The sequence below is a fragment of the Lagopus muta genome, chromosome 13 (genome assembly GCF_023343835.1).
Source record: "Lagopus muta isolate bLagMut1 chromosome 13, bLagMut1 primary, whole genome shotgun sequence".
Taxonomy (NCBI): domain Eukaryota; kingdom Metazoa; phylum Chordata; class Aves; order Galliformes; family Phasianidae; genus Lagopus; species Lagopus muta.
Genome location: NC_064445.1, coordinates 18,866,133 through 18,938,221, shown reverse-complemented (window position 1 = coordinate 18,938,221; position 72,089 = coordinate 18,866,133). Strand labels below are relative to the sequence as shown.

The following is a 72,089-nucleotide window of genomic DNA, read 5'->3' as shown; positions in this document are numbered from 1 at the left end:
CTAAAGTCAGATTAGAATGTGCAGGACCTCCATTATTTTCACATTAAAACCAAAACATACTGTGTCTCACTCTCTACTAATCAAGTGATAACCGAGTTCAGTGTATGGGATGTGACCTGCTGAATTTACCAGTATTTTGGTGGGGGGGGGCGGATTGGTGTTTTGTTTTTTTAATATTTATTTATTTATTTATTTATCTATTTACAATGAAATACTGCTAAGTAAAATGGACAATAAAAGTAATAGTCAAAGACATTGAATGTCCTCAAGGAAAAATCCTACCAGTTGAAGAAAATGCTCAATCTGAAAAACATGTACACACATCAAAGTCAAAAAGGGTTAGCCTTCTCAGTCACAGATGAAAGGTTCTACAGCAACCCACTAACACCTATCCTGCCCAAAGCAGGAGTGAGGAGTCACTCCAGACCATTAGCAATGGGGACAGAGGATATTGCTGCTGAGGAAGCAGTCTGTTTGTGTACCTGTATATGTATGGGACAGAAGAAACTCACACCTCTGCTGTTTTGAATTATAGACTTGAGAAAAAGCAGAGAGAGAGAGAGAAAGAAACATGAGAGAAGATTTCAGCCTAGCAGAGCAACTTAAAGCTTAGAAGCTGTGAGCAGAGATGCTGCTGCTGCTTGCTTGACTTCTCCAGGATTCAAGAAAAGAAGTCTGTGTCCTCTTAAAAAAAATTGAAGGTCTTCTTCAAAGAGCTACCAGACTTCATCACATATTTCTTCCCCTAAGCAGAAGAGTCTGCGAAATCTGGAACATGAGGCTGAGTGTTCAGATGTTCTAGTTTCAGCTGGGTTGGAACTATTTTCTTCAGAGTATCTGGTATGATGCTACATTTTGGTTCCAGGAGGAAAACAATGTTGACAGCACATCAATGTTTTTATTATTACAAAACAGTGTTGTATAGAGTCAAGGACTTTACAGTTTCCCAGCTCATACTAACAAAGGTTTGGGAGGGGACAGCTGACTTAAACTGGCCAAAGGGATATTCCATACAATATAACATCATGTGCAAGGAGAATTTTTGAAGGGGGTGGGAGTTTATTTTTCTCTCTTCCACTGCCTGGGGGGCTGGTCATCTGTCCGTGGTGAGCAATTTCTTGTGCATCACTTGTTATATACATTTATATATATTTATGTATGTATTTGCATGTATACATACATACATATATATATTATATATGTATTTGTATTTGTCATCATTATTATCCTTTTCTTTGTATTAGATAATAGTTTTATCTCAACTCATGAGTTCTACATCACCGTGTTGTTTTTTTTTATTCCCTTTTGATTCTCTCTCCCATCCCACTAGGAAGGAAAGCCACCTGTTGGGCTAAAACATATCAGGTCAAAGGAACAACTTTTGCTTCCAAGTTCTCTTGTCATCTAAGTGCCATCACTGAGACAGAGGCCTCCGAAGAATTTTGGCAGCAGGGGACCACCCAAAACTATCCCTTTATTTAAGAGACAGAAATGAAGAGTACAATATCATTTTCTTGTCTGAAATGAAGACTTCCAGCATGACCTCCTGGCTGCTTAAAAAAAATGTCAGCATTATTGCAGCTCATTCATTTATCTTCAAGTGATAAAAGGTACCTTAACTGGAGTGTTTCCACCCAGGGAAATGAAATGCAAGTAGACTGAGGTTGTGTGTTAAAGTCATGCATCAGAAACCATGCATCTACAACCATTCCTCTCCTCTGGGCATTAAATATCCCTTTTCCCACACTTTATTCAAAGCACTAAATCCTGTACAGCAGCATCAGTATGTCACAGCAATGAACTATAGCCAAGTGTGTGGCTGAGGAATTGCTCTGCCACAACTCAACTGTAAGGAAATGATATAATAGATAATAAAACTAGGACTGAAGAAAAGTTACCCTTCAGGAAGTAAGTATGGGACAATTTTTTGAAACCGAACCACACCTTCTTTCCTCACCAAATGGAATATATGTTCAAGCTCAAAGAGAAGTAATAATTTCCAAAATTGCATTATTTTCCCCTGGTTCATAAGATAATTTCTGGTCACTTGTACATTTGTACGCAACTATAGTTTTGTGTAGGTGGTTGTCTGTCTTAAAGAATCCGAATGACAACCATGTGTCAATGGGATATAAAATTTATATCCTAACATAGATCCCTTTCCTTGGTATCAAATGAATGAGAGCCTTTGTGGTGTTTCCTGCTCAGTCTTCACTAGAAATAATTCTGGTTACTCTTCTATTATCTCATTTTAAGGGAAAGCAAGGCTGGAATTATTCTGATGCTCACACTCTGTGACTTGCCTATAGTACTCGCAGGAGGAACCAAAACGAGCATTTTTGTGGGTGATGACAGCTAATTTAGTTGCTGGGGATTTTGTGAAAATAGAATTAAAAAGTCATTCAATCAATGCCAGACCAGAATGCTGCTGAATGCTTGCTTTCCTGATCTCAGAGCAATTAAGTGGATTTATTCAGGACCATTCAGGAGCTGCTTAACAGCTTGTAAGCATGTATAGTAAAGCTCCAGACATTCTGCTTTGACCTTTTGGTTAAGAAGCTCCAAAAGATCAACAACAAAAGTCTATTAATCCACAGTTCAAAGAGGTCTCAGGTTTTGAAACCACACTCTTTTGTTCTGTTTTTTTTTTTGCTAATAATATTGATATTTTGAAGTGGAAAGTCAGATTCTCCTTCTGCTAGGACTGCTCTTGATTTTGGTAAATACTGATGCAAAATGAAAGCTGTTTCCTGTGTCAAGCACCTTACTATCCCGTTAGAAGTATTATAGGAGCTCAGCAATAAATGAGCTTACAATTAAATAAATGCAGTTCACTATATAGATAGATCACTACAGAAACTGAGATTGCTGTTGTGCTTTTCTTTTTCTTTTCTTTTCTCTTTTCTTTTCTTTTCTTTTCTTTTCTTTTCTTTTCTTTTCTTTTCTTTTCTTTTCTTTTCTTTTCTTTTCTTTTCTTTTCTTTTCTTTTCTTTTCTCTTCTCTTCTCTTCTCTTCTCTTCTCTTCTCTTCTCTTCTCTTCTCTTCTCTTCTCTTCTCATGTAACCATATCAGTTGTTACAAATCAGGAATTAGGTATTCACAGGAGTTTAATACAAAGCATAATGGTTGTAGAATATTTCACTCAGAGCAAAGTTCATTTTTAGTGAACTAATGGAAAAAACTAAATAGAATTATGATTAGTTCCTATGTTAGAATGTATCTTATTTGGGTACAATTTCCTTACAGTGTCTTTTTTTCTTTCTGTTTTATTTAGGCAATCTAAAAAGGGGTAATACAAAATTGGAACATGTCATTTTTAATAGAATTTTTAATAGCTTTTCTCCATAATTTCATTCAAATTACATTTTAGGTCATTAATTCTTGATCAAGACAACATCTTTTGTGTATCAGAAGGGAAAACAATAAATTTTTAAATTATTGTTATTATTATTTCGGAAGGGTAGGATTTAAGGACCAGTCTCACAACGTAGAAGGATTTTAGCCAGCTTACTACAGGTGTTTTGGTGTTGGAAGCTGTACACTGAAAGAAATCCATGTGAATATTTACCTGTTTTACTTAGCTAAACATTCCTTGCATTTGCAAGGCAAAAATTGGTCTGCTGTATAGTCAACCTTGTAACAACTGTATTCACTAAACTACAGTGCTAAGAAGATGAATTAAAGGGTAAGGTAAAGCACATGAACTACATCATGGAGATACCTTTTTGGTATGCTCTACTGTAAACACATTGTGATGAAAGCATGAAAGGACAGAAAACTCTTTGGGTTTGCACTGGGACACTGGTTGCAGAGTAGTAAGTGTGTTGCATGTTTCTATCTCAGCTATCCTATGTGTGACAAAAGATATCTTATTTGAATACTTACATATTAATGCTGGTTGGTGCAAAGAGAGGCCTAGGGCAGACATCCTCAAAACTTCTGTGCCTTCGGTCTCTTGGTTTCTAGGAAACTACTGGCTAATATACATATACACAGCTGCAGAATCTTGATGGCATATCCTGGGTTCTGGATGAATAGCATCTTTAAAAAAGCCTATTGGAATGGTGAAAACAGAGAGTGAATGTTCCTTCCTGAAAATGTTTGGTACAGAACAATCAAAGACAAAAGGAAGGGTAGATGTAGATGTGTATGTTTGTCTTATGCCTGAACTACAAGATGGTTGCCTCTGGCATTGCTGATTGGTACAATGAACTCTGCTTCAGGCCATGCTGAACTTTTACAATAACTTTCAGTCTGATTTTGCATTCAGAAGGCAATTTCAAGTACTCATTGAAAGAGTCTATACTGGAAATGTGGAATAAAATGTGTGTGAAAGAAAATTTCCAAGGACACACATAAAAAGCAGAGAAAAAAAAGCCATTCCTACCACCCACCACAAAGTAAGAATGGGTCTCCTCCACAGACTGAAACTAAAGAAATTGCTGTCATTTACTGATTTCTGAAGTCCCTCTAGCAGAGTCAGGTAGCAAATTTGACTTTTAAAATTGCACAGTTTGCAACCACATCAGAAAAGTAACAACCAGAAAAATAAAAATTCATTCCTTTTGTCTTGGTGTTGCAGGCTTTCCTGAACCAGCAAAGTACTGACAGAATTGCAGGCTATGATTTCAGAGCTACAAAAAGGGAGGAGGCTGGACAGAACAGATGATAGTATGGCAGAAGTAAACACTCTCACTGACTGCTTTGCTCTTTCCTGTGACTTGCAGAGCCTGAGGGCTGCAAGAGGCAGGCAGCATTTACAGAATGAGTGAGAGAGAACATATCCAGCATTCTGGATAGGGCAGCTAAAACCTGGGATCTCATGAAGCAGCATCTGTGTTTTATTCTCACAGTTACTTGATGGTGCGTGGGAAGTGATTGTTAAAACATTTTCATGCTGGACATGTGCTCTGCGTGCTCCAACATGGAAAACTACAACAGGCGAGCTTACAAATGTCAGTCTGCCTAACTTTATCTCCACTCATAGGAACTCCACTTTGAGCTCAAATCTCAGCAGCTGGTAAATATTTCTTCCTTCCAAAAAGTTATTTTCTCCATTTAAGATATTTCACACATACCTTGCCTTGAAGCTTACCCCTGGGAAGAAGTTACTCTTACTGAAATCTCCCATTAGGGCACAAACACACCTCATCAAATGTTCTTTGTGTTTTTCTCCTCATATAAATTACTGAAGAATATAATTCAGAACAAAAATCAATAACAGCAGACCTGGAACATATAGTTGTCAAACTGATCCAGGTTTTTTAATGGCCCATGTGTTTGATTTACCATTGTGTCTGATTGTCCTTCAGTCATTTATGTAGCCTGTGCTAATCGCATGGCTGAGAAATCTTGTATTTGCTCCGAGTAGCAGAGTTGGAAGAAAAAATCTCTTGGTCAAATTCACAGAGGAAAAGGCTTGATAGGAAAACTAAGAACTGAATTTAAAATTTAATTCATAATATTAAGTATATATTCTTTCTGCAGTTTTGTAAACTGACAGCTGTTGATTGCCTGAGCCTTTGTTATGTTGGAGTAACAGGGAAAAATGACTAGACTGCTTTCTGACAAGAAGACTGACTCATTTGTGGGCATGTTCATGTTCTTGTTACAGTTGCTTTTCATGCCCGTGCCAGGTAAAAATAGGAAGACATGAGTATTACTGCAGAACAGAGCTCAGGGAGGCACAGACAGAGAATAGATATCTGTATATATCTGTAGAAGCTGGGGAATGAGGGGCATCTCATAAAAGGCTGAAGTTTGTGAGCTAAATTCTGAGGCATTTTTTATGTTGTTGTTGTCATTACAAAGGAGCAACCAAAACAGCTGGTGCTTTTAGCAAGTATGGCTCAGTTGTGTTGCAGTCACGTCAGCCAGGCTATAATGAAGAACAATGTTTAGGTCAGAGAAGAAGAGCTGTTAATGTATTAATTGTTCATCCATGTGGATTTTCATTGAATAAATTCCATTTTAGTGTCTAGATATATTTGACACATCTATTTCGATTTTACATGTCTGTCCAGAAGTGCTGATGATATTTAAGATGGCATTTTAATGACAGAAACACCCACGTTAAGGAGAGAGAAGTGATGTGTTAAGAGAACGACAGCAGAGTGACACTGATTAGCTAAAGGTTATGAAGCAAGAGCTACTTAGTAATGGGCATGTAGTTTAACAGGTTTACTTGTTACCTTTTGAGTAACTGATGGATTATACAGCCACATTATAAAGTTTTTACAGGGAGTAAATCAGGATTTCTGTTTGAATCACCACGTCTTCTAAAAAAACAGATCCCGACTTTATTATTATATTGTTCTAAAGCCCTCAAGAAATCCAAAAAAGGCTGCCAATAATACGAAATATGAAATACATTCTCTTTTCTTTTGTCTGTCTTTAGATATGTGGAAGAAATGTCACATTGTAGACAGTCTGCTGTTCTCTCACAGCTACTCCAGGTGAGAATTTGTGTACTTGAGGTAAGCAATATTCAGCCGGGAGGAAAATGTCTTCTATAATACCATCAAATGATAAAAGATAAGGCTCTGGATTTTATTGTCTTTTGAATCTCTTGCTTTCCAATCTTTTGAAGGAAAGGCTTCATATATTTATGTCCCACTGGCATGCCCTTTTGAACTGTAAAGACTGTAGACAAATACTGTGCTGTGCAATCTTTGTGAGACTTAAAATCACTATAACACCACCATGAACACTCCTGGGAAGAGCAGGACTGGGACCAGAGATAAAACTGATAAAAAGACTAAGTAACTGTTGTGTAGAGCTCCAAGACTCCAGAGTGGACAGTAGCTGGTATCTCACATTGGATCATAAGTTATTTCAATCACTTTCACTCAGTCCCCTGTGCAGCCTTACAATTAGAATGAAAGAGGTTATTACCTCTTTCAAAAAACTCATCAAATGTAACATGAAGAGTCACTTTTACCTATTAGACTGAATGTACTTGGGAAAATCAGACACATCTCAAAGCTGCTATTCATGTCTTGAATGTATTTAGAGATTTCAATGAATTGGCAGAATTGAGTTCTGAAGGTCAGTTGGGTGATCTTTTTGTTTGAATTAGTTTGAAAATTCAGTAGATCTAATGAAGTACAGGGACATTAATTAATTGAAATATTTTAGAAAGGAACTGTATACAATTTAAAGCAACATCAATTGTTTCTTCCCCAGGCATTCCCAATTTTTTTAAGCCCTAGCACTGCCATCTTTGTTTCCAAAGCATCTCAGTGACACTGTGAAGGTCACTGGGATGTTCATCATAGAACTTCACAACAATCAAAGATTTGTTTCATTCATAGAAACTATGCCCAGGAATGACTAGAAATAAATATAGCATTGCATGTAAATTTGTGGTATGACATTCTCTATATGTATTTGAAAAACTAGTTTGTTTATTATACATTTTGAAGTATAGATTACCAAGGAAAAATATGTTAACGTTAATGCAGTATTTTCTTAAGACTTTGAACTGCAAATTGAAGGAGTGAAATTATGTGCAAATAAAAGCGTAGACATTTTTCTTATCAAAACAGAGAAGCCACCAAAACTCAGACACCAAATCAGTTACTGCCCTGTAGCTGCCCAGTGTCAAACTTTGAATGTAAAATACAGAGTAAATGGGTTTGAATTCAACTGGGTACTTACAGAACACAATTGGCAAAGATGAAGTGCACATGACCTAAACAAAGATGTAGGTTTGTGACAGTTTGGCACATAGTAAGTCACTCTGTAGGTCTTCGCATGTATCATAGTTCTGTATCTCATTGTATAGAATAAAAGGACAAAAGATGAGGTTTGCAATCATGAGTTTTAAAACATCTGAGACCACTTTCATTTGAAGGAACACCCTGCTGCAATACTTTCCTATTTGAGATACTTCACCCAGTGTTATTTGGATGCCATCAAATCACTTTATAGTCTGAAAATATTTTTCAGAAATACAGCTTGAAATTGGAAGATGATGTTCAGGTATTTTTTTCCTCTAGCATGTGGCAATTAAGATGAATCAGAGTTTAGTCTGTGTTCTGTTGATCACCATAGTAACCTGTACTCCCCATATTTAATGGGAAACAAATAGTTATTTATTTGACAGAGACGGAGTTCTGGGTAGCACTGGTATATGAATGTTGGCAAAATATTTTAATGGGACTATTTGCCTCTAAAATGTACCAGTTACATCATCATCTTTCACATAGACTCTGCAAGAAAAAAATTGATTTTAGTGAAAACATATTAATGAGGAATATAGCTGTTTTCTACTCTTATCTGTCCTTAACCAAAGGCAGGTAATGCCACTCCAATCTGGGGGCCTTCTATGAGGGAGTGATGGCATTGGTGGTCAAAACAAGGACAACTGATGGCATCTACTTGGACTTCTGCAAGACCTTTGACATGGTCCCACCACACATCCTTATCTCCAAATTAGAGAGATATGTGCGCCACGGATGGGCTATTTGTTAGATAAAGAAGTGGTTGGAAGGCCATGGCCAGAGTGTTGTGGTCAATGCTCAATGTCCAGGTGGAGGCTGGTGGTGAGTATGCCCCTCAGTGATCCATCTTTGGATCTTTGGACTCTTTAACGTTTTTATCAGTGACACAGACTATGGAATTGAGTGCATTCTCAGAAAGTTTGCAGACAACACCAAGATGAGTGGTGCAGTTGATACATCAGAAGGAAAGGATGCCATTCAGAGGGACCTGGACAGGCTTGAAATTTGGATCCTTGTGAACCAAGTGGTTTTCAGCAAAGTCAAGTGCAAAATGTTGCACTTGGTTTAGGGGAATCCCAGATCTGTGTACAAAATGGGAGAAGAATTCCTTGACAGCAGCCCTGCAGAAAAGGGCATAGGGATCCTGCTAGATGAAAAACTTAGCATTAGCCATCAGTGTGCTCTTGCATCCTGGAAGCCCAACAGTATCCTGGGATGCATCAAAAAAGGAGTGACAGCAAGGTGAAGGAGGTGACTGTCCCCATCTACTCTGCCCTTGTAATGCTCCATCTGGAGTGCCACCTTCAGGGCTGAGGCCCCCAGCACAGGAAAGATGCGAAGTTGTTGGAGCAAGTCCAGAGGAGGGCCATGAAGGTGAGAGGGCTGAAGCACCTCTACTATGAGGAATGCCATCTCTGCCATTTTATTATTCTGTGATTTTTTAGTTTATAGAGACAGTGCCCTGTTCAGTCCATAGTGTATACATAAATGTATATTGGTAGCGTATTTCTTGTTTTGTATTTTCAGAGATTCCTAAACTGCAAAAAAGAGATAGCAGTTGCTTCCTGTTATTCAATGAAAAAATTGTGATCTAATACCAGACTTGTTAAGGTCTATTTTCGTCAGTCAAGTCAAAACTGTGAGATTATCTATCAAAATTTAATAGTTCTCTCAGTGGCACAATTTGATTTGATTTATTTTATTTCATGAAGTGACTTCCAGTATTTTAATCGATCCTTCTGAATGGTTACCCTTAACATAAGCCATTGATCTAGTTTATAAAAATGGCCCAACAAAATGCATAGACAGCACAGGGTTAGTAACTGGCCTCTGCTGTGAGGCAGAGGAAATAGTGGGAAGCTGAAGAGCTTTCTGCTCAGCTCCTTGCTTTGTAGTATTCAGGCACCAAATCTAGCAAATCTAATTGAACAGCTTATTCAGCAAACTTTAGTTTTAGAGGGAAAAAACATATAGAAACCAGAGGGGTTCACTGTGCAGCTTGTGAAGAGTGTATTTTCAGTCCCATTAGAAACTTCCCATAATAAAACATAATCTCAGAGAAGTTTATAAAACACTTCATCAGAAGACGTGGTCATTACAGTTCTGACCAGTTCTAACTGCAATGGATGCTTCATTTTTTAACTGCATTATTATATATCCATAAACCACTTAATTTATTTCTACCTTTACATCTTACTTAAAACATAGTGTAAGATATTATTCTGCTAACATCGATGTCTCAAAGCTTGCTGGACTTGTTCATGTCCAGGCAAGTCCTGAGCAGGGGTTAAGAAATCCTTTCCCTGGAGAACTTTGATGGACAAGTCCTTGTCAAGGGTTGTGAAATCCTTTGTCTGGGGGACACAGATGGACAAGGCCAGGGGCAATGAGAGAGAGATGAGCTGCAGCTAAATAGCTGTGAATTGCTCTTCTGTGTGGACTTATCTCAGGATGATGGCCATCTCAGGGGGTACTCAGTGACTCTTGCTCAAGACCCTTCCTCGTCAGGTAGGCAGAAGAACAAGTAGGATAAAGGGAATCGAAAACCATGAGGATAGGATTTCTGACAACAGATTCCTCACGAAGTGAAGTCTGCATGCTGACGAGCTCTCCTGGGCCTGCTACCTGAGTCCTGCTGCTTCCTCCGCGATTGCCTCCTGCTACCTACTTGCTGCCCAAGGACGGCCATGCTGCTGCTCCCCCCCCCCCCCCCCCCCCTTCCCCTCCTTTTTCCCCCCCACACCCCCCCTCCGCTTCTTCTGCAATTCTTGCTCCTTTCCTGACTTTTCTATCGCCCTCCTTCCCTTCCCCGTCTCCCTGATTAGGATTTGTAATAAACTGGTTGGACTAACATATGAGCCGTTGTTTCTTAATCTTACGCCGGGTATACAGATATTAAAAGAACCTCATCTCCCTCCTATAAATTGGAGGGAGGCACATAGCTAAAAGAACACATTATTAAGGAAGTCTCCCATCTCTCAAGCATGTGAATATTCTACATATTATACATAGAATTCTATGTATTCTACATTTTATCATGACACAGTAGGCAATATTTTGCAATGCATAAAGACTTTAAGCTTAAATTTCAGTAGTTCTGCATGGGAACTATTTTACACAGAAGGGTGCATTTCTTTCTTCTGACTACAGAAGAAGTTTGATGTTAAGTCTGACATTAAAATATACTGAAATAATAATGACAGACTTCTTTTTTAATCAAGAACTTTTTTTTTATCAGGATCACAAGGCTAATATTCAATATAGTTATTTTATATACTTCAGTGCACATTATTTCCTGTAGAAGCAGAAGTAATCAATACTAGGCATGAAATAGTATGTGTGTATTAACTGTACAAAAACACTTCCATATTCACATTATTAAATAGGTTTTTATAACCTCTATTACTGGGAATGCAATTTGAAGGATATGCATATGTGTGAAGTGAGCTATTATTAACACTTCAGTCTATGTTGTTAATGCAGGCTACCAGCTTTGCTAAAGTAATCATTCAGTCACATCGGGGGATGGAAAATAGGAACTTCAAAGCACTATTCAGAAGGAATTACAATTGTGTTGTGGTTTTTTGTGGTTTCTTTTTTTTTTCCCCTCTGTGAGATCAAACATCATACTTGGATATCATTTCATAAATACCACACACAGAGCACTTATGAGACAAATAATGGAGGATTGCTAGCATTGACTTGCAGAATCAAACTTCACAACCAGATAAGGGTTATAAAGCAGATATGATTATATCAGTGCTGTACACACATGCTGGGTACAAGGGGGTGGCCCCTTCTAGCTTGCACATCACAAAGTGGAAACTAAGGGTATTTATATAGACAAGTTATACATATGGACAGAATTTTCAAGAATAGGAGAGGATAGTACAATTGATTTCAAGAAATTATGCATATTACAATTAGGAGGGGATATTACAATTAATTCCAAGAAATTACACATCGATTAATTCTGATATTACAATTAGAACAGGAGGGGATATTACAATTGATTCCAAGAAATCATTATCATATTCTCCACCCCTAGCTATTAAGCCCAATTGCTGACTTATCATGACTTGCAAATTTTGTATCCTCCTCCAACCCCTGCCCACTACTGTGACCAACCTAGTTCATAATTGAGTGAACGCTGTTCTGAAACAATTCTAAAGAAATATGTTCCACATCAGCATATACAAAAATCAGATATAAGTAAGGAAATATTACCTGTGATGATAGATGGATTTTCCAGCATAATGAGCTTATTGGGAATGAAGTAGATTTGCTTCACAAAATAGTTCTTCAAAATATGCTTGCCATTCTGAAATCCTACAGAAGAAAAGGATTGGGATATCTATCCTATGAGTGGAAGCTGAGAAGATCTGGGACTGTTCAGTCTGCAGATCAAGTTGCTCATGGAGGATGTGTTGGAAATAATCCAAGTAATTTTTTCAGGACGGTATCTCTGATAAAAGCAGAATTTATTCGCGATTGCAATGGCGGGCGTCCCACAAGTAGGAGCGCTCCTATGGACACAACATGACAGCCTTTATACCCTGTTTTCTCCCCCTTGCCTTCCCCCTCCCCTGTTTCCCCAATGGCTGGGTACTCCAGGTTCACAATCTTATCAGAAGGTTTACATTTGTTATTTACTTGTTATCTGGTGCCAGTCAGTAGTCATCCTGTTGTCTCCAAGATGTCTCGGTGCTCTCCTTGTCCTATTGATATGGTGATTTTCTTTAAAGTCATCATCGTTAAACAAAGAGCACTGGGGATGATGTCAGGCCTTCCCAATGTCAGGCGCTTCCTCGGGCTGCCATGGCTTGTTCTCTGGTTTGCTCTCGTGCAGGATATTCTTGCAGTGTGTATGACAAAATGTACATATATACACCTATATACAGTGTGTTCCTGGTGTTGGAAATAATCCAAGTAATTTTGTCAGGACGGTATCTCTGATAAAAGCAGAATTTATTCGCGATTGCAATGGCGGGCGTCCCACAAGTAGGAGCGCGCCTATGGACACAACATGACAGCCTTTATACCCTGTTTTCTCCCCCTTGCCTTCCCCCTCCCCTGTTTCCCCAGTGGCTGGGTACTCCAGGTACACAATCTTATCAGAAGGTTTACATTTGTTATTTACTTGTTATCTGTTGCCAGTCAGTAGTCATCCTGTTGTCTCCAAGATGTCTCGGTGCTCTCCTGGTCCTATTGATATGGTGATTTTCTTTAAAGTCATCATCGTTAAACAAAGAGCACTGGGGGATGATGTCAGGCCTTCCCAATGTCAGGCGCTTCCTCGGGCTGCCATGGCTTGTTCTCTGGTTTGCTCTCGTGCAGGATATTCTTGCAGTGTGTATGACAAAATGTACATATATACACATATATACAGTGTGTTCCTGGGAACTATGATAGCGGAGATCATAAAATAAAAATAATATTATACAATTCTAATGCAGAAACAACACTTGATTCCCACAATTCCCCCCTTTTTCTTTTTTATACATTGTTGATTTCTGCAATTCTTTAAGGTTCACTTTTATAGACATCGCCCTCTTCTTCACTTTCTTTATCTCCCATCTCCTCCAATACCATAATTTTATCCAAATGTAATAGCTCCATTAGTGCTTGCTTCAGTAGTGCTCTATCAATCACTCTACTAGTCCCCTCACAAAGGGGATAACAGCAACCAGTGGCCATCAAGGCTGCTGCTGCTACTATCAATGAAGTAAATGTGGATACAGTCACCCCTTTCCATTTACCAAACCAGAACTCCAACCATCCACTGACAGAAGTATCTATTCCTGATTTTTTTTCTACCACTTCATTGCCAAGGGTGGCACCAAGCCCTTGCAATGCCTTCATTATTATGTCATCCAGAGCTGTGTTATTGGCATGAAGGTGCAACAACGGGTACCCAGTGTTACATATACATTCCTTTATCATATCTTAGGAGATCCTATTTTCTCAGGCCACCCTACTTGTGGCATATAACTGTCCTGCAATTCTCTTTATTGCACTCCTTGTATAATTTGTAAATCTCCATTGATTATAACAGATGTAGTTAACCCAATCTACATTTTTGTTGATCATCACCCACCAGGACAGTGACTCAAACCCTGCAACAGTTTGATTTCTTGCCTTAAAATCATCAGGAACAACAAGAAGAAAAAAAGTTTAAATCCTTAGCTTACCCACATACCAAACAATATTGATATGTAATAGTGTTTGTCACAAGAGATACATAAGTATTTACATCAAATGCTGCACTCATCAAATCAACATTTCTAACAGTTACAAGAGCCCACATTTCTATCCTTAGATTCACAATTTTAAGGGTCCAGCTGATTTCAGTTCTCATTGTGTTCGAGGGACCTTCTTAACTCTAGTATGATGTATCCACAATGCTTTCACTGTTGTGTGGGATGTTAGCAGCACCTGGAACAGACCTACCCACCTTGGTTCCAGGGGCGAATCTTAAAAGAGATTTGTTACATACATATTATCGAGCCACATCAAGGCCTTGGGCTCTAGTTCCTAGAACCAGTTTCTCCTTTTCTCAAAGCTATTCCTGCAGACTTATCACATGCTCAGTTAGTATTTCGCTCCCTACTTGGGTAGAAATTCCCTTTTGTACAACATAAGGCCTTCTGTACAGTATTTTGAAAGGACTTAACCCCTCTTTGGCTCTAGGTTTTGTTCTGGTACTAAGGAGAGCCAGAGGCAACAACTGTGATCAGGATAGTCCAGCTTCCTGTCCCAGTTTTACAACCTGTGATTTAATTAGACAGTTCATCTTTTCCCCCTGACCACTCACACAGAATCACAGAATCACAGAATCACCCGGGTTGGAAGGGACCCCAAGGATCATGTAGTTCCAACCCCCCTGCCTAGCAGGGCCACCAAACATACATATTCAGATCAGGTTGCCCAGGACCCCGTCCAACCTGGCCTTAAACACGTCCAAGGACGGGGCATCCACAACCTCCCTGGGCAGCCCGTTCCAGGGCCTAACCACTCTCCTAGTAAAGAACTTCCCCCTAACATCTAACCTAAATCTTCCCTCCTTCATTCCTAGTTTAAAGACCTGTCAATGAGTCCCGCTAATTCTTCAGCTAAGATCCTCTTACCCCTCAGGGACAGGCTGCATGCATCAGCAGCCATCATGCCAGGTGCAGTGTAAATTGCCCCATGGTCAAAAAAAGCCGAAATTCTTGCGCCTGCACCAGCTCTTAAGCCATCTATTGAAGAGCTGGGTATTTTGGATCCTCCCTGTACCTTTCCCTGACAACTCGCCTGTGGTCTGTGTGCTGTGTGCAATTGCCAATTTATTCCCAATGCTTGCTGACCTCTTGGACAATCTCTGCAATAAAACGAGTTCCCTGGTTGAAGGGTATTGTTGCAGGACACCCAAACCTTGGAATAATCTCCTGCAAAAGTACCTTGGTTACTTTCTTGGCTCTATTGGTCCTGCAAGGGAATGCTTCTGGTCACCCTGAAAGGGTATTGGTTAGAACTAGCATATATCAAAACCCTCATTTTTCCTGGCAGTTAAAAAAAATCAATTTCCAATTGTTGTCCTGGAAGGTTCCCTTTCCAACATGCCCCACTTGTACCCTGTTCCTGGTACTAGGATTGTACAGTTACTTTCTGGTGTCTGTACCCCCCATGTTTTATTATGTTCCCTTAGAACCAAATTCTATACAATACTAACGGGCACAACAGTGTGTCCATCTGGGTATGCACCCATCTGTCAGCTTGCTCTCTTCCGTTCATTAATTAGATTCCTATCCTTTCTAGAGTACCTTATAGGTTTTGACTAAGGTTCAGATATTTCAAGTTTACCGTCTGGAATTAAAGCCGTTCACCAATTTCTTTTCCTTCAGCTGCCTGTTTTGCCACCTGATCCATCATCATATTTCCAGTTTCCTGTACAGCGTCACTCTTCTGATGTCCTTTACAATGTATAACAGCCATGATGTTCTTTGGTAGATTTACATCATGCTGAATTTGTTTTCCTTGTGTGTAAACAATCCTTGCTCTTTCCAGATGGTACCACGAGTGGGTACCACCCCAAAAGCATATTTAGCATCCATCCATATATTTAAGGTTCTTGTCAAGGCAATTATTTCAGCCTTCTGAGTGGAAGTCCCCACAGGTAATGGTTTTGCTTCAATTACCTTGTCAGTAGCAGTTACTGCATGTCCTGCCTTACGGTTTCCTTGTCTTCACAAAACTGCTTCCGTCGATGAATCCAGGACTCCTCAGCATCGTCCAACGGTTCCTCCTGTAGCTCTGACCAACTTGTACAGACAGCCTCCATGCAGTTGCACACTGCTGGCTTGGAGGCAGCTCTGTGTTGGTGTTCTGGGTGTTCAGCAAGTTGCTTCCTTCTCTTTGATCAGTTGTTCTTTCTGTTGAGAAACTTGATAGCCATTTAAATCAAGAAATTCAGCAAGCTCACAGTCCATTGCACAGTCCTTTGTTACTGTAGCATCCACGTACTGCAGTAAAGTTCCACTGTGAGATGGTGAACCCAAATCTCAGGCTCACGAGTTGACCAGTTCTCAAAAATCATTGGGCTGTTCTCACAACCCTGGGTAACACTGTGCAGGTTAACTGAATTATTATTATTATTATTACTTTTAATTATTATTATTTTTTTCTTCTCTCCATATTTGAGTTTTTCTATTCAAAGGCAAGTAATTTTAGACTTTCTTTTGCAAAACCAGGCAGAAAAAGGTGTACTTCAAGTCCAGAACGGTAAAACCCACCTACTTATCCCTTAACTTGGTTAATAAAGATATACACCATGTGTTGTATATATTCAACTTTTCTATTAATTGCCCTCAAACCTTGTACCAAACTATAGCTCTTGCCATCCAATTTTTCATTTGCAAGATTGGGTGTTGTATTTGGATTTCTATCCAATTAGTAATCCAAAATCCAAAAAGTTATTTTTATTTCTTTTACCCTCCTACAATATCGTATCCTCAAAAGGCATTGCTTTACCCTGGTTGGGCTGGCTCCCATCTTTAACTTAACTTTCATTGGGCTGCATTTTTGGCTCTGCCAGGCATCCCTGATGCCTGCAATCCCGTGTATACCCAATGTAGGATTTACGTAACTTCTGGGAGTACAACATTGCTTTTCCCAGTTTATGTTAAAGCCAGACTTAAAATTTTCAGTCCATTGCTCTTGCTTGACAAGTAGGTCCAATCGTCTCTACTGAATTTAATCTCTACATTCAACTATTCTAACATGTCATTCCCAAATAATCGTTTTGGAGAACCTGGCATGTACAAGAATTTATATATTCCTTCTTGTTCTCCTAGCCTGTATTTAATTGGTCCAAAAAAAAAGTAAACTTCTCTTGCCAGTAGCTGCTACAACTGTTACAAAAATCATCTACGGGTAACAGTAAGACGCACCCAGAGGTACCAGAAAATAAACCTCTTCAGCCTGCTTCCCCTGCTGCTTTCAGTCCTGGCAGGGTGGAACTCTCCCTGAGTCCTTCCAGGCTCCCCTTACCTCTTCTTCTAGGTAAGGACATCCCTGTTAACCTTGCTCAACTTTGCATTCCCCAAGCCCTTCTCACTTCCCAAACTCTCATCATCACAGCCATTACTAACATTGTATTTCAGTTTCACTCCCTTCTCTCCCCAGGCTTCCAGCGCTCACACTGATACCGGGTTTCCCCAGCTCTGCAGATGCCGGCTATTCTCACTTCCAATGTCCCGTCCCATCCCCATTCACAAGCACTGCACCCCTTCACATCACAGCGGGAGGCTCCAGCCCCCAGCTCTTTCTCCCACTCCAAGTTGTTCTTACAAGCCGCAGTGGGGGGGTGTGCGGGGCTGTGTTCTCGTGCCGGCCCAACTCCAATATCCCAAACTCACTGTTTTCCTTAACCTTTTTGCCATTTTTTTTTTGTTTGTTTGTTTGTTTTTCCACAATTCCACTATTTGTACCCTCAACTGCAATTCCACATACCATTAACAATTGCAATTCCGCATACCATTAAAAACTGCATTGCCACATAATTTCCATATACCGTTAACAACTGCATTTCTACATACTATTAAAATTGCACTTCCACACAATTTCCACATACCATTAAAAATTGCATTTCCACATAATTTCCACATACCATTAAAAGTTGCATTTCCACACAATTTCCACATACCATTAAAATTGCATTTCTTCATTTTCATATACCATTAAAAACTGCATTTCCACATATCATTAAAAGCGGTATTTCCACATAATTTCCACATACCATTAAAAGTTGCATTTCTGCATTTCCATATACCATTAAAACTGCGTTTCCACATACTATTAAAACTGCATTTCCACATAATTTCCACATACCATAAAAAGTTGCATTTCCACACAATTTCCACATCCCATTAAAAACTGCATTTCTGCATTTTCATATACCATTAAAACTGCATTTCCACATATCATTAAAAGCGGTATTTCCACATAATTTCCACATACCATTAAGACAGTTTCTCCCAGTGCCTTCAAAATCCACAAATCAAACAACACAATTCCTCAACTTCCACAAACACCCAGCACTTGGTCTCATGATTAGGATACTCAATTATACAACTGGTCCCATTACTCCATTTACGTTCCTGGTTTCTTATTCAATATTCCCCCTGGCTCACCAACAATGTTTCTCCAGTGAGCCAAAATACAACCCAAGGGGTCTTCTCATATCACTTTAGACACCCCTTGTTCCATAACAGCCTCGTACACAACATAACATAACACCTTCAGGACATAAACATTTAACAATCATAAAGACAGTGACAATAATCAGGACAATTTATCCTCAGGATCCTTCCTCTCTCTCTGCCTTCCTCCAGAGCTCAACCTTCCCTCTGTATTCATTTCCCACACTTGCGTAGCTGCCAACCTCCTTCTCCAATAAACAACATATCAACGATAAATATCATTTCCATCCACGAGTACAAATTAGGCCCTAGAAATTGATCTAATTGTTCTGCTACACTTATAGGATCCTCAGTTAAGGAATTTTTCTTGCAACTCCTAACTTCTCTTCTAGTAAAAACAGCAGGCATTACCGCACCTTTTTTCCCTTTGACCTAAGACTGCCTTAAGAGGACAAAGTGAAGTATTAGTAAGGTTAGTATTAGAGAAAGGAAAACTCTCCAGGTCCCATTCGCATTACTCCAACTCCCTCAGTAATCGAGAGCGCATCCTCTCTCCAGGACCCTGCACAGATCAGCAGCACCCACTCTTTTCCTCTGGAGAGGTCACCGCTGCTTTAAAAATTGCACTGCTTTAGAAATTAAAGGGGGGGGGGAAGTTACCTAAGGGATCCCATTTATGATCTTTCTGCTTCTCTTTCCCGTTTCCTTTGAACTTGGACTCCTCGCGAGGAACATTTCTTTACTCCTTGCACTCATTAAACGACTTAAGCCAATTCTGTTTCAGAAAAAGGAGTCTTACTGTTGACATATAAATACAAAGTCTGATAGGCCCAATTTTCGTCAGACTCCTATTTTGGTAAAAAAAAAATGATTTTCCCTGTAGTGGCTCCCTACTGTATACAGCATTTAAACATCTTTTCCCTGTTCTTTTCCTAGTTTTGGGATTATTTTCCAATTTTGAAACACTTCTCCCAAGGGGCTGGCTCTCTCTAGGCACCATTCCGGGGACCTTTTTCCCCTGCTCTCGGGAACTCCTATTACCCATCCCTCCAGAATGCTACTGTGAACTCCCCAGCTCACAGGTTACCACACTCTGATTCTCGGATTTTGGGCCCAATCCCTCAGGAGTACTATACTCCTATCTCGGATTAATAGGGGTGTACTGCTGGCACTTCGTCAAGTGCACAGGGTACCGCACACCAACAGTTCCCTCCCGAGACTCTTCCTTTCACCAACACAGCCGCTTCGTCCGTCCCTGGCCGTGCCCCTCGCGGGACAGCGGAACCGCAGGTCAGGACTCCGCACTCGCTTCGCACTGACAGCGCGTCTCAGTCACACACACTCAAGAGTCTCAACCGACCCCCAAGGAAAGAGTTAAATCCCCTTACCTTGGTCCGTGCACGAAGTTACCGGGTCGCAATGGCCAACACCCGTGCCTACCTGCCCCTTGGCTTTTACAGAGTCCGTCCTCTATGAAACAGTCTCGGTTTTTTTTATCGGCCGTACCAAGGAGTCACCTCACCACCCAGACAGGACCGCTGAAATCAGCGGGGTGCACCTATCCTGTGCAGGGCAGTAGGGAAACTCTCAAAGAGGCGATAATAATCCCGGACGAGCCCCCAAATTGTTGGAAATAATCCAAGTAATTTTGTCAGGACGGTATCTCTGATAAAAGCAGAATTTATTCGCGATTGCAATGGCGGGCGTCCCACAAGTAGGAGCGCGCCTATGGACACAACATGACAGCCTTTATACCCTGTTTTCTCCCCCTTGCCTTCCCCCTCCCCTGTTTCCCCAGTGGCTGGGTACTCCAGGTTCACAATCTTATCAGAAGGTTTACATTTGTTATTTACTTGTTATCTGTTGCCAGTCAGTAGTCATCCTGTTGTCTCCAAGATGTCTCGGTGCTCTCCTGGTCCTATTGATATGGTGATTTTCTTTAAAGTCATCATCGTTAAACAAAGAGCACTGGGGGATGATGTCAGGCCTTCCCAATGTCAGGCGCTTCCTCGGGCTGCCATGGCTTGTTCTCTGGTTTGCTCTCGTGCAGGATATTCTTGCAGTGTGTATGACAAAATGTACATATATACACATATATACAGTGTGTTCCTGGGAACTATGATAGCGGAGATCATAAAATAAAAATAATATTATACAATTCTAATGCAGAAACAACACTTGATTCCCACACTGGGAACTATGATAGCGGAGATCATAAAATAAAAATAATATTATACAATTCTAATGCAGAAACAACACTTGATTCCCACAATTCCCCCCTTTTTCTTTTTTATACATTGTTGATTTCTGCAATTCTTTAAGGTTCACTTTTATAGACATCGCCCTCTTCTTCACTTTCTTTATCTCCCATCTCCTCTAATACCATAATTTTATCCAAATGTAATAGCTCCATTAGTGCTTGCTTCAGTAGTGCTCTCTCTATCAATCACTCTACTAGTCCCCTCACAAAGGGGATAACACAGCAACCAGTGGCCATCAAGGCTGCTGCTGCTACTATCAACGAAGTAAATGTGGATACAGTCACCCCTTTCCATTTACCAAACCAGAACTCCAACCATCCAGTGACAGAAGTATCTATTCCTGATTTCTTTTCTACCACTTCATTGCCAAGGGTGGCACCAAGCCCTTGCAATGCCTTCATTATTATGTCATCCAGAGCTGTGTTATTGGGATGAAGGTGCAACAACGGGTACCCAGTGTTACATATACATTCCTTTATCATATCTTAGGAGATCCTATTTTCTCAGGCCACCCTACTTGTGGCATATAACTGTCCTGCAATTCTCTTTATTGCACTCTTTGTATAATTTGTAAATCTCCATTGATTATAACAGATGTAGTTAACCCAATCTACATTCTTGTTGATCATCACCCACCAGGACAGTGACTCAAACCCTGCAACAGTTTGATTTCTTGCCTTAAAATCATCAGGAACAACAAAAAGAAAAAAAGTTTAAATCCTTAGCTTGCCCACATACCAAACAATATTGATATGTAATAATGTTTGCCACAAGAGATACATAAGTATTTACATCAAATGCTGCACTCATCAAATCAACATTTCTAACAGTTACAAGAGCCCACATTTCTGTCCTTAGATTCACAATTTTAAGGGTCCAGCTGATTTCAGTTCTCATTCTGTTTGAGGGACCTTCTTACCTCTAGTATGATATATCCACAATGCTTTCACTGTTGTGTGGGATGTTAGCAGCACCTGGAACAGACCTACCCACCTTGGTTCCAGGGGCGAATCTTAAAAGAGATTTGTTACATACATATTATCGAGCCATATCAAGGCCTTGGGCTCTAGTTCCTAGAACCAGTTTCTCCTTTTCTCAAAGCTATTCCTGTAGACTTATCACATGCTCAGTTAGTATTTCGCTCCCTACTTGGGTAGAAATCCCCTTTTGTACAACATAAGGCCTTCTGTACAGTATTTATATATATATATATATATATATATAATATATATATATATTTATATAAGAAAGGACTTAACCCCTCTTTGGCTCTAGGCTTTGTTCTGGTACTAATGAGAGCCAGAGGCAACAACTGTGATCAGGATAGTCCAGCTTCCTGGCCCAGTTTTACACCCTGTGATTTAATTAGACAGTTCATCTTTTCCCCCTGACCACTCGCCTGTGGTCTGTGTGCTGTGTGCAATTGCCAATTTATTCCCAATGCTTGCTGACCTCTGGGACAATCTCTGCAATAAAATGAGTTCCCTGGTTGAAGGGTATTGTTGCAGGACACCCAAACCTTGGAATAATCTCTTGCAAAAGTACCTTGGTTACTTTCTTGGCTCTATTGGTCCTGCAAGGGAATGCTTCTGGTCACCCTGAAAGGGTATTGGTTAGAACTAGCATATATCAAAACCCTCATTTTTCCTGGCAGTTAAAAAAATCAATTTGCAATTGTTGTCCTGGAAGGTTCCCTTTCCAACATGCCCCACTTGTACCCTGTTCCTGGTACTAGGATTGTACAGTTACTTTCTGGTGTCTGTACCCCCCATGTTTTATTATGTTCCCTTAGAACCAAATTCTATACAATACTAATGGGCACAACAGTGTGTCCATCTGGGTATGCACCCATCTGTCAGCTTGCTCTCTTCCCTTCATTCATTAGATTCCTATCCTTTCTAGAGTACCTTATAGGTTCTGACTAAGGTTCAGGTATTTCAAGTTTACCGTCTGGAATTAAAGCCGTTCTCCAATTTCTTTTCCTTCAGCTGCCTGTTTTGCCACCTGATCCATCATCATATTTCCAGTTTCCTGTACAGTGTCACTCTTCTGATGTCCTTTACAATGTATAACAACCATGATGTTCTTTGGTAGATTTACATCATGCTGAATTTGTTTTCCTTGTGTGTAAACAATCCTTGCTCTTTCCAGATGGTACCACGAGTGGGTACCACCCCAAAAGCATATTTAGCATCCATCCATATATTTAAGGTTCTTGTCAAGGCAATTATTTCAGCCTTCTGAGTGGAAGTCCCCACAGGTAATGGTTGTGCTTCAATTACCCTGTCAGTAGCAGTTACTGCATGTCCTGCCTTACGGTTTCCTTGTCTTCACAAAACTGCTTCCGTCGATGAATCCAGGACTCCTCAGCATCGTCCAACGGTTCCTCCTGTAGCTCTGACCAACTTGTACAGACAGCCTCCATGCAGTCGCACACTGCTGGCTTGGAGGCAGCTCTGCGTTGGTGTTCTGGGTGTTCAGCAAGTTGCTTCCTTCTCTTTGATCAGTTGTTCTTTCTGTTGAGAAACTTGATAGCCATTTAAATCAAGAAATTCAGCAAGCTCACAGTCCATTGTACACAGTCCTTTGTTACTGTAGCATCCACGTACTGCAGTAAAGTTCCACTGTGAGATGGTGAACCCAAATCTCAGGCTCACGAGTTGACCAGTTCTCAAAAATCATTGGGCTGTTCTCACAACCCTGGGTAACACTGTGCAGGTTAACTGAATTATTATTATTATTATTACTTTTAATTATTATTATTTTTTTTCTTCTCTCCATATTTGAGTTTTTCTATTCAAAGGCAAATAATTTTAGACTTTCTTTTGCAAAACCAGGCAGAAAAAGGTGTATTTCAAGTCCAGAACGGTAAAACCCACCTACTTATTCCTTAACTTGGTTAATAAAGATATACACCATGTGTTGTATATATTCAACTTTTCTATTAATTGCCCTCAAACCTTGTACCAAACTATAGCTCTTGCCATCCAATTTTTCATTTGCAAGATTGGGTGTTGTATTTGGATTTCTATCCAATTAGTAATCCAAAATCCAAAAAGTTATTATTTCTTTTACCCTCCTACAATCTCGTATCCTCAAAAGGCATTGCTTTACCCTGGTTGGGCTGGCTCCCATCTTTAACTTAACTTTCATTGGGCTGCATTTTTGGCTCTGCCAGGCATCCCTGATGCCTGCAATCCTGTGTATACCCAATGTAGGATTTACGTAACTTCTGGGAGTACAACATTGCTTTTCCCAGTTTGTGTTAAAGCCAGACTTAAAATTTTCAGTCCATTGCTCTTGCTTGACAAGTAGGTCCAATCGTCTCTACTGAATTTAATCTCTACATTCAACTATTCTAACATGTCATGCCCAAATAATGGTTTTGGAGAACCTGGCATGTACAAGAATTTATATATTCCTACTTGTTCTCCTAGCCTGTATTTAATTGGTCCAAAAAAAAAAAAAAAATAAACTTCTCTTGCCAGTAGCTGCTACAACTATTACAAAAATCATCTACGGGTAACAGTAAGACGCACCCAGAGGTACCAGAAAATAAACCTCTTCAGCCTGCTTCCCCTGCTGCTTTCAGTCCTGGCAGGGTGGAACTCTCCCTGAGTCCTTCCAGGCTCCCCTTACCTCTTCTTCTAGGTAAGGACATCCCTGTTAACCTTGCTCAACTTTGCATTCCCCAAGCCCTTTTCACTTCCCAAACTCTCATCATCACAGCCATTACTAACATTGTATTTCAGTTTCACTCCCTTCTCTCCCCAGGCTTCCAGTGCTCACACTGATACCGGGTTTCCCCAGCTCTGCAGATGCCGGCTATTCTCACTTCCAATGTCCGTCCCATCCCCATTCACAAGCACTGCACCCTTCACATCACAGCGGGAGGCTCCGGCCCCCAGCTCTTTCTCCCACTCCAAGTTGTTCTTACAAGCCGCAGCGGGGGGGGGTGTGCGGGGATGTGTTCTCGTGCCGGCCCAACTCTAATATCCCAAACTCACTGTTTTCCTTAACCTTTTTGCCATTCTTTTTTTGTTTGTTTGTTTGTTTGTTTTTCCACAATTCCACTATTTGTACCCTCAACTGCAATTCCACATACCATTAACAATTGCAATTCCGCATACCATTGAAAACTGCATTTCCACATAATTTCCATATACCGTTAACAACTGCATTTCTACATACCATTAAAATTGCACTTCCACACAATTTCCACATACCATTAACAATTGCAATTCCGCATACCATTGAAAACTGCATTTCCACATAATTTCCATATACCGTTAACAACTGCATTTCTACATACCATTAAAATTGCACTTCCACACAATTTCCACATACCATTAAAAATTGCATTTCCACATAATTTCCACATACCATTAAAAGTTGCATTTCTGCATTTCCATATACCATTAAAACTGCGTTTCCACATACCATTAAAACTGCATTTCCACATAATTTCCACATACCATTAAAAGTTGCATTTCCACACAATTTCCACATCCCATTAAAAACTGCATTTCTGCATTTTCATATACCATTAAAACTGCATTTCCACATATCATTAAAAGCGGTATTTCCACATAATTTCCACATACCATTAAGACAGTTTCTCCCAGTGCCTTCAAAATCCACAAATCAAACAACACAATTCCTCAACTTCCACAAACACCCAGCACTTGGTCTCATGATTAGGATACTCAATTATACAACTGGTCCCATTAGTCCATTTACGTTCCTGGTTTCTTATTCAATATTCCCCCTGGCTCACCAACAATGTTTCTCCAGTGAGCCAAAATACAACCCAGGGGGTCTTCTCATATCACTTTAGACACCCCTTGTTCCATAACAGCCTCGTACACAACATAACATAACACAACACCTTCAGGACATAAACATTTAACAATCATAAAGACAGTGACAATAATCAGTACAATTTATCCTCAGGACCCTTCCTCTCTCTCTGCCTTCCTCCAGACCTCAACCTTCCCTCTGTATTCATTTCCCACACTTGCATAGCTGCCAACCTCCTTCTCCAATAAACAACATATCAATGATAAACATCATTTCCATCCATAAGTACAAATTAGGCCCTAGAAATTGATCTAATTGTTCTGCTACACTTATAGGATCCTCAGTTAAGGAATTTTTCTTGCAACTCCTAGCTTCTCTTCTAGTAAAAACAGCAGGCATTACCGCACTTTTTTTTCCCTTTGACCTAAGACTGCCTTAAAAGGACAAAGTGAAGTATTAGTAAGGTTAGTATTAGAGAAAGGAAAACTATCCAGGTCCCATTCGCATTACTCCAACTCCCTCAGTAATTGAGAGGGCATCCTCTCTCCAGGACCCTGCACAGATCAGCAGCACCCACTTTCCTCCTCTGGAGAGGTCACCGCTGCTTTAAAAATTGCACTGCTTTAGAAATTAAAAGGGGGGGGAAGTTACCTAAGGGATCCCATTTATGATCTTTCTGCTTCTCTTTCCCATTTCCTTTGAAATTGGACTCCTCGCGAGGCACATTTCTTTACTCCTTGCACCCATTAAGCGACCTAAGCCAATTCTGTTTCAGAAAAAGGAGTCTTACTGTTGACATATAAATACAAAGTCTGATAGGCCCAATTTTCGTCAGACTCCTATTTTGGTCAAAAAAAAAAGATTTTCCCTGTAGTGGCTCCCTACTGTATACAGTATTTAAACATCTTTTCCCTGTTCTTTTCCTAGTTTTGGGATTATTTTCCAATTTTGAAACACTTCTCCCAAGGGGCTGGCTCTCTCTAGGCACCATTCCGGGGACCTTTTTCCCCTGCTCTCGGGAACTCCTATTACCCATCCCTCCAGAATGCTACTGTGAACTCCCCAGCTCACAGGTTACCACACTCTGATTCCCGGATTTTGGGCCCAATCCCTCAGGAGTACTATACTCCTATCTCGGATTAATAGGGGTGTACTGCTGGCACTTCGTCAAGTGCACAGGGTACCGCACACCAACAGTTTCCTCCCGAGACTCTTCCTTTCACCAACACAGCCGCTTCGTCCGTCCCTGGCCGTGCCCCTCGCGGGACAGCGGAACCGCAGGTCGGGACTCAGCACTCGCTTCGCACTGACAGCGCGTCTCAGTCACACACACTCAAAGAGTCTCAACCGACCCCCAAGGAAAGAGTTAAATCCCCTTACCTTGGTCCGTGCACGAAGTTACCGGGTCGCAATGGCCAACACCCGTGCCTGCCTGCCCCTTGGCTTTTACAGAGTCCGTCCTTTATGAAACAGTCTCGGTTTTTTATCGGCCGTCCCAAGGAGTCACCTCAGCACCCAGACAGGACCGCTGAAATCAGCGGGGTGCACCTATCTTGTGCAGGGCAGTAGGGAAACTCTCAAAGAGGCGATAATAATCCCGGACGAGCCCCCAAATTATTGGAAATAATCCAAGTAATTTTTTCAGGACGGTATCTCTGATAAAAGCAGAATTTATTCGCGATTGCAATGGCGGGCGTCCCACAAGTAGGAGCGCTCCTATGGACACAACATGACAGCCTTTATACCCTGTTTTCTCCCCCTTGCCTTCCCCCTCCCCTGTTTCCCCAATGGCTGGGTACTCCAGGTTCACAATCTTATCAGAAGGTTTACATTTGTTATTTACTTGTTATCTGGTGCCAGTCAGTAGTCATCCTGTTGTCTCCAAGATGTCTCGGTGCTCTCCTTGTCCTATTGATATGGTGATTTTCTTTAAAGTCATCATCGTTAAACAAAGAGCACTGGGGATGATGTCAGGCCTTCCCAATGTCAGGCGCTTCCTCGGGCTGCCATGGCTTGTTCTCTGGTTTGCTCTCGTGCAGGATATTCTTGCAGTGTGTATGACAAAATGTACATATATACACCTATATACAGTGTGTTCCTGGGAACTATGATAGCGGAGATCATAAAATAAAAATAATATTATACAATTCTAATGCAGAAACAACACTTGATTCCCACAGGATGTTATCAAGGTGTACAAATACCTGAATGGCAGATGCAAAGAAGATAGAGATATTCTATTTTTCAGTGCTGTCTAGTGATGGGACAAGAGGTAATGGACACGAACTAAGACACAAGATGTTCTGTCTAAATATCAGGAAGCACTTTATTGTGCGGGTGACAGAGCACCAGCACAAGTGTTCAGAGACTGTATAGTCTCCTCCTTGGAGATATTCAAACTCCACCTGGAAGTGGTCCTGGGCAACTTGTTCTGGGTGTCACTGCTTGAGTCAAGATTGAATCAGAGGTCTCTGCCAGCTTCAACCACTCTGTGATTCTATGATCACAAGACTTAACCTTGAATAAGATCAGAGATTGGTAAAATTTGCATTTTCCTGAGCATCTTTATCTGAAACAATACTTACAAGAAGTATGGCATGTTTAAGTAATGTAATACTGGATGAAATGAAAAGACCTGGGATGAGAGATTGCATATGTTGAATCACCAATGTGTAGATTATGCTTCCAGTTTCTGACAATTAATGAGTTGGAAAATATGATCATCCCTTTATTTTCTATCAGATAAGATAATAACTTTGTAAAGCTGTGCTGTTTTTAAGGAACAAAAGACCTTGTAACTATCACCAAGACTTCAGCTCTTTGCTATTTTACTACAGTAGTGTTGTTTTTTGTGTTGTTGTTGCTTTTTTTCCCTTCTTCTCCCTGACATTTATAAGCCTATAATTTTCAACATTAGGACCACATACCTGCAAGACATCTCACCAGTTGAGAGATGAAAGATATTATTTTTATCATTTCTAGACAGCAAATTCACCCAGCCATCACCTTCTTCATCCTTTCATGGGAAGGAAGGCAAGGTAAAGAAGCAAAGAGAGACAGCACAGCTTCTTAACGATTTTGCTTTGATTAAATTTGTATAGGAAAATTGAAATCCTTTGGGTAGGAGTTGAATCGTAGAGGAAAACAAGAAATGAAATAAAACCATGGTTAGAAGAGATTAAACAAGCATATAGTTTTCAATAAAAGTAGCAGTTAGGAACTAGGAAAAGACATAAATACTTGGACAGGGTGCAAATGCATGCATGCAGAAAGGAAAGGGCAAATTTCCTGGGGAGTAAATCCATTTAGGTCATTACAGTTCAGTATGGCCACAATCCAGGAAAACACTTGAGCATATGTTTGATTTTAATACCCAACATACTATCTTGAAATCTGAACTCTGTCTTTTGTCAGCTCAGACTGAAGTGATTTCAATGTAGCTTGGCTAGCATCCTCTTTTCAATGACACCAGCCCACTGCAAAACCCAAAAGCCAGATAACTTAAAGGTCAAAATAGCTTTGTATTGAGTATCTACACGAAGAATCTTTTTTTTTTTTTTTTCTGGGCACATTTGAAAGCATACTTACATGGGGCTGGAGGGCAAGGAATGGCCATGGCAGCCAGAGAACATTTGGCGTCATCACTTTGCAAACTTTTTATTTCTAGAAAACTCAGATGACATTTTGTGTGAGGTGGTACAAGAAAAATGGATTTAAGTTGGACAAAATTCTAGTGCACTTGGAACATGTGTTTGTGTCTTTAGTTAGCCATTACTGCTTGCATGCTTCAGGGATGCAGCAAGAGCAGGCTAGCTCTATGCGGCCATGGAGCAGGAGGCAGAGCAGCTCCTCCTGTCACCCAGGGCACAAGCAGGCTCTCCCAGGTATCTCCGTGAAGACAATTGATATTGCACTCTGTCTGCTGCTAACTAGTTTCTTCAGTTGATCTTTCTATTTCCTTTTTGGAGCAGAACGAAATACTGTTTTGGCTTCTCAAAAATGAACAAAGAGAAGACAGATATACAATATCTGTCAGTGTGACCAGGTATCATAATATTTATTTCCTGGTGAAATGCGAATTCCAAAGATCCACAGCTCTCACTGAACAATAGAAGTTAATTCCTAATTCTCAAGGTTTCACCGAAAATATGATTCTTGCAATGCCACCACAAATGTCACTTGGACTTTTTGGATTTTTGCTTATCTTGCTCTGAGAGAATGCAACAATACACTCACACAAGCAATTTGTTTTTTCTCCTAGGAAAACAGACTGATACAAGAAGAGAATCTACATTTTCACAAGACCAAAATGTTCAAAAGATATTTTTAAATTGTTGCATTTATGAAAAGCTACTAGTTAAATTGTTTCCTTGAAACAATTCATAAATCAAAATAAAAAACCATGTCTTTGTCAACACCACTACGTTTCATGTACTCTCCACTTCTGTCAGCAGGATGAGGTGACCGACAGTTATTCAGGCTTGCTAGTTAACCTACTAGCAGGTCACATAGGTAACCGGCATAGATTGTGTCAAACCTCATTACTGGAATAATAATTTAATCATTCATCACACTCACTTAAATCCAGAGAATCTGGAGAATAAGTCAAACAGGAAAATAAAATCAATACTTAGATATTATATTTAAAAATGTGAAAACACTATCTGTTGTGAAAATATAAAGCATACTACTAACTAGTGGAAGGCAAGTAAATTCAGAGAAGGCTGGGTGTGTTGGTTTTTTTCAATCATAATATGCAGCACGAGTGTCAAAAAAAGTATGATGCCATGTTTTAGGAACGAAAAATAGTTTTATATATAAAGAAGCCATGAGCATGTGTATTATTGTGGGAATCAAATATTTCTCCATGAGAACTGGATAATAATTTTTTATTTCATGGTCTCCGCTGTCATATTTCTTTTTGGGAGTCTTCAACTTTACTTTGGGGGGGGTGGGTCTCTGATAATTTGCATCACTCATCCTCTAGACGAACCTTCCCCAGGAATGCATGCTCAGAATATAGGTGTACATATGTTTATTTTGTCATACACATTGCAAGAATGTCCTGCACAAGACTGATCAAACGAGAGAACAAGTCATGGCAAGGAAGTACCTGAAGAGACATTGGGAACACCTGGCATCCTGGTGCTCCTGCTTGCGGGACGCCCGCCATTGCAATAGCAAATAAAATCTGCTTTTATCAGAGATACTGTCCTGACAAAATTTTTGGGTATTTCCAATATTATTCATCCACACTGTGAAAGAAATGTAATGTAACAAAATGCGGTTGTCATTAATTGAATGTTTCAGAGCAGAACTGCTCATGTTTGCCTGCTTTCTGATCTGTGTGGAACAATCTTCTCTCCTCTCTTACATAGCCCAGCCTTGTCCATTTCTTCATGCCTGGCTTTAGAGCAAATAAAAATAAAAATAAGATTAAAAAAAAAAAAAAAAAAAGATAAAAAGATCAGATAAAAAAAAGTCATTGAATGGCAAAATAATATTGCTGGATTGAAGGACTGGTGGGAAGAAAGAAGAATTATAGTGATCGTCAGTCACAGAGACAGTGTAAAAGCTGCACTTTCTCTGCACTGTAATTCTCAACATTTACAAAGTGCCTACGTAAATAGGAGGCAGAAGGAATAGAATATTTCTGGAAAAAGAAAAACATTTTCTGGGCAGATTCTTTACCTTTCATGGCAAAAATAACAGCCGAGTTTGAGTGGGAAATACGAATTTAGTTTGCATTCAAGATAAGGAACCATCATTACCAGAACTTTATTAGAGTTCCATTAGAACTATTCGAAATTCAGATGGAGAAAAAATACCATGACTCATTTGACAGCACCCAGCTGCACCTGCTTGTGTGATTTGTGAGGAGCCCCACAGCACAAACAAAAGTACATGGAAGACACAAGAAAATACCTCAGTATGGCCAGCATGCCCATCTTCATAGTAGATAGCAGTGGTTTATTGTTTGCAAGAAGGAGAGAGTGATAAAAGAAGCTGTCACTCTTCTGAGAAATAGATCATTCAGTTTTCACTTATCTGTAGGTCTTATGGGCAAGAATTACAGTTTAACATGAGCAGCTGTAGGACTTGAATTTATCCACTCAATAGGAAAAAAAAAAAAGAGAATGCGGGACAAAGAAAGGCCTTGCAAACGAGTAAACGAGCTTGGCAGCTACTTGTGCAGCTACTTGTGCCAGACGTAAACGTGCACGAGGCACCTGGCTAGTACATGTGACCAAGAGGTTGTTATGGTGGTATAAAAGGTTATAAGCATGTTCTACAACTCTGTGCCTCGTCTGCCACAAGAAAAAAAACTGAAGGAAAAAAACCTCAATTACCACAGCAGCTCATGATAGACTTCCAAAACAAAAACAATTAGCATGCAAGGATAGCCAGCATGTCAGGAATGAATGCTGATCTCAGCTAGCTTTGTTGTTTTATTTTCTGGGTAACAATAAGCTCAAGCTGCTAATGTGACCTAGACCACTCATGTAGTCGAATGTATTGTTTTGAATCATAAGCTGTCTTCCTGATGAAACAGCATACATTTTATTAGAAAGGCTGTGCATGTGTATCACAGTTCTGGAGCTATAGAAACAGCATGCAGCTCTTAAATGTCTATTCTAGTATCTGACTATGGAATATAAATTCTATAGTAGCCAATAATTGATTTGAATTACCAAAAAAAAAAAAAAAAAATTAAAGTGAGGCAGCACTATTCATGGATACTATGTCCTAGTCCCAGAGTGAAAGAAAAAAGGAACAGCCTGCAGAAGAAAAAAAGAAATTGCATAATTAGTACAAAACATAACATCTATAAGTTAAACTTTCTCATGAAAACTTTTCCAGATAAAAAAGCAACAATCATAAAGGTAATTATGGATGGTTTTTTTTGATTGTTTGCTTTTTGCATAAAACAAAAGCACAAAGAGAGCAGACAAAATCCACTTAAGGAGGTGTCAGCTCATCAATGAAGTTATTCTTTGCTAGAAGTTCAGAGGCTAGGCTCCAGCTGCCAGTGATTAATTTTTTTTCTGTGGCCAGAACCCTCACAGCTCCCATTCTACTTTTCTAACTCTCATGAAGATCTCCATTTTTTTCAGATCACTGGTAATTTTCATATATTATGTACTAAACTTACAAATGGCTCATCAAATTATACAACTACAGTCACATTAAAGAGTGACAGTAGATTAAGGAATTCCATTAGAACAGGAATATTTAACTATCTGGCTATCTAGATTGATCCAATTTTATAAATATTTTAATATCGGCATATCTAGATCACTGTCATAGATGTGAGGGCACACTTCTATGTGCTTTGGAAGTTAGCTGGAGGCAGTAACACAGCCTAGGCAGCATGGTTCACATATTGTGAAGTCAGGATATATTCTAAGGGAGGTTCAAGTTTAGATGGAGATGAGACCAAGAGAAAGCAGCAATAGCTGCATAAATTTCTATTTATCTCAAGTACTGTTGCAGAATGTATACTATGAATGTATGCTAACTGCATCTTCAGCAAAGATAGGTTGCTCTGAGTGACAGCTGTTCTGATTGATTTCCGGAAATAAAACCGGTTAGAAACTTTTGTCTCCCCTGTCATTTATTAGGCTTTCCATTTTTAAAAATATCATCTTTTTTACTGATTTCTCCTTTATAACTCAGTCTGTAACTGCTACAAAGAGTAACCCCATTATATTGTTGTCAAAGCACCTTCTTACAACTCTTCATTTAAAAAAAAAAGTTTACGGTGATACTACTATGTCTTTCATTGATAACAGTCACCTGTGTATTTGTTGAAAAAATTTAATGAAAAGAAGTACTGGGTGATATTCAAGTGTGGAAATTCAGCATTAATGGTGTTTTAGATATATCTGGTCCTGTTAAAATTTTATCCATCCCTCTAATAGCATCCAGACTTGACTACTCCTGTGCTAATCTGTTTCATTCCTCTCCTTACTCAGACTGACACTGACTAAGCATCAGTTCCCATATATAGGTGATGCTTAATTGCTAGCATGCTTGCAGCAAATTGAATCATCTAATTCCCACAGAGACAGTCGCAGGGTGAATATTTTTTTTCACTGTGGTGCAAATTATGACTGCTCATGGCTGGGAAAAGGCACACAACATTTAATGAGAACGTGGGGAAAAGGGAATGCAGGAAGAAAACAGGCTCTGAGCCTCCCTGGGGCTAGAGCAGCTCCTTCACAAAGCACTGGGGTACTCTGCAGGGCCTGTCCCCCACCCCTGAACTAAATGTGTTGAGGCCTGGGGGGCATGGGAGCTGATGCCACATGGCCTCCTTGTCAAAGTCCCCCAGTTTTCACCCAGGCCTCCTACTCACAAAGAATTTTCCACTGGGGGAACCTAGTTACAACCCATTGGAATCCACAGTGAGAATGCAGAGATATGCCAGGCTGGGAAAGCAAATGGTAGCCTGTGCCTTCTTCCTCATCTTGACTTCATCTTGATTGCTTTCTGGACAGCAGTGATTTAAATCACTGCAAGCTTCAAAGAGCCCCAGCTGCTCTATTGCACACCGTGAGCAAGAATTTTTTCTTTAGAGTGCACTATCTTTCAGATAGATACTATAAATTATACTTGGAGCACACAAACTCACTTCAAGCCCAGATGAAAAGATCATTTTGAAAAGTGTGTTTAGGACAGAAATTAGTCCCATATAACATTTATAGCTGAAGGGTTTGCTGCCTGCCCCTGTGTTGGGCTTTTCTGGCTGAGGAAGCAATGAGTATTTTTGGTTTAGGACTGCAGAATAAAAATGGTTTTTGTTAGCTTCTGCACCTTTCCCAGTGCTCGGAGAAGAAAGCCTTTGTCTTTCAGTAAATGAACTAAAAGATTTTCAGGGATTCATTGCAAAAAGGACAGTTTACTGTTCAAGATAACATCGAAGATTCACCAGTGTAAGAGTCTGCAGGAAAATGTGAAACATTTAAAATAAAATGCAGTGATTAACAATGGGCTTTCCATAATAATCATTTAGTGAATATAAAAATATAATAAATGCAATATTGAAGCAAATAGATGACATCTGACACAAAAAGTAGCTTGTGTTTCATATTATTTTTCTTCACTGCCTCCTCTTTCTCCCACCAAACAGAAGCTTTATTGACAAAATGTACTCTTTTAATTTAGTCTGCATCATTAAAGAATGTGCAGCTCTGGAAAAACTGAATTATGGCTTCTATTTGTAAGATGAGGAATGCCATCTAATAACCTAATGAGTAGGAAGTTTATTAATTGTAAAAGAGAGAACTAATGGAATGCATTGTTTATCAATCTTTTTTCTTAATTCAGACATGCTGTTCATGTGGTTAAGTGTCACGTCCCTTATGTATTTATTAATACCTTATCAATACTCTAAGCCATTAATGCTCTAAACCATGCACTAAAATCTCAAAAAGCTACAAAAATGTATCTCAACTTTTAATTTAATGGGTATGTGATCAGCAAATTTTTGAGGTTTTCTATCTACCATTTCTAATCCGATACTTGGACAGCAAAGAAATTCACTTGAACTTCTGTCACCTGACGTTATAGACTCTATCCCTGTGAAGCCTGTATTCACCAAACTGGTGGAGGGGAAAAAATGCACGCACCATCATGATGATGGCCTTTTTCAATTGCTGTTAATTGTTCTGTAGATACATCTTAAGTACGAAAGGGTAATAACAAGAACCCTGTAGATGTAGAAAAGCCACCCTAACATAAAAAGTAAGCATCAAATCCCTGTCTAAAAAGTTTCCTTCTGTGCCAAAAATAGGGATTTACCTCAGCAATAGCATCATGTGAACATATTTTGCACATTTGAATGATTTGCCTCCAAGTATTTGGATCATGATGTGTGTGACAATGCAGCCTACTGTCAATTAAAAAAATCGCCTAAAATATGTTACGAAGCTGCTCTGTCTTAGTTGATATTATTTCTTTATGAACACAGTGCAACAAATAGAACTAGAGCCCCAGGTAAATATGTAAGACATATGTGCATGCAAAAGCAGACAGAGAGCAGGAAATTCAAGTCAATGGGTATGAAAGTAAAAGTAGAAATAAAAATTGGGCTGTATTATCAGCCCCAGTGTTTCACATTCTGTATATAATATCCTCAGGTAATTTTAATTTTAACCTGCAACAAATTTATCTGTTTGCTTTAATTCTCTGTTTCAGAAACAAAAATAATTGAGGAGAGCCTGCAGTAATTTGTTCTCTTGTAGATTGATGTGAATGGGCCTTTTTTGCTGTATTGTTTTATCATACAGGCAGCCTAGTAGCAGATGTCTTACATTTATTTAGCTGTTTGTATTTAGCCCAGTCACAGCCATTCCACTTAGTCAAGTAACAGGTATACTACTATGCCTGTATAGAATATGAGACCTAATCAATACATTTGATCTCTTTATTATTTTAATTTTTGTCCCAGAAGTCCACTACAATGGGATTTCGAAACATTTGAGCACAGTGGGAGGGCCAGTAACCCAGTTATTTGGTTTTCTTGCTTAAAAGAATGGAGATTGGGAAAGCCATCTTTCCCTTGCTCCAGTGAGCAAGCTGCAGGCCTTCATTAGGCTTTGAGCTTCCTGTGTAAAACATACTCCAAGGACTGCAGCAGGCCACTTACATAGAGCTTGGAGGGCATAACTGGGACATGGTTGTGGCGCATTGGCGTTCTGCCCCAGAAAAAATGTTCACCATTAGAATCAAACACTCATCCTGAAGCTCTCATTCCGAAATTAAATGCCATCTATCAAATGAATAAATAATAATAAATTAAAGCAGCATGAGTAAATTAAAAAAAAAAAAAAACCACAATAATTTATTCTGTGACTCATCTATTCTGAATTGCTTTTCCAGACTGCATATCTCAGACTATCTTTCAGTTTTTCTTTTTTCATGATTGTGTTTTTGCATGTGTAAAATGTCCCTTAATGCACAAATTGGATTTATTCACTGCCTAGTCCATGTTAATAAAAATAGTTTTAGATAGTACTTGCTTTTGCAATGCAAATAATTTTGTTTACTTCTGCTACTCAGCAGAACCTGACCTAGTTTGTATGCAGGTTGAGTCTGTGTGAATCATACCCAAAAAAGAATTCAGACAACCAAAATGAAGCATGTGAAATATAGCTTTAGATGCTACATCTGGAGCTGCACTTTCTGGTTTTGAATGTCAAGGGTAATTTCAACAGGCTTCAAAGTTTGGGTGGCTAAGAAGTTATAGCAAACCAATCTCTTCACAACATAAAAATATATATGTTATAGCAAAGCTGGAGCAACTCCCCTATGGGGACAGGCTGAGAGAGCTTGGGCTCCTCACCCTGAAGAAGAGAAAGCTCCATGGAGACCTTAAAGTGGCCTTCCAGTACCTGAAGGGCCCTACAGGAAAGCTGGGGAGGGACTTTTTATAGGGGCATACAGTGCTAGGTGAGGGGAATGGGCTTTAAACTGAAAGAGGGAAGGTGTAGACCAGATATTAGGAAGAAATTCTTTACTGTGAGGGTGGTAAGACACTGCCCAGTGAGGTTGTGGATGCCCCCTCGTCTTGCTCCAATTTATAGGAGGGAGAGGAGGTTCTTTGATGTCTGTATACCCGGTGTGAGATTAAGAAACAACTGTTCAAATGTTGGTCCGACCAGTTTATTATAAATCCTAATCAGGGAGATGGGGAAGGGAAGGAGGGCGATAGAAAAGATAAGAAAGAAACAAGAATTACATAAAGCGGGGATAGTAACCACCAGGATCCAGCAGCAGTCCTGTTGCATGCTGTCCCCTTGCATGCTGTCCTGATGCTCTGAGGGCAAAGCACAGCAGCATGGCCAGCCTTGGGCAGCAAGCAGGAGCAGGAAGAAGCCACAGGGTAAGTCTGGGAGGAAGCAGCAGGACTCAGGTAGCAGGCCCAGGAGAGTCCATCAGCATGTGGGTATTCCGTAGTGAGGAATCTGATGGCAGACATCTTTGTTCTTGTTCCGTGTGCAGGTCTCAGGTCATGAGGAGTCTGTTGTCAGAAACCTTTTGGGAGAGAGCAACAGCAGCATGGCCGGCCTTAGGCAGCAAGAAGGTGCAGAAAAAGAGTATGTCCAGGAGGGAGAGAGGCAGGACATGAGTCTTCTCATGTCTGAAAAGACCTCGTTTCATAAGAAATCTGTTGCCAGAAAATCTAATATCATGGTTGTAGGTCCCCTTTTTATCCCCTTTTATCTTCTGCCATTGTGGCATTCCTGGGCCCTTGGGTAAGAGCCATGCACAGCACCTCCTGAGATGGCCATCTCCCTCGAGATAAGTCCACAGAAAAGACTGCTTCCCAGCCATTAATCTGCGGTTTATCTCTTGTTGCCCCTGGCCTTGTCCATCTGTGTCCCTCAAGCATAGTATTTTGCAGCCCTTGCCCAGGACTTGTCCATCAGTGTTCAGACAAAGGATTGCTCAACCCTTGGCCAGGACTTGCTTGGACTTGTTCATCAGCAGGCTTTGAGACAATGAAGGCAAAAGAGGCAATTTTTGAGGCAAATTTTGAGGCAAAAGAATAATCTGTTACACCCCCCCCCCCTCCACCCCCCAGAAGCATTCAAGGCCACCCTGGATGGGGCAGTGAGCAGGAGTCTAGAGGGAAGTGTCCCTGCGTATAGCAGGGGGGTTGGAACTAGATGTTCTTAAAGGTCCCTTCCAACCCAAACCATTCCATGATTTTTAAAGTACTCACAGGAATAGCAGATTGTATTAAAGAGAATATTCAGTAAACAGAATTTAATTACCTATCTTGAATTTTGCCTTGATACTCTGGCTAACACTCAGTTCTGGTGAAAAATAAAAAATAAAAAAATATATTAAAAAAGAAAGATAAGAAAAATCAGGGACAACTATTATGCTTCTGTGCTTCATCTGAAAATGTTTTTTTTTTACAGCAATAAATTAAGCTTTGTAATGGGATAGGACACTATAATATATGGGATATATATATGGGACTATATATGGGATAGTTTCATTTCCTGCAATAAGTTAATTCTTTCCAGGAGCTTCTTTCCCAAAACTTCCTTAGGGTATGAAATAATTGGCTATTAAACATTGTGTTCTTGGCCCAAACAATGGTGTGGAAGGCATGCAAGACTTGTCTGCTTTATGAGAAGAGAGAGAAGAGCTGATACGTATCATTTGAGCCCATCCTGAGCAAAATCTTCTCCCTGCCATTTACACAGGTTACCTTCAGCTTTCTTGATTTAGCTAGTTGAGACCTGGAGGGTTTTACTCACATTTGTAATAGAAAAAAAAAAAAACAAAAAAAAAACTGAAGAAAGGAAACAGAAGAGCACAGCTTTCTCCCTTTTCACATTTTTTCCTACCTGTTTGCCCAGCATTTAGTGGGGATGTGAGAAAGAAAGGATGTCAGCTCCATAGCATATTGCAGGACAGCCTGTCTCACCTGAAGATAAAAGGGAAATTATGAAAAATTTTTCTGCACAGTAAGAAAAAAAATAGAAAATAAATACAGCTGGTAGGAGTTGGTAGGGCTGCAACAACAGACACTGGGCAGGATGCAGCACCTTACTGCGTGATTGTACTGGTTTGTAAAGGGTTACAATAAGTGCCTGTACAATTATGTGCATCATGGGAACAGACAAGAAGAATTAGAGGTACTGAGCAGGGCCACAATTGCCATCACAGCAATGTGGTACACTAATTCTGAGAGGCAGAAAATTCAGCTTTGGGAGGGCTGCCAGGATGAATCTAGCTTTCCGGAAGGACAGGCTGGGACGAGGAGCTGCCCTTGATATATAAGTAAGCATTTGGGGTGCATGGAGCCATCATACAGTGAGCCAGCTGATATCTTACAGGTCAGCATTAGAGGGCAGCCCAAGATGAGTTGCACTGTGGTGGTTGTCTGCCATGGAATGCCTGGTCAGGGAGAAATAGATGAGGCAGACAGCTGAAAGAAGTCTGATGCTTGCAGGCTACCAAGGACCAGGGTACTAAGCTGCACCTAGCATGTTAATGAAGTAGCAGAACACAAGAGCAGTATGAAATGCTCCTGGTAGATCTCATTTAGTCTTATCCAGCTTTCAGCTCTCATCTTCTGTGTAAGCAAGCTGCTGCCTTTCAAAGGATGGTGTGCACTTCCTGTGTAACATAGACCTCAGAAATTCCCAGAGGGCTTCTATGTCATCTTAGATCATGCCGGAGTATCTTGCAGCTGAAAGCAGCAGTTTCTGGCCTCTCTGGCCTTATCTTGCTGATCAATTCGGTGTTGTAAAAGTGTAACACATGGAAACAGATCATACAGGCTGCAAATTTCAGGAAATCATTTCTTTTCCTATGAGCAGAAGGGAAGTCGTGTCTGTAGGAGGTATGTGTGCATGCAACTGCCTTAAATAGTACTGAGTAGAAAGAAAGGGACTAGAAAAAAAATGACTGCAGGAAGACAATTATTGAGACGTAAGTATTTTAGCCGTTCACAAGATTCATAAGTTCCTAGCCTTATTGACTAAGAGAGGCCTTCAAGATGGCCTGTAGACATTAGCTGTAAGACATTTTCATGGTGATATGCTAATTCCCTCCAGATCTCTGAAAAGATTTCAAAGCAGCAACTAGGAAATCCTATAGTATGTTTAGGAGTGTGGGAACATTTCTGGAGAAACTGAGGGAGGAATTTTAACATATCATAGAGTCACTAAGATTAGAAAAATCATTAAGATCATCTAGCCAATCATCAGCACATCACCGCCATAACCACTAAATTATGTCCCTCAGGACCACATCTCCACATTTCTTGAACTCTTCCAGAGACTGTGACTCTACCACTTCCAATACCTCATCACTCTTTCTGAGAAGAAATTTTTCCTAGTATCTAACCTGAACCTGCCCTGGCATAACTTAAGGCCATTAGCTCCTGTCCTATTGTTGTTACCTGAGAAAAGAGACCAAATTCAACCTTGCTACAGCCTCCTTTCAGGTAGCTGTAGAGAGCAGTGAGGTCTCCCCTGAGCCTCTTCTGCTCCAGACTGATTCATCCCAGTGAGGGTCTAAATGTGAATACAGAACTTGAGGTGCTGCCTGAAGGAATAGCTAGCTAGGCTGTAGGTTAGTTGCAGGAGTCTTGCTTCCTCTGCTCCTTACTGAGCAGAAACAGAAATTATATTCTTTAATATTCTTTTAACTGGATGGCAAACTGTTCAGATTCAGTGTGTTTTTCAGGATCTTTTCTCTCTACACATTTACACACAGCTCCATACCATTAATGCTCTGCTTATTCTGTTTTTCAGTGACTCTTAATTTCATGATGAATTCTCTCACACTACAAATTTATCTTCATGGAGCTAATTTTTATCTTGTTCATTAACTCCAGTTAGCACTAAAGCAGACAGTCTATCCAATTAGCATGTGGCAGCCCCAGAAGTTCAGGTCATGGTACCTCTGTTTCTTTGCCTTTCATGAGTCCTGACCTCAACAAAAACATCTGATGAACCATGGTATTTTGGCTGCCTACCTCAGCTCATCTACTCGGACGGCATTTTGCCTGTTAGCAGCACTAACATACTACATTTGGGAGATACCAGAAAAGGAAAGGTTTACATCTGTAACTTGCTAAGCTGTTAAAATCGCTTTCCTCTGATACTGAGCAATTACACAAAGCATCTTGACTTTCTTTTTGTACAAGTGACTCATTATCATGCAGTTTCTTGCATGGAATCCAAACACCTTGTTTTCCAACATCTGCAAAAACAAGTATATATTTCAAAGCAGAATGTTTTTGCTTTCTTTTTTCTTTTATTCTCCTCCCCTCCCCCTCCCTTCCTTCCTTCCCCTCTTTGAAGGCTGTTTTAATATTGATAATAATCTCTATTTCACTTTGTAGTTACTGTTAAGGCAATAACCATCTTCTGTGTTTTCCTATGCCTGGAGCAAACTATATTCAAGGTTCCTAGGCACTGTGGTGATACCACTAGTAGTATCATATTAAATGTCAAATCAGACTGGCAGTCTGTTTTGCTGAGTTTCAAAGCCATGGAAAGAAACCATAACTCAGCTTCTGTTGAAAGCCACTATTTAGAAGTGAATGTCTCTACCTCACTGCTTTGTACCCCCAGGTAATCTTTTTGCACCAGTTTGTGTCAGGTGATGTGATGTCCATTTGCTTTGGCATGGCTATCAAAGCTATGCAAGCAAGATTTCCAAACCTTGAGAGTACTGTATGAGTTGGCTGAAATGCATAAACTTTCAACGTGTTGCTGGATGCTGAAGATATGTCAAATGAAATACTGTTGAAATTATCTATAGAAAGAAATCTTAGATGATGTCTGGTGTGAAATGCTTAAGTGTGAGTGAAATGCTGTAGCAGAACCACACATTGATGCTGTCTGCAAACTCTGTGTAGCTACTTAGCATCTGCCTCTGTTAAAGATCCAAAGCAAAGCTGATCACTTTGGCACACTGAATCTGTGCTTTCAATACATAGGCTGGAATGGAAGTGCAAAACTCCTGGCTATAGCAGTGGTCAAGACAATTTCTGAAGCTAAGCCCGACTCACTGAATGTCATTCGTTCATAATCTCAAGTCAACCATTAGCTCTGAAACCTAAGGGTGATCATGCAAATGTAGCACCACAAAAACCTATGTTGCCATATAAGCTCTTGTTCACTTGCCTTTGCCCAGTTGAGGATGACCATATCATGATTTGCAGAGTCCCTAGCACAGAAGTACATGAGGCTTATGGCAGAAGACTGGGTTACACTGCTACCAGGGCCAAGAACAGCTTAGGTATTCCCTGGTTTTCAACAGCCCAATATGTACAAAGGATAGAGAAATGTGGCTGACCTTCTGCACAACTCATAAACATCACAGAGATACCAGTTCACCTCTGCATCATACTAGGACAATTAGTTTCAGCACTGTTTTGAACTGGTGTGGCTTCCAGTTTCACCCTTCAATTATTTCTGTCAGCGCAGGGACTTCCAAAACATGCTCCTACAAAGGAGTTGTTCCCTTTTTCTTTTCTTTTGCAGTCCATCCTCTGTGCCTCTTCCAGTTTGGCTAAATTTTTTTGTAATATGATTGATCAGAAGTATATTTTGTCAGTCTCTATTCAGTCATGCTTTTGTCAGGCATTTTACATTCAGAATGACAGATCTAAACCTAGAACTGAAATGAGATCATAGAAATAGAAAAAAATAGAGGATCAAGAAAACCTTGCAATCCATTCAAAACATCATAATTCTGCTTTTTCAAGGCTGAAGTGTGTTGAATAGCAGCAGTAAAGAAGTCACAGAAAAGTCCCTCAATCTAACAAAGAGCAAGGAATTTCAGTAGAATAAGAACTATATGCTTGTTGAAATTACAGTCAATCTTCTTCATCCACTGCATGCCTGAATTATTGATAAGAGTTTAGAGAAAAGATTAACAGAATGATAGAACGGCTTAAGTTGGATGGGACCATAAATATCATTGAGTTCCAACCCTCCACGCATGGGCAGAGTTGCCAAAGCCCTGTCCAACCTGGCCTTGAATGCCTCCAGGAATGGAGCATCCACAACCTCTCTGGGCAACTTGTTCCAGCACCTCACCATCCTCTGAGTAGAGAAATTCTTCTTAACTTCTAACCTAAACCTTTGCTTTTTCTGTTTAAAACCATTTCCCCTTGTACTATTACTATTAGACCATGTAAAAAGTCAATTCCCCTTCTGCTTGTAAGCTTCCTTCAAGTACTGGAAGGTCACAGTGAGGTCTCCCCAGAGCCTTCTCTTCCCTAGACAAAGCAAGCTCAACTCCCTCAGCCTTCATAGGAGTGGTGCTCCAAACCATTGATCATCTTAGTGGCCCTCCTCAAGACCACTCCAACAGCTCCGTATCCTTCCTGTACTGTGTCCTGGCTTGGACACAGTACTCCAAATGGAGCCTCATGAGGGCAGAGGAGAAGGGGACAATCTGCTGCCACCCCTCTGTTCAGGCAGACCAGGATATTTTTGGTCTTTCAGTCTGCAAGCACACACCACTGGCTGAGGTCCAGCTGTTTGTCCACCTAGATCTCCATGTCCTTCTCTGAAGGGTTGCTCTCAATTAGTTTTTTTTCTAGTCTCTAATTGTTATCTGGGATTGCCTTGACAGAACTCTTTATAAGGAGGCAAGAGCTCAAAGTGAACATAGCATAGAGAATGGGAGAAGGACATGCAGGAGAAGGACCTGAAATGTAACTGCATCTGCAAAATAAATTCAAATAAACAATATAAAAGAGCAATATAATTTCTTCCTTCCACATTATGTTCTCTTCTTCATGTATACTGATGTGAGAAGAGTGGGCATGGAAAATACCTCTACTATTATCCACTCACTCACACACACACACACACACACACACACACACACACACACACACAAAAAAAAAAAAAAAAAAAAGGGAAGGGAAGGGAAGTATGTTATTTACAGTTCTGAATCTATAGGAAAGCCCACAACAGGTATTTATCAGGAGCTAAAAAGCTTAGTTGTTAAAATCGCCTCCCTCAACATAGACATCTTCTATTGACATGTCCCTAAACTATTTATTGCTTTACTTCTCAAACACAACAGAAACAACTGAAAATCAAATTCTTTTTTAGTGCCCAAGAAATGAATAATATGTACTCAGTTAAATATGAATAAAGATGAACTGCCTTTCTCATATTAATATATAGAAAGATCTGATGCGTAAACATTAACACAATGTCCCAGCACTGTGTTCATTTTAGTTTTAAATCACAATTAGAAGAATCTCTCTATCAAAATGGTTTTTAATAAACTTAAAAGCACATGGTATTTTTCCCATAAAGGGAAAAGCATACATGAATATGCCAGCTGAGATGAAGATAATTATAAAGGCTCTGAAAAACAGGGAGAAAAGACAGGGAAAACAACTGCAGTTAAGTCTCCTTTTCAGCATATAACTGACCTTAAAAATGGTGAGTCTCCAGCCTTTCCCATGCATTTAAATGCAATGGAGAATGTCCCTTGCCACAAACCACAGATCTGATTTAATGTAGTTCTAAATGAGGATAAAGACAGAAGAGTCATTCTGTGGTACTCTCTTCACAATGAAAAGTGCCCAATTCTAAAAGCAAATCCACTCAGCTCAGTCATCCCAATTAAAGTGTCAGCTGCTATTCAGCTAAGCAGATATAGCACAAAGAATCCAAAATAATTGATCATTGTGGTATATTTACAAAGGCATCACAGAAATTCATACTTGCTAGAGACAACCAAGGAAAACAACACATGCTCACACATATATGAACATATTTACGTATGCCTCTTCCCTTACATATGTCCTACTATCACATAGTAATAAAATCTCTTTGCTCTCTCTGGGTTATTCTCTTGAATCTTTTGTGTTTACAAAAATAAATGGAACTACTGCTGAAGCTGCAATATCTGGTTGCTGGAACAGTATCTTCTTGTTGGAAACAGAAAGTATTAACAAAAGAAAAATTTCAAGGAGCTGTTTCTTTGTGCGTGACTATAACAACTCATCTAATATTCAGAGCACACAGAAACCCTGATCTTACACAGATGTCAGCCTGGCATAACCCCGCATGCCTCTGAAGGAATTTCTGTGCTGAGATCAGGATCCAGACTGATGCCAGGTCATACGCTGTAGTGGTGCCAGGCACAGATCTCCCACTGATATCTCTGGAGGCTGAGCATGAGTGCCAGTGGCAGTCCATTAGATTCAGGTCAAGCCACCTGAAATCCTCCAGCCTCCTTGTTTCCAATTATGATATTTTATCAGAAAGAGTGAGAGAGAGTTCACTACCAAAGGTTATCTGTAAGTTCACACTGTGTGTCCTCACACTGCCACATCCAATAAATCGCTAACAGCCATTGTACCAACCAGGCTTCCTGGGACCAGTTTTGTGGAGCCAGCACGAATTTATGCAGGCTGCTGCAAGATGGAGGACAACCTGGGGTGGCACCACAGCTCTTCATGGCCATGTCCAGGCTTTAAATGTTTTTGAAATGCTCCTCTGAAGTTCATATTTCAAGAACAAGCAATTGGAGTCACCTCAACAAGAGTCAAACTCATCCAAATGAGCAGGGCATCTTCCCAGAATCTTCTGAGCTGGTTTGAAATGCCATCAAAGAAGGGTGAGAGATGCTCTGTCCCTCCCAGCCTCCCTGAAGAGCACCAGCTCTGATACTGGGCCCCACTGAAGGAACCATCCCAGGCATTTCAGACTAGGTAGACATTTGTGCCCATGCAGAAGCAGCTTCCCTCACTACCAAAATTACTGTGGAGGCTGCACTGCAATGCTGTCACCTTCTTACAGTGGTTGTGAAGGTCATTTCAGACCACTACTATTTGAAAGCAAAATTCACTCCCAGAAGTCCATCATAAGTCCTCAAAGCATTCCTCAGTTTCGTATGCAATAGCAGTCATGGTTTATAATAGATGGGAATGACCTTGCACATAGCCCATGCTCTTGTGCTTGTCATAGTGCGGACTTTATGACCTTTTAAACTTTATAAAGCCAGATGACCTAGGCGAGCAGCAGGATGTCACCCAAAGCATAATTGTTTTATAGCTCCTACTTATTTTTTGGAATAGCAAAATTTTTGATAATCACTAAAGCGGATTAATTAAACCCTAAATATAAGCACACCACAATGTGGTGTGAGAAAAGTTTTGTTGTCAGCCCAAAGAAGCATCTATTTGCAAAGTACATGACAATATGAAAGAGCTCTCTATCGATTAAACTTTGGAAATAGAATTGCACCATTTATCATACGCTGTTTGCAACAATACTAATCTTTATAATACTCACATAAGTATACTGTATCTTCCCTGTAAACTCATTAAATTTATTACTAAGACTCTATCCTAGGCTGCCTACATGTGGGAAAAATATCTTTCAGATAATGTGTTAACATTCTTAACCAATATTTAAAGCAGTGCATCATGCCATCTCAAAAGAGAATGGTCTTGACTGCTTTTCCAGCCTAAGTCTCATTTTAGGGGAGAGAGACAGGAAGTGGCAACACTGTATTTCAGCTCTTTTAAATGATACTAGAAAAGGTCTGATACACAATTTGTCAATCTAATTGCAACTATCTTGCAGAGGATCATGGTACACCTCCATATGGAGTTAAGCAATAGTGAAATTGTTACCATATCGTTGTAAACTACCCGGCAAGTGCTATCATTCTGATTGTACATACAGTATTCAGTACAATTCTAATTCAGAGTATCATAGAATCATAGAATGGCCTGGATTGAAAAGGACCACAATGCTCATCAAGTTCCAACCCCCTGCTGTGTGCAGGTCACCAACCAGCAGACCAGGCTGCCCAGAGCCACATCCAGCCTGGCCTTGAATGCCTCCAGGGATGGGGCAGCCACAGCCTCCTTGGGCAACCTGTTCCAGTGCCTCACCACCCTCTGATGAAAAACTTCCTCCTAATATCCAACCTAAACCTCCCCTGTCTCAGTTTAAAACCATTCCCCCTTGTTCAACACTCTCCACCCTCATAAACAGCCGTTCCCCCTCCTGTTTATACGCTCCCTTCAAGTACTGGAAGGCCACAATGAGGTCTCCCTGCAGCCTTCTCTTTTCCAAGCTAAACAAGCCCAGTTCCCTCAACCTTTCCTCACAGCAGAGCTGTTCCAGCCCTCTGCTCATCTCAGTGCCCCTCTGAAACCGCTCCCAGAGCTCCACGTCCTTCCTGTACTGGGGGTCCCAGGCTAGGACGCAGTGCTGCAGATGGGGCCTCACAAGAGCCGAGCAGAGGGGGACAATCACCTCCCTCTCCCTGCTGGCCACCCCTTTTTTAATGCAGCCCAGAACACAGCCGGCCTCCCGGGCTGCAAGCACACACTGCTGGCTCATGTCCAGCTTCTTGTCCACCAGGACCCCCAAGTCCTTCTCCGCAGGGCTGCTCTCAAGGAGATCTTAATCCAGTTTGTATAAATACCTGGGATTGCCCAGACCGAAGTGCAGCACCCTGTACTTGGCCTTATTGAACCTCATTAGGTTTCCATGGCCCCACTTCTCCAGCCTGTCCAGGTCCCTCTGGATGCTTCCCTTCCTTCCAGTGTATCGACTGCACCACTCAGCTTAGTGTTATCCACAAACTTGCTGAGGGAGCACTCGATGCCATCATCTGTTATTGATGAAGATGTTGAGCACTGGTCCCAAGATCAACCCCTGAGGGACACTGCTTGAGGTCGGCCTCAAAGAATTCTAAATTCTAATTCTAATTCTAATTCTAATTCTAATTCTAATTCTAATCATAATTCTAAAACTTCATGGTTTTAAGGTATTGAACAAAAAATGACACAACCATTTTCTTATATATATATATTCACATTCAATAGAAAAAAGAGACAGAAAAGCAGAACCAAAGGTAAAGGTAATACAATGAGGGCTTGGGCCATGAATACTATTGTTAGATGTTCCTGAAGTACCAAAATATGAACAATGTTGAATATGTAAGTCAATGACAAAGAGGGTAAAAACAATAACAACAACAACAACAAAACATTTTGGGGGGAAGAAATTTGTGGCTGCAATACATCTATCTGCCTTTGAGCCTGATCTTGCTAGAGATACTTTAGTGTAAGATGTGATTTGCAAAAAGCCATCCATTAGCTGTTGATGTTCACAGAACATAAATTATCCGGAGTTGGAAGGCACCCGTAAGGATCATCGAGTCCAACTCCTGGTTCCACATAGGTCCACGCAAATATCAGGCTGAGAGCATAATCCCAAAGCTTCTTTAACTCCAGCAAGCTCTGTGTCCTGATCACTTCCCCTGGGAGGCTGTTCCAGTCTCTGACTGCCCTCTCAGTGAGGAACCTTTTCTTGATATTCAACCTGATCTCCCCTGTTGCAGTTTCATACCACTCCCTCAGGTCCTATTTTTGGTCACCAGTAAGAGGAAATCAGCATCTGCTCCTCCATTTCCTCTCAAGAGGAAGCTGAAAGCTGCCATGAGGCCTCCTCTCAGCTTCCTTTGCTCAGGGCTGATCAGAATCACAGAATCACAGAATGGTTTGGGTTGGAAGGGACCCTTAAGATCATCTAGTTTCAACCCTACTGCTATAGGCAGGGGTGCCTCCCTCTATACCAGGTTGCTCAAAGCCCCGTCTAGCTTGGCCTTGAATGTCTCCAGGGAGGGGGCACCTACAACTTCTCCAGGTAACCTGTTCTAGTGTCTCACCACCCTCAAAGTAAAGAATTTCTTCCTAATACCTAGTATAAACCTACCCTTTTCCATTTTAAAGCTATTTCCCCTCATCCTGTTGTAAATGCCCTTGTAAGAAGTCCCTCCCCAGCTTTTCTGTAGGCCCCCTACAGGCACTGGAAGGCATCATACCATTTAATTTCTTTATTGAAAACTTTGGATAAATAAATATTCAGATTTTCATTTATTTTCAAATCTCACAAAATCATGTTGTTTTGATCCTGCAGTAGCTCTGGATCAGCAAACCTATGCAGCTGCACAGAGCCTCATGACAATCAGTTTGCCCTGAAGAACAAACTTCTCATTTTAAATTCATTTGCAAAACAAACCAAGGGACTTCATATTCTCCACAGACATTCCCCTCTAGACCCTTCATCATTTTTGTAGCCCTCCTCTAGATGCTCTCTAATAGCTTTAAGTCCTTTTTGTACTGTGGTGCCTAAAACCATACACAGTACTCAAGGTGAGATCACATCAGTGCAGCATAGAGTGGTACAGTTACTTCCCTTAACCTGCTAGCAACGCTGTGCTTCAGGCACCCAAGGTATAGCTGGCCTTCCTGGCTGCTTGGACACACTGTTGATTCATGTTCAATTTACTGTTATCAAGATCCCCAAATCTGGAGACCCAGAGTCTATCATAAGCAGTGAAGACAGATGCAAATAAATCATTAAACATCTTTACTTTGTCTATGTCCCTCTTTGTAAAATGATCATGCACATCAAGTCAGAACTCTCTCTAGCCTTCTCTTTGGTGTTAACATATTTAAAAACAAAACAAAACAAAACAAAAACAAAAACAAAACCTTTTCACTGTCTCCACAGTACTGTCCAGTTTCAATTCTTACTGAGCCTTGGCTGCACAAATTTTCACCCTACAAAAGCAAACAGCATCCCTGCGGTCTTCCCATTTTGCCTGACCTTGCTTCCAGCAGCCATTCACTTCCTATTTCCACCTGAGCTCTAGAATAAGATCTCTGTTCAGCCAGGCTGGCCTTCTGCCCTGCCTGCTTGACTTCCAACATTTTGGAATTGTCTTTTCCTGGGCTCTCAGAAAGTGATATGTAAAAAGTGACCAGAACTGATGTACTCCAATGCCTCCAATGCCTCCAATGAAAGTGATTTCCTAAGGGACCTTACTAATTAGATCCTCGAGCAGCCTAAAATCTGTTCTCCTTGTGTTCAGGGTTGAGGTTTTAGTGGCAGTTTTCCTCCTATCACCAAGTATTTTAAATTTGACAACTTTGTTATCATTGTTCCCATGATGAGAACTAATCGCCATTTCATCCATGTGACTTTCTCTGTTCACAAGTATCAGATCTAGGAGGGCATGTTTCCTGATCATATCCATTAGTACCTGTGCCAGAGAGTTGCCATAAAGGTGTTTTAGGAATTTCCTGGACCTGCTTGGGTAGTGCTCCCAGTTAACATCTGACAAGTTGAAGTTCCCCCATAAGGAAAGTTGATCTACATGTCTCTTAGTTCCTTAAAGAATAATTCATCAATGTTCTTCCGTCAAAAGAACAGTTATTTGTATTAGTAAAAAAAAAAAAAGCCCCAAATGTTAAAATTTAACAAGAAGTTCTTCTAAGGGAAGAGAGACTTCACAAGGCCACGACTACTCTGGAAGAGAAAGCATTGCAATGTTTATATTTGAGATACACAGATCCACTGGACAATTTATAGCCAAATGGAAGATAAGCTGGGAATCTTATCCCCATATAATTCCAAGTGCATTAGCATTACCAGCTTGAAATATAAAATCAAACACTTGAATGTACCAAAGTAACAAGATTTCAAGTTAGAAAGCTCAGATGTGTGAGGATATAAACTCCCCAGAACAGAAGTCACAGCTGAAATCTTGCCACCATGAAGACGTAGGGAGATAGGTTAAATACTGATGTCTAGGTCAGGATTTGGTGTACTATTGTATGATGTTTTGAGCAATAACAACTCTGAAAGCTACTTTATATGCTATATTAATTTTAAGGCATGCATGGAATTCTATATTTCAAGAGATCCTCCCGGAAATATGAATGCAACCACCATTCTGATAAGTTCTAATTGTTTGGTCAATTTTTGTTCATGACTTTGAGTCATACATCATACTTCAGAGTTGTTAGTTGTAACTTACTGGTGTCCACACACACACACACAAACGTGTATATGGATTTATATATATACTATGGGGTAGTTTTCAGATAAATGGCTGCTGCTTAGAAAGAGCAAAGTTTCTGCTTAAAGTGATATGGCAAAGACTACATCAAAGAAGATAATATTTTTGAATATAGCAGAAAATAGCCTTTATTTGTGAATAAAGAAGTCCACATTTTCTTAGTGTTACCTTTTTTATAACATGAACAGAAGCCATCTCTTCCAAAGAGCTACATCAGCTTCCCTGTTTTTTGTTATTTTTCTCACATACTACACTCTCCTTTTCAGAGGTAGATACATCAACTTCCCCCCCCCCCCCTTTTTTTTTTTTTGCTTTTTGTTTGTTTGTTTGTTTGTTTTATAAATGACTTGTCTTTTCAGCATAATTTCTTCTTTTCTTTCAACTCAAGGCAGCTTCTTGGCCTGCATTCTACTGAGCAAGCCTTATCCTCATGAGCCATAAGCTAGTTTCACTTACGACACCAGAAGCCACCACGTCAGTCCTACAACCTCATTCACACCCATGTAACTTACACAGTGAAGTACTTGCACCGATCATATGAATGAAAGAGACCTTGAAAAAGTCCTGCAGATAAAAGTGAATGTCTGATCTGAAAACATTTTTTCTATCTGAGAGCTATCCCAATAGTTACCACTGAATATTGAAGAAGCCTGCAAACAAGAAAACAAATGCTTAACAGGTTTCCCTACCTGCTACTGACAGGAAGCTGAGCATTCAAGACAAAACTTTTCAATTTTGAGCCAAATTCTGACGAGGAATTTTTCTCATAAAAAACAATGAATGAAGCCAGTTCTTCTAGCTGGGGCAATTCTGAGTCAGTTATTTCTATAGAAGAAGCAGGAAACAAAAATCTTTAATGCCAACTTTCTTTCATCAAATCTGCTTCCAATTATTTGAGAAGGGATGGAACCTTGACTGACAGCCAGACAGATATGCACATACTGCATATAAGGATAACTACATGTCTATTAGAAACCAGATGATCAGTACAAAAGCCAATGAGTGATCAAACAATCTTTGTTCAGTTGGCAACTGCCTGCAGACATTGCATGGAATTAACTTAACGGAAAGAACTTTTGGGAGCACATGAGTGTCCAAAAAATAATCAGGTTTTTCTGCTCACCAAAGAGCAAGCACAGAAATATATGACCTCTGTGCATAATTACAACTCAATGACATGGCTCTCATTCTGAATGTGGAATGTGAAATGCCTACTGTGAACTGTTCAGAAAAAATCCTCAGGCCATGATTATTCATAGAAATTACATGAGTAATTTCAATTAAATAAATTCAAGGAAACAAGAAAAATAGGGTAAATCAATAGAATGAATTATTTATCATGAATAATTGATCTGGAAGAACTCTTCCTCCTACCTTACAGAAAGCCAGCACAAGGTTTAAAGCACTGGAGTCCCACTTAAGTCCTGTTTTGAGGTCTTAACTGGGGGCTTATATGATGATGCACTCTAGGCTGGCCTTCTGCCCAGGTCTGAATTTCACCTATTGCTCCCACTCCTCCCATGTTGTTAAATATGTCATTAGCACTAGTAGGATTTGGATTTAACTGTACTGCCGTAAAAATCATTATATGGAGACATTTCATTATGTTTCCCTTACTACTAGTAACTAAAGGGAAGAAACCTCTCACACCAACCCATCAGACTTGCAAGACTGGATATTCAGAATACTCATACATAAACTGAATTATGCAAAGTGAGCACCATTACTAAAGCATACGCATTCAGTAAAGCAAAAAGACCTGACAATTTCAATAACACAGTAATACATAAAATGACTAAAAACATTTGTGTTCACTTGTGTTTGCATGATGGGATATTTCCAGTTAGAAACATGCAGGGAATGTTACATATAGAGATCTCAGATGATATTTTTTTTCACTTCTGATTCTCAGCAATGTCAGCAAAGAATATCCATCTTCAGGGAAATTCATCTCACTGTCCCACTCAGAGAAAAAGAACACATTGACATGATGACGCAAAGCACTTCTAAAAATATTTAGCCTACTCAACTAAATAAGATGTAAGTGCACCATTTTAAGTTAAACATTTGCTCAAGAATCTAATTCAAAGCCCACTGAAGTCAGTAGGAGTCCTTCCACTGACACCAAAGGGCTTTGGCTCAGACATACTACTTTGCTGAATAGCAGTGAATGCAGTCGTAAACATCAGCTGTCTCACAGTTCTTTGCAGGGACCCATGCTAAAAGATGCATGTACAAGGGAAGGTGATACTTATTTTTCTATGCAAGAATGAAAAAAATAGTTGGATAAGCTAAAATAAAACGCGGTCTTAAATATAGAGGAAAGTGGGTCTGTCAGTATTTCAGGTGTACAGGCTACCTGGGGTGCTTTATGACAAATACATTAAACATCATATTTCCTGCTGAAACTGACATTATAGCTCTCTAAATATGAATCTGATTTTTAAGAAAGTTGGTATTCCACATTAATAACACAAAACATTGGAAAACTGATAGTTTTGCTGCTGTGTTTTGCACAGCCAGTGTAAGTTCCTGCTGTGCTGACACAAAATGGATTACCCCAGACACACAGAAACAGATCATGGTGAAATTGCTTTGCAAAGTAAGTAAATAAATAAATAATAAATGCCCTGAAATTATATAATGGGTCTCAGTAATGTGTATCTTTAGCTAGGATTTGAGTTCTTGCAGGAACAGCAAAGGAAGGAAGAATTGCTAGGCATGTTGATTTCAAGTCACAGTTCATTAAATTATTTGTGCTGTTGAAGACATGAAGTGTCAGTAAACAATATGCTGAAGTAACCCGTGGCTCTCCAAATGCTTGAATGGCTGAGGGAAATTGGGCTAAAAATGTATCCAGAATTGAAGGAATATCATTACAGGTAACAACAAAGACAATTACTGACTGTCAGCAAAGTGCAACTCAGCAGACACCACGTATAAACAAGCCCCCATCACTGCAGTGCCTTTCTGCCCATGAACTGAATGGTAACCTTTGCACTCCTTCCATGGAGGTTTTGCCAAAAGCATTCCTCTCCTCTGCCAGTCTCGGAAATGCACTGCACCAGCTTGTTGTTGCTGAGCAGCACTGGTGAGCAGGGATGGCTGCCAGGCCGCTGAGGGCAAAGGTTGCTATCTCCTTGATCCTTGGCCTTCATACTCACCCTCCTTCTGTTGCCATTCCCTTACCCAAAGGAAGGTAGTGAAAGCCAGACTGTTCTTTTGCTCTCTCTTCCATTGCATGCTTTCTAGTGTTACTGGATGAGCTAAAAGCTTGGATTACAAGTAACAAATATTTTGCATGCTTCTCACTCTGGAAACTATTTCCTCAGTGCTTTTAAGTGAGGCACAAAAATACCCCATTTATAGTATAGAAAAGATTCCAAAATTGCACATAGCCACGGAGAATGTCTCCAGCTACAAACAGGCTCACAAAGGCATACAGGGAAATAGCCCCTCAGAAAGTGAGAATTCTTGCTGAATAGTAATGAAGAAACTTTATTCTATAAGACTTTTGGTGGATGCATATGATTTTTCCCTCTTCATTTACAAAAAGAGGGACTGACAAACTGATAGAGATATGTGAGAAGCGCTTTAACATCCATCTGCAGATAAAACGTGGAGAAAGAAAAAGAGCATCACATTTCCAGGCTTATTCTGCTCCTTGATATTCACTCTCACAGAAGAAGAATAGTATGAGGCAGGCAGTAAGAGAGACAAATTTTAGGTGCTTGTGCTTCCATGCCATGGTCTGGCATTGTTTTTCCAGCCGGCAGACAGATGAAATGGTGGCTCTAGCACCATGCAGGAGTCGAAAATTGTGCTGGTGTATATAACAGCACAAGACCTACACGGTCCTTCTGAAGCTGGTTCAGGCAGGTATCAAGTATTTTGTTTACACCTGTACCTGAGCAGTTTGTGAGTGGCCCCCTGGGAAGCCGGTACAGGATAATCAAGGGTTCTTCATCAAGTACACAGGGATGCTAGCAAGGATAAAAAATGTCAAACTGAAGGCAGCCAGAAATACAGAGAGGCAGAGAAGGCAGCATTCTTTAGCAGTGGGAGACAAAAGCACATGGAATAATTTACCAAATATATACCAGGTTTTCATCATAGGAAATGGCTAAAATAGCCCTGGCCATGCTTAGTGGTTTTTCAGGGTTCTTAATTTGTTTTGTTTTGTTTGTTTGCTATAATTCCTATATTATGATCTAGTTTAAGCAGGAATTAATTCCAACTTAGCTTTTGGAGTGTTAATGCAAGATCATGAGACACAGTGGTTCCTTTAAGCCTTAAAACCTATGAATCTGTAAAGTTTATAGATTTCTTCATACCTCTGCCCCAAAAGGAGGATGAGGGAATACAGCAAAGTAATTGGGAAAAAAACAAAACCTTCCCAATACATTCACACCAGGTGCAGGACTGTGTTTCCCAAAGTCTCCCGCCGCTGGAGGCTCCCAGGCAGCTGCAGCCTGAAAACACTGCTGCATCCAACGTACCAAATAAGACAGTTGGGGAAGAAAGCTGCTCTTTTTTACTGTGTTTTTAATTGAATGGGTTATAAAATACTTTGGGCATGCTGAGAAATTATGATTTATTCCTAAATAAAAAGCTGTAGCTATTTTCCTTCTTTAAATCCCCATTTCTCCTCCTACAACAGCGGTTATTATATGGATAAATTTGCAGTGTAATGGAATCATTATCATCTCTGTGTATTATTACTGTTTCAATCCCTTAACACTCTGTTCCTTCCATCCCACAGGACGCTGGTAATTACTACTGAGGCATGCCATTTGTACACTTTCCCTTCCCAGGCAGCTTCAGCAGTTAACACAAATGCATTTCCCATGTACTAGTAAAAACAGGCAAGCTTATGTGGACCCATGAGCCACTTTCAGGACATGACCCTTGCCCACCAAGCTGCATAGCACCAAACCTCACAGCCACGTACATGCGAGTTGAGAAGGAAATGCAGAGGACTTGTTTCTGCCTTCAGCTTCCACTGTGTGTTGCAGCAAGCCTGGAGTGCTGGCCATGCTGTGGAGGACTGTCTGGGGACAATGCAGGGAAGGCAGGTTACAGCAACATGTGTGTGCCTCTGCTGCATGTCCACGTGGGAAAGGGTACATCTGAGCATACTCCCTTCAATAAAACAAATTCAACCTGAGCCCAGTTCTTCCTTCTCCCCTTAGGTTCGTGCCCCTCCTGTAAGATGAGGAATATTCTGAAACTGGTGCAATTTTTCTTCATCTTTTGATAATGTATTCTAATGCTGAAAGAGAAATTAAACATAAAACAAACAAAAAAACTTCCAGCAAAATAATCTGGCTGCTGCTGTGTTAGTGCTATAAAACTCTATATCTGCTACAGTGATCTTCCCTGATCTTAGCCAGTTTTGCTCCTGAACTCAGCTGGACAAACATGGTTTGAAAGGAGCAGCATCTCAAAATCCCAGTCTTGTCAAGCTTGGTGCAGCACCACCTCAACAGCACACTCCAGAGCAGGATACTCCTGTTTTTTTCTACAACCTCTCCACATTTTAAGTAGGGAAGCTTTAGCAGCTCTGATCTTAAATCCCAACTTCAGTACTTCCCTGCTCAGCAGCTCTGCAAAGGCATATGAGCTGGCTGTTGCAGGGTGCTGCTGCTGTTCCTAATTTCAGGTAAGAACAGGCAATGCATTTTTGATACCTCTAAAGTGTGGGCTCTGATACTTAACGGTTAAAAACTAATACAAAATGACAGCACCAATCATGCCAAGTCCAGCAGTCTTTGGCAGCAAACCTGTATAATCTAGAGACTAAATTCTTCTAACTCCCTATAAAAAAAAATCCTTTAATAATGCAAACTGCTGTATTAGCACTTTAAAAATTTATCGTGCATTTTCTTTCTTTTTTTTCTCCCAGTATGAACCCAAAATTTTATGTTCTTGAGGGAGAACAATCTCTCCTATCAAACATGCATTTGTGCCTTGAGCACGGTGCATAAGCGAAGTCACAATAACCCACATCCAGTATCTTGTTCTTTTAAAATGCAGCCAAATACTATCCCATTACACCGCGATTTGGCAGCGAGACGGCTCCAGGCAGCGGGAATAGTCACGCTGGATGTGGTCTCGCTGCTCAGCACTCGGGCGAGCTTTCCAGAGAGCGGAGCCAGCCGAGTCGGCGGAAGGTGCTGAATCCCCATGGCTGACAGCGAGTGTCCCCGCGGCGAGGAGCGCTCGGGGAAGGGAGCTGCGCGGCGAGGGGAGAACTGCTGCCAGATCCAGATTTTGCAGCACCCCTGCTCCGAGAGCCGGACTGTGTGCGCGTGTGTGCGGCTCGCCAGCTGGCAGGTGCCGAGGAAGCTGGCTGACATGCTATTCTAAAAGCACAGCTTTAGAGACGCGGGGCCAAAACTCCGGTCGCAGGTACCTCCGCTCACCGCCGTGCTCCGAGCGCTTCAGATTGCCGGAGAGCTCCCGCGGCGAGCTACCGAGCCGGAAGCGGAGCTGCCTGCGAGAGCGGCCGGGGGAATGCCGGGGGGGGGGGGGGGGGGGGGGGGGGGGGGGGGGGAGGTCGGGAAGGGGGGGCTGGGAGAAACGTGTCCCCCACGCCCCCGACGTGACGTCAGCGCCGCTCCGTGCGGGGCAGCCAGCAAACGATCCGCGCCGCGTCGCGCTCTGCGTAGAGCTGTCCGCGCTCTCGCAGCGGCGCAGCCGCCGCTCCTCGCCCGCTGCCCGGCAGAACTTCCCGCCCCGCCGAGGCCGGGACAGCACTGCGCGGGCACTGCCTCGCCCCGCCGGGCTCTTCCTGAGGTGGGCGGCGGGCGATGCCTCTTCCCGCCGGGTGCCTGGCTCCCGGGGCGCGGCGGCGGCGCTCAGCGGCGGCCCCTGCCCCTGCTGTCTGCTCGGGCACGCCGAAAGCAGGTAGGAGCTGGGGAACGGAGCGACTCCGGAGTGTAGGGAGGCTCGGAAGGGATCGGTCCGGGGAAACCCTGTAGCTGCCGGGATGGGGGCAGGGAGCGCTGTCGATGGCTTATTCTCCTCCTCCCACCTATGCGCCCACCCCCCCACTCTCCTTCACCGTTTAAAATAACGACTAGGGAATGGAATTGCGGGCAGCGCTGGGATCCCGGCTTTCCCAGAACGTCTCCGCGGGCAAAAAGTGGGCTGAGGGAGGAGTTTTGCTAATCGTTGCCTTGCTGCCCCCTTAAAACCTGCTTTGCCCTCCCCTTGCAGCTTTGCTCCTGGCCGTTTTCATTGGGCGTTTCTTCTTTCTCTTTACCTTCCTCAAAAGGTTTGACTGTAGGTACTAAAGCAGGGATCAACGGCGCATAAAGATGCTGAAGGGTGTTTGGTTGCTCAGTTTGTTAACAGTGGCTGGGATCTCACAGATAGAAAGTCGCAAACCTGCCAAAGACATTTGCAGCAAGAGCCGCTGCCCTTGCGAGGAGAAGGAGAACGTACTAAACATTAATTGTGAAAACAAAGGATTTACAACCATCAGCCTCCTCCTGCCACCACCATCCAAGATCTACCAGCTTTTCCTCAATGGGAACGCGCTGACCCGCCTGTTCCCCAATGAGTTTGTCAACTACTCCAACGCTGTAACCCTCCACTTAGGCAATAACGACATGCAGGAGATCCACACCGGGGCCTTCAGTGGCCTCCGCACCCTCAAGAGGTTGCACCTCAATAACAACAAGCTGGAAGTGCTGAAGGAGGATACGTTCCTGGGGTTGGAGAGCCTGGAGTACCTGCAAGCTGATTACAACTACATCAGTGCCATTGAGGCAGGGGCCTTCAACAAGCTGAACAAGCTCAAAGTGTTGATTCTCAATGACAACCTCCTGCTGTCCCTGCCCAGCAATGTCTTCCGCTTTGTGCTCCTTACCCACCTGGACCTGCGGGGGAACCGGCTGAAGATGATGCCTTTTGCTGGTGTGCTGGAGCACATTGGAGGCATCATGGAAATCCAACTGGAAGAGAACCCCTGGAACTGCACTTGCGACTTGCTGCCACTTAAGGCCTGGCTGGACACAATCACCGTGTTTGTGGGTGAGATAGTCTGTGAAACCCCTTTCAGGCTACATGGGAAAGATGTGACTCAGCTCACGAGGCAAGATCTCTGCCCTAGGAAAAGCTCCAGTGATTCAAACCAGAGGGAAAAGCACCCTGTCATCTCAGACCCACATGTCTCAAAGTTATTGCCCACAGCCAACTCTGCCATCAGTCCCACCAGAGCCCCAAAAGCCAGCCGCCCCCCCAAAGCCAGGAATCGCCCCACACCCCGTGTCACTGTGTCAAAAGATAGACAAATATTTGGACCTATCATGGTTTACCAGACAAAGTCTCCTGTGCCCATCACCTGCCCAGATGGCTGCATCTGTACTTCGCAGAGCTCAGACAATGGATTAAATGTGAACTGTCAAGAGAAAAAGATTAATAATATCTCTGAACTCCACCCTAAGCCAAGCACTCCAAAGAAACTTTACCTTACCAGTAACTATCTGCAAGTCATTTATAGAGCCGATCTAGCAGAATACAGCTCTCTGGATTTGTTACATCTAGGAAACAACAGAATTGCAGCGATACAAGAAGGTGCCTTTACAAACCTCACAAGTTTACGCAGACTTTACCTTAATGGCAACTACCTTGAGATTCTGTACCCTTCTATGTTTGATGGGCTGCATAGCCTGCAATATCTCTACCTAGAGTACAATGTCATTAAGGAGATCCTGCCACATACCTTTGATGCTCTTAGTAATCTTCATCTGTTATTTCTCAACAACAACCTGCTCAGATCCCTGCCTGACAATGTCTTCGGTGGCACTTCCCTCACCAGACTCAACCTAAGAAACAACCATTTCTCACACTTGCCTGTGAGAGGAGTCTTAGACCGGCTGTCAGCTCTAATTCAGATCGACCTCCAGGAGAACCCCTGGGACTGCACATGTGACATTATGGGGCTGAGGAACTGGATTGAGCAAGTCACTGACCAAAACAGTCAGCAGTCAAATCCCCCTGTTGTTATCAATGAAGTCATATGCGAATCTCCGACCAAACACTCCGGAGAGCATTTAAAATTCCTGAGCAAAGAAGCCATCTGCCCAGAGAACCCCAACTTGTCAGAGTCATCTCTCCTGCCCATGAATCAGAACACAGATATGCCCCATCTCCTTGGTATCTCTCCCAGCTCCTATCCGGAAATACACACAGAAGTTCCACTCTCTGTCTTAATTTTAGGCTTGTTGGTTGTGTTTATTTTGTCAGTCTGTTTTGGGGCTGGTCTGTTTGTCTTTGTTCTCAAGCGCCGGAAGGGGGTGCAAAGCATGCCCAGCAGTGCAAACAACTTAGATATCAGTTCATTTCAGCTGCAGTACGGGTCTTACAACACTGAGACCCACGATAAAACCGAAGGACATGTTTATAACTACATTACCCCTCCTGTTGGACAGATGTGCCAAAACCCAATCTACATGCAAAAGGAAGGGGATCCAGTTGCCTATTACAGAAATCTCCATGAGTTTAGCTATAGCAGTCTTGACCACAAGAAGGAAGATCCCACCAGCCTTGCATTTACAATCACTGCAGCTGAATTACTGGAAAAGCAGTCCTCACAACAGGAACCAGAGCTGCTGTATCAAAATATTGCAGAAAGGGTCAAGGAACTCCCCACTGGAGGATTAATTCATTATAATTTTTGCACCTTACCCAAAAGGCAGTTTGCCCCTTCATATGAATCAAGACGCCAAAACCAGGACAGGATAAATAAAACTGTTTTGTATGGAACTCCCAGGAAATATTTTGCAGAACAATCTAAACCAGAGCATCCTTTACTCCAAGGAAAGCTACAAACAGAACCAGACTACCTCGAAGTTCTGGAAAAACAAACTGCAATCAGTCAGCTGTGAGGGGGGCATTGGGAGAAAAAGAAAGATTGTTAAATGAGCTCAACATCACATTTGATTGATTCTGAACTCAGTGCTGATGTCATCTTTCGCATTCCAAACATTTTCACTTTATAAATTAGGAAGTGAGAGAGAGAAATCAAACCCTTACTGCATAACAGGGACATTATGTTGCTTTTGCAATATTTCCTTTAAATTATTTCTATCTCTCTCTCCTTTTGACCTTTCTGTAGTAACTGTCATTGCAAATATATGTTTCTGTAATAGATCTTTCATAATTCTTTTTGATTTGGAAGGAAATGAGGAAGAGAGTCTTTCGTTTTTTGTTTTTTTTTTTTCTGTTTTGTTTTGTTGTTGTTGTTTTGTTTTGTTTTATTTTTCATTTTGAGGTGGAAGCTTAATGTGGCACGTAGAAGATCTCCAAAGATCTTTTTCCTGGACTCTTGACTTTCTTTTGTAAATAATAATATACAGTACAACTACCATGTTTAGCCACTGGGAGTCACTGTCTTGTGTTAAAGTGCCTTTGCACTTTAAGTACATTATTACTTAATTTTTGCTCTTAGCTTTGATAAATTGAACCTATTTTAATGTGTTGTATTTTTGAATTAAAAAATAAATACCTTGTAAAATGGACTTATATGTCAGCTGCTTTAAATCAGAAGCTTTGATTTATAGAAAAGATACACTTCTTTAAATGAATCTAGTTCTAGGGCCATAGAGACTAAACTGTAATTTATTGAGAATATATATATTTATTTTTCCCCTCTGGGTTTATTTAATGCAACTCACTGAAATCAGCTGAGGATTTAACAATGGACAGCTAAATGTAACAGCTCACTGATAAAAGACGTTTAACCAAACAATTAGTGTCCTTAATTCATTGCACTGCAGTTCTAACACAGTAATGTTCAGAGGTTTAAGATTATTTTCTTATTTAAGAAGGCATTACTCACAAAATTTATGCATTGAATTGGGTATTTTTATATATTATATGACAGTTGATATTTGTAATTTGACTGAAACTAAAATGTCCTGCTGCAAGATACAGCTCTCTTTTTTTTTCTTTCTTTTTTTTTTTTTTTTTTTGGCAGGGACACCAGCAGGGGTCATCCCATGCCTCATTAATTTTGTTATCATACAGGCAAATGAATCAACACCAAAACTAAAATATGAACCTAAGTCTCTCCATTCCTCCAAATTAAGGTAGCAGAGCTCAGCAATGTGCATCATACTAACTTTCGGTTGTCTGAATTGTGTCAAATTTTCTGGCTCTAAAGCAGAAGTAATACTGCAGTAATTCTAATCTCTTAGGAAACATTTAAATCCATTATCTTAAATTTTATAAAATGCTTTAAGTTAACTGCATTCACTTGGCATTCATTTTCTTAGAGCCATCAGTGCACAAATGCAGTATGTCTTCTCCTTTCCCATTAACTCAGGCCTGTTTTACTTCAACCTTTGCCTTATCACCTTCAATTTACATTACCTTCCTGGAGGATATTGAACCCATTTTTATTAACAAGTCAAAATTTATTGCACCTTATTAGCTTCTAAATAATTTTTAGATGCAAACAGTATTGTGTGATTTAAACAAACAGCCCTTATTTGCAACAAAACCAGTTTTGTCTATTGTAAATCCTTATGCAACTGGGATGGTGATCTGCATATAAAGTAGGCCATGCTTTTCAATTCCTTATTAAAGCAATTGATGGAGTCTGAAAGAAGCACACTGTTTCCTTCTCATAAATAGGTTACTGCACATAATAATCCTTTATTATCCTGCAGAGATTGAAGTGGCCTCTGCTGACTGATTTTTAGAGCTTTACTATAGTTAGAAATACAGTATGTACAGCCTGAGAAATTTTCAGCGATAGCATTTGAGCTATAAATGACTACAATGTTGTTCTAATGAAGACTGCCAAAAGGAAGTCACTTTATGTATATAAAGAACTAGAGAGGCTTCAGTGTGCATTGCCAGATATCTGAGTCATTCAGCAAACTGTCTTCTAATGATTGATGTGACATCTGAGTACATTACCATGCTAACATGTCAGTTCTTTATGCTCCAAGCCCATAGCATCTATGGCTGTCCATTAGGTCAGGTTTAAAACTGAAGTGCCACAATGAAGTACGGAAGAAACAGTCTTCAAAATCGTCTCACTTCAAGAAGTTGAAATGGTATCACATTAGATGAATTCAGAACATTTTGACTAAAATATCATCCATCTTTGAGTGAGGCATTTGTCTGAAATGTGGCCATTCTGTTATGGCTCCTTTCCCTGTGTGCTTAAAAGCATTTACTGCTTAGAAAAGTAGAAGGATGATTTTAAAGCATTTTACGCTATTAACTCTTTCCATATATGATTCTAGTATTGCCTGAAAAACAAGTAGTGCTATATCTGGCACTATAGCAGCTAGCATATTATTGTCTGCTGCTCTTTAGCATACCAGAACCAATTACAGGGTTTGGCTTTTTGCTCAGATTTTTTTTTTTCCTACAAAAATAAGCTTTCAGTTTTATATTATTTTTGAACAACAGACAGAGATATTTGATTTGCTTAGTAACTTCATTTATTTTGTTTACTCGTTTGAGCCTGACTATTTTTCATGCTTATTTGGGAGCACAGCAATATTTTACACAGGTTGCAGTTGCTTTACACTGCCTTTTCTGTTGGAATTTCCTTAGTGACTTGATTTTGTTTTGCATCATCATTACCAACTTAAAAATCATTATAGCTTTAGATCCTCTGTGTTTGCTTTTATATTCTTCAGCTGATGTCTATGAAATAATCGTTTTCAGAAGGTGTATAGGTGACAGATTTCTTTTCAGTTATGCTTAAAGAGATTGGTTTAATAGGGAAAGTGTGTTGGCAGCTTCTGCCCAGAAGGGCTCTACATTTCTTTTGCTGTGCAGTCCTGTAATCTGCTGCTTGTTATGGGAATGCTGTTTGACTGAGTAATGGCGCAATAATGAGTGAAACAAATTTCCTTCATAGCTTGAAAGTTTAAGCTGTGAAAAATTATGTAACCTGTGGTTGTTTTTTGTTTGTTTGTTTGTTTGGTTGGTTGGTTCATTTTTTTTTTACCCAAGGAAAATAGGATGCAAGTTTTTTCGTCCTTCTTTTTCATCTGTGAGAGTACATAAAACAGTCTTTACAGAAACTATGACAGTGCCAACTGAAGCAGTATGAAAACTGCATAGTTATCTTGAGAGCAAATAAGGGATAGTATACATCCAATGCATGAATACACTTTTGAGAAGGACATCATTCTATGTAAGTATGAAGTAAAGCTTGACAAAGTACAGTCTTAGAAACCGGATTTCAATAAGTGACTTCAGTTGTAAAGTGGAAACAGATGCTAACCTTACACTACCGGTACTCAAACTGCCCCATGTTTCCTAGGCAGACATCTGTCTCCTAAGACAATTACGTGGTTTTGCCAGTAGTAGAGCACACCTAGAGGATGGCACATTAATTGCCTTTTTCTGCTGACAAAGCAAGTGCTACTTTTTTCTAACCTGCAGGTCTACTGCAAAACCAAATGCCCCTTGGGAGACCTCTTTCTTTCAGTCTCCCTTTCCCAACAGGTTTAATCCTTTCACATCCAGCATTTGCTCATTTCCTCCCTCACTTCTGATTTCTGTACTTCACAAGTCCTCAAAGTGTAATACACCAACCTTTCCTCTCACTGTCCATCTGGGTGCTTTTCTTCCTCAGTTAGCTCTAGAGGAACTGTTTCAGTGTTGAAGGGAATTAAAGACCCTGCTCCATTGGGAGCCCTTACCTCTTCCCATAGCTATTAAAATTCAGAATTAAAGTAGTTGTTTTAGGGTCTCTAGAGTCAATAAAAAAACCCAGGCCATTCAAATGCGACTTATTCCCTCCCAAAATATATAGCACAAACTGAGCTTCAAATACACCTGCTTTTCAACTTTAGCTGTCTGGGGATTATAAATTGAGTATTTATTAGATGGCTATAATTCCTTCACAGATTTAGCTTTTAGCCAGTGAGCTTGATCATTTTCTAGCATTTCCACGTATTATTCTAATGAGCAAGACATTTTCATACTGTCCATGAAAGAAATGTTCCCAGTGCAGTTTGGTCAGTGCCTTGTTTCAGTCAAAGGCACTGGCTTTTAATAGCACATTTTTGTGCTGATAGGCAATTATGTTGTGTGGTTTATTTAGTTTTCTTTTTCTTCCCATTTTCTATCTACCTTCGAGTTTGTGAAATGAAAATCAAACTTTAGAAAAGTTAGAAGCTGTAATTAGTGGCGTCAGTGTAAGTATACCAGCAAGTTAAATTGCCCAAATGTAAGTCTTCTTGTATACGAATACAAATGCCATAATTTTGAACTGCTCATGAGTGAAATGAGATACTGGAAATGTTAATGAAACTATTTAGGCTCTTGCAGGCTAATCACTGGTACAGTTTATGATTTTTCATATTAGCGTTCTTGTAGACAGTAAATGCCACTTAATAGAGACAAAAGAAAAAAACTATTTCCCAAAGCTCCCCCTCAGAAAACCTGTACATCTCCCAAACCAACAGATAAATTAACTTATGCAGATGATATGACATTTCTTGAATTTTTCCCCTCAGTTTTTCAAAGTAGTCTGTAGGAGAAGTACAAAGTTATTCTTTCATCAGAGGATCATTAAGTCCTTTGGGGTTATTGATCTCATAGCTTTTCTGGGCACAAGGCCAATCATTTTGACCAAAGTTCTTAATCCCAGCTAATGAGGGAGATGGTTAATGAGATGGTTGTTTTTCTTGTTGGAGTGTTGGTTGGATTTTCTGAGGCTGCAGATTAACATATTTATGAATACAGATGAATAGATCATTTGGAATGAAAGACATGTTGAAGCTACAATTGAAGAACCAACCATTTTAAAGATCAAATGGATTCAAGAGTATGAGAGAAGGCTGAAAAACAAGATGATAGAATTAGTTTTCTTCCTGAGATCGTAAACATGGAGGACCCCTATTTGAGTACAGCAGCAGCTTTTGTTACGTAGTATTTAAGATTTAAAGGAGTGAAATTAGAGGGCAGATGCATCTCCATTATCTTCAATGATGTTCAGGTAACTAAAGCATTTCGAATGCGGTTCTCATCTCTGATTGTTAGCTTATTTGTGCATGCATCTAATTATCACTGTTAATGTGCTATGCTTGAAAAAGTAATCAGTGGGAAGCTCAGAAAAGTACAGATACTTGCAGTCTTTCCAAATCTTTTTTATCTATGTTTTTAAAAATACAGTGGATGAACAATTTGTTTAATTAATGCAACAGTCTTACAACTTGTAGGGATCTTTGCAAAATCTAACATTTCAGCAAACTGTTCAAATCAATATATGTGGTTGATTACAAAAGAAGAACAACACATAATGATATTGCCAATTTTAAAAAGGAAGCTGGCATTATCATTTACAAGTTCAGAAAATTTATGTTGGTGTTTGCAGCGTGAAGGCAATTGCACCAACAATGTGTGTGTGCAATATGACATCAGGTTTCTGTATGGTGGCAGAACAAGTATAGATTTCTGTCTTAGCAACACAGATTTCTTGTATCTTCTTTTTGCATTGCTCCTGAGAGCCAGAAGTGTTAGGCACCAATTATCTTCTGTGTAGGAGGCAGTAGGCAGTACAGCCATTTTAAGAATGCTGTCTGCATTGGAAAAGGCACTGCTAATGTATATAGACCTGTTGCAATTATCTCCTCTTGAGAGAAGAGCTATTTTCGTACAAAAGATTAGAACATAATCCGCCTGAAATCACTGGTAATATGTCAGAACCTATTTTAAGACATCTTGATTTTTGTTTTGAGAGGGAGAGGTGTTGGAGTTGAGGCAGATTTTTCCAGTGTTATATACTTTTTTCATTTCTCCACGTATTTTTTGACTGACTTCAGTCCATGCCAGCCTCTTATTTGGACAGCTAAAATCAATAGAAAAAAATTGAGAACTGTGAAAATGCAGTGACTATGTAAATTCTCTTCTAATCATAGAAGAGCAATATAATAACAAAGCAAGATTGTCACAGGTTTTTAAAGGTTTTAAATTGGGCGACTGGGCAATTCAGGTGTAAATGCAGAGTACCTTTGTTCGCTTTGCACCTGAATGGCCTCAAGCGAATTCCTCTAGGACTGGTATTAGTGACAAGAATCTCACCTAACACAGGCAGTCTCTTCAGCGGCAGTGGGAGAAGAGAGAGAGAGCCTCTTTTGTCTTATTACATAAAATGCCATCTCGGGGTCTTTCAGCCTGCATCATTCACATAAATCTGAAGTCAGCATACTCCCAGTTTGTGCCTGAGTCATTAGTATCAGATTTTCAGTAGTTTGAGTATGGTGAGATGTTGGTGAAAAACCCATTTATGTGGCCAACATCCTAAACGCAATCATCTCCCATTCTCCTGGGAGGGAAAGGTTTTGTTTGGAAGATCAAGTTTGTCATATGTCTGCTAAATTTTACAACTAGAGTATTCCTTATTGTATTCCTGCTGAGCAGGAAAATGGTATGTATTCAGTTAAGTCTTTGTTTTCGTTATCTTCTTTCACAAGTAGCCAAGTTCCTCCGTACTGGGGCAGTTGGGACTTGAACTGCTCGGTAGTTTCAGAAACTCAGCAATCCACTCTAGTGAGCAAAGCCTTGGCTAAACCTTACTGCTCTCATCACATCTGTTGTGCTCTGCTGAGTACTCATCTCTTCACATGTATTCCAGCTTGAAACACAGAAACATCAATAAATTTCTATGGAAAACTTTAAAACACCGAGCTAACATATTTAAAATATAGAAGAGTGGGGATAATAGGCCAGAAAAAGCACTTCAGATTTTCTGTGCTTTTTCCAAAGGTTTTAGGGAGGCTTATTACAAATACTAATGAGTCAAAAGGAAATCTAACAATACATCTGTGTGAATTCTATGTGTATTTCTATGCCAGAATGAGTTATTAGGAGGAGATAGACAGTAATGGTCTTAACTATCATGATATTTAAATGAGACTCCCAGAAAGACGAGAACTTCAGCACTGATCCTTTGAACAGTTTGATGCAAGTGCCTATTGGTTGTGGAACTTCTGGAGAGAAATAGCCATTATCAAATATGCTGGACAGTTCTCTTGTATAGCTGAGAAACCAAAGCCTAAAGTTATACAAAATTGATGCAACTCAGTCATATGCATGGCTTATGTGAAAAGACAATAATAAGAGTGGAAATGTGTAATGCTATAATTCACTCTTTAGTTGGAAGTGTAGTTTCCGGTTTTTGATTTCTGAGACCTTATTTACCATCCCTTCTATTTTATAAACTACTTACCAGAACGGAGTGCATAATTCTTAATTATTAATGTGGCCTCTTTTTTCATTAATCAGTGCTTTAAAATTTGTTTGCTGGTGGTTTGTGTTTTCCTTGGCTTCCTGTTGTCCTCCAAATAATGTGTGGGAATGATACCTAGCTGAAGAGATTCATAGTGGGTACCTAAAATTGAACTATTTTGTTCATATTACTGCATTAATCTATTTTCACTACATACTGAGGCAGTGAGCCTGCTTAAGAGATCATTGGCTGGGAATTTAGAAATTAATGTTCTCTTTTCAGTTCTGCCAATGATCTTGAAAAACGCCTACCTGTGTATCCATGCTTTAAAGAGTGGGATGATGTTTCTTGTCTTAGTCTAGTGAGATTTACTGATGAAAATGCTAAGTGTAATTGTTTTTCAAAACAAGTGATTATAGCTTGTAGCTTTATCCATATACAGTGGTAGTATTTCTTTTTTCCTTGGCATCTGTTACTCTATGAATGTGATGTAGACACAAAATTTCAGATTTTGCTTAGTTTTCTGTTTTACAAAAAAGAAACAGCAAAAATTATTTAGTACAGAAAAAATTATTCACTTCATATGAAGAGACGCAAATGAAATGAGGAAAAATATAGTTTGTTCTTATACTTCCAAATATGCATGGAATCCTATCTCCTAAATTTCTATGTATTGAATCATATTATTTGTGCTTCTACTCAATGGAATCCTTTCAGCAATATTTCTTAACATACCAGTTATTTTTCACTTTTTTTTTCACATGAAGTTAATTTGACTGTTGCAGACAATTTTTATGCTAGCAAGAGAGCCAGAAGAGGCTCTGAGTGGCAGACAGCTGCTGAAATAAGAACCTGACAGTCAGGGGAAAGAATATTCATTCATTCATTCATTTCTGTCTCTTTCCTGTGTTATATACTGTCTCCTTTTTTCTACTCCATAATTATATTTAATTATTCTCTTGCCCACTAAATATAGGATATAAAAATGTTTTCCATATTAGAGCCCAACTACAAGACTATAAAATCCAACTATTTGTGTTGTGTTCTCCAGTAAGAAAGACCACAATTTTCAACAGTCGGTCATCTATGACGTGTGGATGTGTCATCCCTAGCAGTCTGAGGATGCTTCTACACAGCAGAGAGCTGATCTATGAATCTAGAACTAAATGCTCCTAGAATCTGTGACATTATACTCATTTAATGCAACTAAGCTATAATTTCATCTCCATCTTTCAGTTGTGTTTTGATTACTCTATTGAATTCATCCACTTATTAGTTGTGTTACTCAGATATATGATTAGATTTTGTGTCCATCCAAGTTTTAGCCCATTAAGACTGATACTCTCACTTTTGTTGCTTATTATTGAAATCAAACATTGTTCCTGGCTTCTAGACCATAAATTACATGGTGAACTTTTTTGCATTTGAAAAAAGTTCATTTTTACATGAACTTTTTTGCATGGTAATCCCACACTCACCTTTATACTTTCAGATAATTTGCCATTGTTTATAGACCATTTGTATAAAACACACAGCACACTGTACACCATTTCTGCCCATTCAGGTGTCCTACAAACCATTGTGGGCCAGCAGAAGTATATCAGAAGCAGTAGCTGGAATAGTTCTTCAGAGGCTTATTCTCTGGAAGTTCTGGGAAAAATCTGGATTATGAAAGCAAATATTCAATGATTCTTTTTATTATGTCCATCTTAGATATTTTAGACATTAACTTTGCTGTCCTAGGTGTTTAAGTTAGCTCCCTAGCTGCTAGGAAGAGTGTAATGTTAAATCTATGTAAAGAAACTGAAGATGCAGCCACAGTTGTGGATCTCTAAAACTAAGCAATCAGCATTTATATTGCTTGTGGACCAGCACTACAGGCAATGCAGTAGGTTCTTCACTTTAATTTCACTGTTTTGTAAGGAATGCACCTTGCTGCCATTTTGGAATTTTTAGTCAGATCTAAAAAAAATGAGAGATCTTTCAGAGTTCACACATAGTTTTTTTGGGTATTTAAATGAATAATTTGTGCAATAAAGCCAGTTGTTATATTTAGGTATTTAGTTATCTACAAAAATATTAAGTAATACAAAATAATGAGATAGAAAGGCATATCTATGTATTTTCCATTTGGTATTTCTTATTCTGAAAGATCAGAAGTGCTTAACAACTCTAACAAATCCATTCTGTTGCCCTCAGAGTTTAGATATAAGTTTCTAATCAATGGCAACTGCACTTGTAACAGTAAATATACATTAAAAAAAAAACCTAGTTATACAGTTTTGGGACAGGGACAAAGTCACAGTCAGAAAGTCTTTTTTTCCCATGTCTAGCCAAGCTGTTTCTTCTTCTTTATGAACAATACATTGTCTTCACCTAAAATATGTAATCTTATTATCATATAAATATTTATGCTATTTTAGAATCAGTCTTGCTCTTTTCACAATAGATAAGCTTCTTCCTGTATTACTACAGTTAACAAAAATCAATTTTCTGCAAATGTTCTGCCATTGTTTTATTTATCCTTTGCTTTTTGGTTTAGTGAAAAACTTGGAATTATTTCAACTTAATCAGACTCTGCTGAGGAAGATCTAAAGAAGTAAGGTCATATTTCCCACATGCTAGGAGTCTGATCATTGAAATTCACTTTTTTGTTTTCTTTTTATTTCCTTTTAATAAAGGAATGTACTGGGGGAAAAGACTCAGGTCAGTCTGGAATTATACAAGTGCAAGTCAGGAATAATTGAAAATGGTTTTGATCACTCTTTGAAATTCTAGATTAAGCAGTTTTGCTAATACTCAAAGAAATTCACTGGAACTTTTTGATTTATTGCACAATAGGTAGAAAGCTTATTTTCTTCTTCATGCTTTTACCCTGTCAATGGATATTTATTCTATAAGCAGAACTGACACAAAAAGTCTGAAGTTGTCCACATTTTTCCCTTTGACCAACATTCTTCTGGTAAAGTGAGTACCATGAGGAGAGTGGTGCTAATCCTCTATGTTTAGCTTTCAAAAAATGCCTCACTGAAAGCTGTGAAAACTCTGAGCAAAATCAGCAAAACTTTTCAGGACTAGCTAGTTTCTTAAGACTTCTGGCTAACATATCCAGAACATTTGCCATTGTATGAGATTCCAATTTAATGATAAACGTAACAGTTGCTTCCAAATTAATATGAATGTGAAAATAATGTGGGCTTTACCCTTAGCTGAAGGAACTCAGTTTAGCAGTGTGGATTGCAATGCTGATTGCAAAGATGGTTCTCTGATCTGCTTGATTTTGTTAATTAATCGAGTTAGTTGAATTGACAAATTGAATTTTGTTGCCAGCAGGCTTAGCAGTCTGGCTGGGTAAGAGCCAGGCTGCTTCTGAAAAGAGATGTAGGGGACAGAAGTAGAAAAGCAACAGAGGAAGCACAGCCCTAAGCAAAGGTCGTGGCCATCAGGAATGTGAGCCCTCACTCCCATGTAGAGGAAAGCTCCTGCAGCCAAATGTGCCATCCCACCTCCCGTAGTGGGGTTTGGTATAATCAAAGCAAATAATACAGACCTGGCCTTTTCACTTCCTCAAGAACAGCAGGCAGTGCATATGCTTCCAACCAATTACTATAGGTTGATATGTGCCATTCAAAGCTGCCTCTGTTCTCTTAAACTTGGCAAATTCGATAAGAAATTTAATAGGTAGAGATCCCATGGCTAAGGAATTAATTCTGGAGTGCTCTGTTTCAGCTCACTGAAGAACAAGGCACACAGCTCTCCAGGTGTCTCCTTCAGGGGAACACAAGGAGCTTGCTCCTACCCTTGTTGCACTAAATTGTCACATGCAAAGAAAAACTATATCTAAGACACTTCAACAAGGGCACAGAGGAAGATAAATGTTAAAGTGGTTATAAAAAAGGAAGAATACTGCTGTTGCAAGCCAGTCTAATAGGAAAGATAGAAACTGGAATCCCAGATTACAGTCCCTTGAATGGTATATGTTGCAGCTCTGCTTGTGACAACGGGT

The 72,089-nt window shown here is 40.2% G+C and overlaps 1 protein-coding gene and 1 long non-coding RNA gene across 2 annotated transcripts; one reads left to right on the top strand and one right to left on the bottom strand.

The window, feature by feature from the left end:
* Positions 1 to 37,177: 37,177 nt before the first annotated feature.
* Positions 37,178 to 57,374, bottom strand: LOC125699908 (uncharacterized). The gene is made up of 3 exons (XR_007379734.1): positions 55,820 to 57,374; positions 38,832 to 38,911; positions 37,178 to 38,288 (listed from the first exon to the last, which is right to left on the bottom strand). It is a non-coding gene; the product is annotated as an uncharacterized LOC125699908 (long non-coding RNA).
* Positions 57,375 to 57,497: 123 nt separating this feature from the next.
* Positions 57,498 to 61,807, top strand: SLITRK2 (SLIT and NTRK like family member 2). Its single transcript, XM_048959914.1, has 2 exons — positions 57,498 to 57,777; positions 58,148 to 61,807. The coding sequence occupies exon 2, from the start codon at positions 58,191 to 58,193 to the stop codon at positions 60,762 to 60,764; it is 2,574 nt and encodes an 857-aa protein (XP_048815871.1). The 5' UTR covers positions 57,498 to 57,777; positions 58,148 to 58,190; the 3' UTR covers positions 60,765 to 61,807.
* The last annotated feature ends 10,282 nt before the right edge of the window (positions 61,808 to 72,089 follow it).

Coding starts and splice junctions, on each gene's coding strand:
- SLITRK2 (XM_048959914.1), top strand. CDS start 58,191: ATGCTGAAGGGTGTTTGGTTGCTCAGTTTGTTAACAGTGGCTGGGATC.